Source organism: Myripristis murdjan, chromosome 24 (genome assembly GCF_902150065.1).
Source record: "Myripristis murdjan chromosome 24, fMyrMur1.1, whole genome shotgun sequence".
NCBI lineage: Eukaryota > Metazoa > Chordata > Actinopteri > Holocentriformes > Holocentridae > Myripristis > Myripristis murdjan.
Window position 1 is genome coordinate 4,713,682 of NC_044003.1, and position 70,159 is coordinate 4,783,840.

Genomic DNA, 70,159 nt, shown 5'->3' on the forward strand with positions numbered 1-70,159 from the left:
TTTTAGTGTCTCACAGTTTGTTTGTTTTTTCCCACTGCTTGAAGAATAAAATCCTGCAGGAAAACCTTGAATACTTGGAATTCTTTGACACGGAAAAGGGCGAATTTCAAGATGCCGAACGTGGCACCAGCCCTGAGCCGCTCGTCTCCACAGACCTCGGTGTGGTGATGCGCCGTTTCCATCCGTGTTTGCTGTCCTCCCCGACTCCCGACCACCTGTGTTTGCTCAGCGGCTTTCCCCTGATCTGGCAGCGAGAGCAGAGAGAGGCGGCGGCCAGATAACCTGAGGAACCGGGCGGCCACAAAGGCAGCAGGCTTTTAATACAGTTAATGATTAATGGGCCGCCTCTCGCAGCTCTTTGTCGGCTCGGCGGCGACGGCAGCGACGAGCGGCTCAGATGCTGCGTTACTGTCGCGCCTGGTTTTCATGATTCTCCCCTTTTAAGTTCAGAGCCGTGAGCCACGAGGCCTCCCGACGGATCAGACTGAGATTTGATGCATTGTGGGATTGAATCCAACTCCAAAACACACACACACACACACACACAGGTTGGTTTTACTATACTTATGGGGACTTTGTATTGCCTTACATTCATTCTCTACAGCCATTTTCTAATTTTAGCCATAACCAAATTATGCCTAATCCTAACCCCTAACCTAACCCTAATTCTAACCCTAATCCCAGCCTTGACCAACACACACACACACACACACACACACTGTATCAGATGTAAATGAATGCCCATAGATTAATTTAAATAATCCTGATACATTCTATTTCAGATAGCACTCATCCAGCTCAGTTTACAAAACACTTGAAGATAATGGATTGCAAAATATATATAAAAATTTAAAAATTTTTATTTTTTAATTTTTTATTTTTACAGGGTTTTAAAAAATGTAAAACAACAAAAATCTAGGAAAAATTACGAAGCAGAAAAAATAATACTTTTTAAAATGCTAAATGCTAAATTGCATAATTAATGCTCAACTTAATAATTGTTTTTAGAAAAACGCAAACAAACATTGAGCAAGGATCTACTGAGCATAAAGATAGGAGAAACTATAATCTGATTCCAGTTTGCTCCTAATGATGCACGTTTGAATTTTGGATATAGATTTTGGATATGTAGAGAATGGCTTTAATGTGATGTGTGTAAGTCTTGTTGATACGTGGCTGACTTTGTGAATGCCCCGGCCTCTTTCCTGGGAGACGTGTCTGACAGCTCATTCTGCGGTGTGAGCCGTAATTAAACGAGGGGGCTCTGTCCTGCTCTGTCCTAATTTCCTCCGTCTAATAAAGCCACTCGACTGCGTTAAAATGAGCGTCAGGATTCTCATTCACAGGATGAACTGAGCTGGCAGAAAAGGCCTCCCATTCATCTTGGCCCCCGCCACTTTCTGTGCCGGGAGTCTTTGTCGGCGTAAAACCAAACCAAATCATCCTCCCTGCCAAACGCCGAGGTTGTCTCTGTTTTCCTGGCAGAGGCGGCGGCTCGATGACGGTATGCTGAGGAGGCTGAATGGAGCGAGACGTAAAAGATGTGAAACTGCGCTGAGCAAACAGGGGCGACCAACAAAACGCCGCGGCCCCGTAGTGGAGAGGGGCGTCGGGTCGTTGAGCCAACAGTGATATAAGAGGCTGAGTGACACCGTGAAGAGCGCTGGGTGATTTATGTGTGTTCAAACAGTTTGGGTGGCACAGACCAGCTACCCTGAAGCACTTTAAATCTGTCAAAAACAGCTTGTGGTGATGTACTTTGGGTTCCTGCCTCCATCCAGCAGTCTGGTGTCTGTTTCCACGGGCCAATCGTGGACGAGGTCACGTCACATCAGAAAAATTCCAGCAGCTAGGATTAGAGTTAGAGTTTGATATCAGAAAATGCTTCAGTGATCTTAAACATCTACAGTAAATACCACTTCAATTAAAAACTCTGTTCACACTTGATGTTGACATGCATCTCGTAGTTCAGCTGTGAAAGTGCTTCAGTGTGTCTTGGACCCAGTCTACACCTGGTTTTAAAGTCGTTCCCACCTCCATGGCCAAGCAAACCACCGGGAACGGGTTTTCATTTCATGGATAGACGACAAAATGAACGCTGCTGCCATCCTAGGAAAAAATTGTTCCCGCCTGCACCTACCTGCCTTTAGGAAGCACACCTGCTTCCCAAAGGCAGAGGGCAGAGTCTCTGCAGACACACACACACCAACACACACTGCTAGTGGCTCAGAGGTGGTGATTGAGAGGGATTAGTTTTGTATGAGTCTATACAGTGTTTTTATAGGAAAGTAATGCCCATCCTGTGTTTAATGTGTCAGATCACAAGTGGACAGAGCTAAATGCAAGTCTGCAGAGACGCATCGTGATGCGATCACTCAAACCACATGCCGAGTTGGTCTGGGACGCATTCGGCCACGTCATTGGTTGTGTAAGTAAGTACTAATGTGTGCCAGTGCATCCTGGGCAAGAATGCAGCGAATAAGCTGATGTAGACGGTACGACTGCATTCAAACAGGATCAGGCATTGTGGCAAAAACATGAGGAATCTCAGTCATTTTAAATGGGCGTAGTGTGTTTTGGCTGTGGCAGGGTTAGGGTTAAAAATGAATTGTGTTCAGAAGTTGCCTACCTGCAGTCTCCTGGGTTTCAAACCTGTTGATTTAAGTTTGTTAAAAAAAAAACAAAAACAGACAGACAGGCATGAATGTGGTTTAGGAGCCTTTGCTCAGAGGCACTGTGGCAGACTTTTAACTCGTAATCAGTTTTTGCTGTGGAGACGGTGTTGACACAGACGGCTGTGTGCCCGGGTTTACGTGTCCTTGATATTTTATGGGTGCTCTTCCTCTTATCGAGGAGCACCTGGCCGTCACAGGTTGTAACGGCGGCTCTTGTGCGTCTCGAGCCGTGAAAGAGGCCGGGACGCCGTTTGTTGGCCTCGTGTTGTGACAGCGACTCGTATCTCTGCGGTGATGTCAGCTTTATGGGCGGTTTGTGGCTCCCGTTTAAAACGCAGCGGCCTCTTCAGCCAGCACTGGATTCACTGGTTTGACTTTCTTTGTAACAAGCAGGTTTACATGCACACCAGTACTCTGATTACTGGGAATGATCAGCTTGGGGAAAAAAAAGTCATGTCACTAAAAACCCACTATTCATTTAGTAATCACTCGTTGACTGAGGCTTCCACATGTCTCAGTCCAAATCAGTGTTCAAACAGTGTTTTTGGAATATTTACGTATGAAAAGAGTCAACCACTAAAAACACACCACTAACCTAAGCAGTTTCCCAAGAAATAATAAAAAATATAAGAAAATATCAGTTTTACCAGTGTTGTAAATGCATTTATTATATGGATATATAGATATATCCAGGATGGGAATCATACAAAATCAAACCTTAAACCCTGCTAATATACAAATATATAAGAAATGACAGATTAGTAGTTTTCTAAACCCCCCTAAAACCCAAAGTAGTTCCTCTTGCATTTTTGCATTTCTTTGTCAGAGGAAAAGCTTCATATGCAAACTCGGTTGATGATGATTTATACTTTATTTTCAGCCAGGGTTGAAATTTTTCCGTGCATCAACAGCAGCTCCGTGTGTAACGGCACATGACAAAAAGGAAATTAGGACAAGAAACAAAAATGCATACGTATAAGTAACATTACAATCACTGAGGACGGAACTCAGTGCAGATGTCAAGGCGCTTCAGCGGATATTTAATCTGGGATTACGCTCCTCATTTAAATTTAGGATTGACTGATCCACAAAGGAGTGTTTCAGTCTGACCCCGTAAAAAAGCGGCACTCTTATTTACTCCGTCTACATGTTGGTCCTCCAACTTTTTGTCAAGACATTCAAATCAAATATTCTGGGTCATTTTTCTGCCACATCCCCAGCTGCACCCTGCCTGTGACGCCTCCCTGTGTGTTATTTGATCAGCAGCTCCACTACAGGAGGTGAGACGAGAACCTTTGCCCTCGGTTCTGTCCTAACCACGAAACAGAGCGCAGTCGTTTCAAGCAAACATCACGAGTCAAAGCTTGAACCCAAACCGAAGAACAACAGGAGTCTTAAGTCCCGCTGACTGACATCTAAATAGAGCGGCTGAGGTGAAAACAGAGTGGTAATAAAGGAGGGCTTGTAGAAAGTGTTCTTTCTGGGCGAGGATCAGGTAAGATGGATGTCTTGTTAAACATGGGCCGCATACCTCGCTGCTGCCACCGAGGTCAGGAGCTGAGAGGAGGGAGCAGCTACACTGACTTTAACACACAGAGGCCTTTTCCCACCCCATCCCTTCCCTTCTCACACACACACACACTTAGAGGAGCACCCTGCTGTCATTTAGAGTTACAGCCCATTTATGTCTGTCTACATCTAGTCTACATTTCCCCCAATCACTATACAATACAAGCTGTAAGTTGATTTTTCAGTCAAATCTTTTGAACTGAAATATATGCAGTGGTGGAAAGAGCAGAATAAACTGCTCCTCCAGTAGAAGTACTGTTCCTCTGCTGGTATGTGACTGCAGTAGAAGTAGAAGTACTGTTCCTCTGCTGGTATGTGACTGCAGTAGAAGTAGAAGTACTGTTCCTCTGCTGGTATGTGACTGCAGTAGAAGTAGAAGTATTGCAGTAAAAATCTCCTGCAGTAAAAGTCCAAAGTGTCTCATGTCAAATGCCCTGGCAGTAAAAGTGACTGAGCTCCTTTTTCCAAACAGTAACTGTGTTAGCTGGGATCTTTTCCATGCAGTTAGAAAAGGAGGAGAGAACACGCTGCACACTGCATGCTTTTAAAGGGGCATTACGCTCAACTGGAGTGAGGACCCTGTAGACTCAACTGGCATGTGTGGCGTAAGAACCACATCCATGGTTCTCATCATCACTGATATTTTTCCTCTTTTTTCCACACTTATTCCATATTTTTGCCAGTTGAGTCTAAATGGTCCTCGCTGCAGTTTTTCATGGTGCAGCTTTTATTGTGAAATTTGGAAATGACAAAGTAGAGCCAACAAAGTGGACGCGGGTTCCTTTTCTCAGCTTTTATTGTGAAAGGTTCCACAGTCTGTCATTGATCATCTGTTCTCTGTAATGGATCTGATTTAAAATGTAGTGAAAGACAAACTCAAGCAAAAAATGGACTGAAAATTAAAAGGACTAAAAATTAAAATACCCAAAAAAGTACATGTACACAACAAAGCTACTTAATTACAGTAACGTGAGTAAATGAAATTAGTTAGTTCCACCCCTGACTGTATAAACTATAAGCTGTTATATCCCAGCTGAGAAAGTTTTTCTAAATAAAAAGCCTTGGCTGTGACAGCGCAGTGGGTTTAACATTGTCAGCTGAAGCAGAGCGTCGTGAGATAAAAACACTCGACTCAGAATTCACAGAAAAATATGGAGAGAAAAGCAAGTTTCCTCATGTTCCACTGTGATGGATTATCTCGCTCTGTAGAAGTTATTTTTCACGCTGTAAAAGAATGAAAGGCAGCAAACAAAGGAAAACAATGCTCGCTGTGTACACACAGCTGAGAAGAGAACCTGTAATGGTAAGGAAAAAAACGATGCTGTTTCTGCTGCAGCCTCACTTTTGTGAATTAGACTGATAAGATAACAGCATTTTTACACCCAAATTTTACTTGTGCAGTTTAGCCCCTCAATGGTCTGATGGTTTGGCTGACTGAGGCTGTGGAGGACTAAGTATTGCTGCAAAGTTCAACGTTGGCTAAGGAAAAACTAACATGGCTGTTTTCAAAGGGCTCCCTTGACCTCTGACCTCCAGATGTGTGAATGAAAATGGGTTCTCTGGGCAGCCACGGCTCTCCCCTTTGCAGACACGCCCACCTTCTGCTAATCCCATGCAGTTTGGGCCACAAACCCTGCAGTCCAAATGTGTTCCTATGGCCTGTTGTAAAATGGTGTGTGTGTGCAGACTGGGGCCTAAACAGTCTTGGAGCTGCATCAGTTGGCTTTGACTGGAAAGCTGAGACTCTTGTGGATTCAATGAGCCACATTTGATTCATGTGTGATGATGTTGGCCCCCATAGCAGCCATTTCACTGCAGGCAGAGACTTTTGTCAAACTGGACGTCGCTGTAGAAAATGACCTCTAGTGACCTCTAGGACGATCACAGCCTCATCAGACTTTACACACACAAACTAGAAGAGGTCTGGTTTTCCAGGTAGACTGATAACATGAGTTTCTGACACACTGCCAAAACAAAATACTCGACATCCAGTCACCAAAAAATACAATTCTTACAGAAATCTCCAAATGTCAAAAGTTGTTGACACCAAATTGAAACTTGGATTTTTCTGTGGTGTTCCTCAAGGTCTTGCTGTCCTAACGTGGTAATTTGGAGGGATTTTTGACCATTTTTATTCATTTTCAAGTGGTTAAAAGTGGTTAAATTTCGCACCAAATCTGTGTAACAAATCTTATCACCTCAAAAATTGCTATTGAGCATAATTGAGCACAGGAATGGCCATCATATGCAATCTTCAGGTTCCCGTGCCCTTAAAATGGGTCGAAAGAAAAGGCTGGAATTGTAAGAGGTTACAAAAAAAAAACTCATGTTAGATGTTATTGTAAATAAAGTTTAGAAAATGTGTAATGCACGCACACCCAAAAAGATGCGGGTCACCAGAATAAGCAAAGTGAAGGCTGCACACTTCTTTCTGTTAGTTGAAAAGATAATTTATTGAACTTTGTTGGAATCGCCAACATGTTTTGGCCCCTGCCTTGATCGGGGTGTGAAATGAGATAGACAGCATAAGGAAAGCTTGTCAGATAGTTTCCTGCTCCGGTCAGAATATCATAACGGGAACAAACGGAGAGCGTGGAGTTGTGGTGAGAAACTCGCAGCAGAACCGACAGATACCTCAGAGGTCGGTCCTTCCTAGATAAACAGCTGTTTGCCGTTCACTGAGATGTACAATGACGCTTTCTTAAGGTGAAAAGAGCTTAAGCGGCAGTCTGTATGCCTTTCAGACCTCAGGCCTGGCCACCCAGAGAGCCGGGCTGGGTGGATGGGGGTGGTTAGGGCGGGGATATTAAAAAAAAAAAAAAAAAAAAAAAAAAAGTGGCTGGGGCAACGGTCAACAACAGCTAAAAGTCAGTACCGCCTGAACAGCCCAGCTTCCCACACATAATACATCAAACGTTCCTTCATTCTAACACGTTTGCACTGTTTTTGCATCGAAATTCTCACCGAGTGTTGCATATCAGGCGGCATATTTGGCTTTTTGGAAAAGTAAACTACGGCGCCACGCGCAGGGCTAAACCCACTCAGCCAGCGAAAACACCAAAGGGCCAACCAGCCAAATAAAACAAAACCAGAGCAGATAAAAAAGGCTACTGTGTAGTCACCTGATGGTACAGTTTTACAGAGAAAAGGCTCTAAATGACATTAAAGCAAGTTATATGTAGTCTTATCTAATAGCCGGGGATGCAAAACCCCGCCGCAACAAAAGGAAGCCTAAGACGGCGCCTTGATTCATGGGAAAGCCATGGCTCTGCCTTTGTGGCTGCTCTTCTGCTGAGCAAATACTCCAAACTGTTCAGTCCCCGTCTCCTTTCTCTGCTCCCGGCACATTGTTTGTGTCCGTGCATTTCATTCTGGCTGGGGGAAGATTGCTCTCAGAGCCACTGAGCAAACAGTCTAGAAAAAGGAGCCTGCCATCTTTACTCTGTTCCCAGGAGAACTTGCATCTTTCTTCTTCTCCCCCACCTCCTTTTTTTTCTTATTTGAGCTCCAAGCTGTCGCGCTGAGCCAGGAGTTTATGTCAGAAAGCTGAATTAATTGCCTTAAGCCAAAGGGGCCGGCCACCTATCATCAAATGGCTCCCTTAAATGTTTCTTGAGAGATTATTTGTCTCCTCCCCGAGGTTATTAAACCTTCCCGGCGACACAAGGTGTGCAAATATTGAACAGCAGAAACAGTCAAAAATGCATGACCTATTTTCATTCTTTTCTTTATGGTTCTGAATAATTTCAGTTTTCAGTTTTTCTGTCAGCTTGACTCTGCTGTTACTTGCCTCGTCTGTTGCCCCTTCAGGATAATACATGTTTTTTTGGAGGTTTCTCTCTCCAGTGTCTGCACACAGTCAGCGTAGTTTTCCCCCCTTCAGAAGAGGACATTTGCTGCTAGTCTTTTTTTTTCTTCCCCATCTCATCGTTATGTTATGTTTTGCTCTGCTTCCTGAATAGACGCCAGCAATAGAAACAGAGGTCTGGAAAGAAAATAATCACTTAAGAATAATGTTGCCTCAGTAACTTTATGGTCACATCAGTCTCTTTTTTAATTAGGGTGCCTTCATTAGCTGGGACAGTGGTTCACTTCAAAGTGCTTGACACCATCGAATTGGTATTTTAAAATATTAAAAAATTAGTACATTTTAAAAAATATTAATTACAAATGCAAAATGTTGAGGCAAATGAAAAATATAACTGTAAATGACACCTTCAGTCCCTTTTCATGTTGTCTGCTGGTTGTGTTTTAATGAGTTTAATGAGTTCTAATCATTAACAATGCCCAAGTGTGGCACATTCAGAGGAATATTTATTAAAGTTCACCGTCCCTGTGGAAAAAAAACTGATGAAATAAATTAGACAACATGCTCAGCGTGTGAGTAAAGGCACTGGCCTGTTCGTGTTGTTGTCACTGAGGATTCACAAAATAATAAGTGATGGGTAACACACAACATGAGCCAATATTGTCTGTTTGGCCTGGTGATAGCCAGGTATTGATCCTGTCTGAGGTTCAGTATGGAGGTGAAGTTATTGATTAACCTGCTGTGTCTGTTTCCAGAGTCTCAGTGACGGCTCGTTACAGCCTGGCGATTTCACTGCTGTTTCTACTGCAGCTAACTTACAACACTGTTCCTTTCATTCATTCATTCATTTTCTATTTGACTCATTTCCATGTGTAATTCCACAGCAAAATTTCAAAACAAATAATACACTGTACCCAAACCCAGTGCATCTCAAACTTGTTTCAATAATGTACCCACTTTGAAATATTTTCCAGCCAAGTACCCTCTGATCAGTGCAAAAAAAAAAAAAAAAATTGTAGAAAAAAAATCCTCTCCGCATAGGTCCAGCCCAGCTCCATCAGTGTGTGAAACAATCTTCCTTGTTTCCAGCTGTATCGCTGCTACGTTTCAACCACTAATTAATTTTCTGCATTTTTTTTTTTTTTTTTTTTTTGTCTCGTCTTCCCGGTCAGAGTGAACAAACTTCCTCACTCGACGACCACGGCAGCAGATTTAAACCACAAACACACACACCTGACACCTTCAGGGAACCTGGAAGGAAAACTGAAGATAAAATGTGCTTTATCCAATTTACATTTACATTTTTATTAAACTTATCATAGCATAGGCTAAATATTTTAGGACCTATGCAAGACTGCTATTTTTTATTCTTAAAAAAGTCTTACGTACCTGCTGCAGTACTCCAACATACCCCTAGAGGTACATGTACCTCCACGGTCTTAACCTGTACCTTCTCTGCAGGAAGTAGAAAAAATCTTACCTGCCCCTTTTTTAATGATAGATACTTAACAAAAACATACTGTAGATGGTTGGCCTATTATTAGTAGTAGTAGTACAAGTAGTAGTAGTAATAGTAGCAGTAGCAGTATTAGCATTTCAAAAAGTTAAATTATTGATGCATTAACCTGTAAGAAGTATTTTAAAAGTGTTCCATGCAAAATATCCAAAGTCCAACTGAAGTAAGGACCTTTTAGGTTCAACTGACAAAAAGGCATGGAAAAAGTATAATCATTTGATGAGTCCGACTGACGTAACTGATCAACTGCGTGCTCATTCCACATTTTTCACTGAGTCTTAGGGGGATTTCACGTCAGGGACTCGGGCCCGGGTCTGAGGACGCTTCACCCCCAAACTGCGGTTGGTTTGATGAGCATGAACGCTGCGTGACGTACCCGGGCACAGATCGACCGTACCGTGCCCAAGACTGTGAGCTGGGCAATATGGCCAAAAAATAAAAAGACATTTTCTGTTTTTTTTTCCCCCCTGGTTTTAATCTAGATTTTTCTCATTTTCACTAACTACAGCCTCTAACTGATGGGATTCTTAGTGGGCATGATCATGTGACTGGTGATTCACACATGCATTTCTTGGCATGCACGTTCTGTGTGAACAAATCAGTTGTTTGACACTGCTTCTGTAACATTATAGCATACATAGTCATCTCAGTTTTACAATTCAGCTGTTTTATGAATCAATTTAAAACATAAATCCGAATTCATAAATTTAATTGATTTTATTGCCCAGCCCTACTGAGTCCATTTGGGGCGTTTTCACATTAGATATGATTGTTTTGTACTAAGCCTGAGTGTGACTGCCCACCCCCCTCAGCTCCCCCTCCTCTCAGTTTTGACAGTAGTGACTTTCGTATCTACACACTCAGAGAAAGAGAGAGAGCACAGCGGTGGTCGAGCGAGCTTGAGAGTAAATGGAGAGAGGGAGCAGTTCATGTCTGTGTTTTGTACAGTTGGCGGTCTCGAGTATGGTCATGTGTACTCAGGCCCAGTCTGCATCATGTGTGGAAGTGGACCGCTCCCTCTCTTCATTCAGTCTCAAGCTCGCTCGACCACCACTGTGCTGTCTCTCTCTCTTGCTCTCTTTCTGTCTTTCTTTCTCTCTCTCTCTCTCTCTCTCTCTCTCTCTCTCTCCCTTTCTCAAACTTCTTCTGCAAAGTAACTGCTAACTCCAGCTGTCAGATAAATGTAGTGCAGGAAAAAGTACAAGATTTCCCTCTGGAAAGTAGAGCAGGAAAAGTCGAAAGTCTCACTGAATCAGATCCACTCTGCAGTCAATGGACTTGAATACCTTAACCATCTGGAAGTGTGTTGCTGTCAGTCTTACCATTCACTGCTTGTACTGGTCCCAGGCTTTGGTGCCACTGATACTGAAGTCAATTAGGGCCATGAAATATTCCACTATAAACCAGACTGTCCCTATTGTTGTTGTCATTGAGGATTCACAAAATAATAGGTGATGGGTAACTGCTGTTTGAACTCTGACAGGACAGAGATTCAACTGTATAATAAAACACACTTTAGATAATGCAGACTGTTGTCTCCCAACATCAGCGGTCTGTCCAGCAGCTGTATAAGCCTAGTGTGAAGCCCAGCCCGAGCCAGACGATGCTAATGTTAGCCACATGCTTGTTTCAAATGTGCAATTCCATATATCAAATACGAGCTACTTAGCAAGAGAAAAAAATGACTCATAATTTCAAGACGTGGCTGGGGCGCTAACCTGTTAAATACGGCATTAACCGAGATGTGGCAAACCCATTCAAAACATACCTACTGAAACAAAGCCCCGTCCCATCAGATGAACCGGCCTCGGGTGGTGTCACTCCTACAATGACCTGTTCGCTTTAATCCCACAGATAATCAAAATGTTCCCGGCACTCCAGAACCAGCTCATTCTCATTCACAGGGTGTCAGATACCGCAGCTTGGTCACGCCCTTTTTGCATCTCATACTGACGCTAAAGACACCCAGTAACCGCATTTCCACCATCGCACCAAACGTGGGCGAGCTAGTGCTTCCCAAGGCCATTTGGGTTTCCATGGTCACTTTGCTCAAGCCAAGGTGAGGCTATGCTGGAGCCAGTTTCCAGCTGCTAATGGCCCAGGTAAGGGACATAAGTGGAGAGATGGTGCAACTGATCAGTACAGATGTCAGTGCAGCAGCTCACTTTATAGCAGAAAAATAATGGAGAACAAGTGGCAGTCCTGGTCAAACATGGACATTAGGGCATCTGAGGATGTTATGAGATATATAGTGAGAGAGCTGATGGCGGTGGAGATCCAACACACAACGGGACAGGCTCGCTGTGACACGACAGTGGAAAGACGGCTGTTAGAAGCCAAAGGTGTCAGCATGAGTTGCAAGGGATGTTGATGTAGTATAAAGAGCATAAAGGTCCACAAAAGGAGCTGGTTGGGAGGGTTGGCAGGTGTGTAAGCAACAGGACTTACATGCACTAAACAATTTCAATTCCTGTTTCTCAGTGAATCCACATATTGACCAACCTGTCATTATTTTTTCAGCCAAACTGATCTGGACCTCCAAAATAATGATTTCTACCTGCCAAAGTTGCTCGCAGTGCTGACACAGTCAACCAGCCAAAGCTAAATTTAAAGTTTTTTTTTTTTTTCTGAAACCCTGTCCAAAGTGTTTTCTGGAAATGTTTTTGTGCGCTATTTGTCATCCAGAGGTCAGAGGTCACCTTGCCACTGATAAGAGAGAGAGAGAGACAGACAGAGTTGCATGTCCTCAAAATATCAACACTTTAGGGAATCTGATTTTCAAATCCATCATTTGTGTGGAGAGAGATGTGAGTGGGCCACATTCGCTTCAAGGTACATGGCTACACAATTCAGGGTCTGAAGCAATGAAACCCAAAAAAAAAAAAAAAATGTTGTCATAAGATTTAGTCTTGGCCAGGTCTCCCTCAAAAATGACATTTCAGTCTCAAGAAACTTCCTGGTTACATTTTTTTTTTGTAATGAAATATGAACATTTGGTCATAACATCTACTAATTGCTTTGAGAACTACTTTCCCCTCTTTTATCAGTGTTGTCTCTATCTTTTTTTCGGATTAGTACTGTATATAACAGTGAAAGAGCCATGAAATATCACCGTAACATCCCCGTATTGTTATTGTTATTATTATTATAATGACTTGTGGTGAGTCTGTGGGACCCACTAATGAGTGTGCGGTGACAGCATTGTACCTGATGTTAAGTTTTTGAATCACTGTGATATTCCTTTATAATGTTACAATTGGGTCTTTAAGTCTGTTTATGGTACTTTTTTTTTCTCTGATTATCCTAGAGGAACTTATAGTGCACTACGTGAGTAAATAGAGACCATAATACCACTGTACGGTCTCATCCAGGTTTTACCTTCTATAATATCTGTATAAAATTCCCTCTAGGGATATAATGAGTTTATAGTCAGCTGTGAGTTTATATAACCACACAACTGCTCCTCACAGTTTATATAACTAGGAGTTATCTGATAAAATTTAAGTTGAGTGTTTGATAGAAGAATAACCCCATCGCTCAAAAAATAAATTAACATGGAGGTTTCTGAAAAAATATGTGACTTGCAGTAAAAGATGACAGGGTGACTTGAATATTTAAGTTCATTAAGTGAGGTAAAGGTTATTAGCAGCAGTAATTATTGCTGTAGTAGCAGCATTAATAGTACTACTGCTAATACTACTGATAATAATAATAATCCTTCACTATTGCATCTCCAGTGTTTGGGGAAAATTATATTTTAGCCTGTCAGGTTAATGCCTGCAGCGGTGGTTCCTAAACTGAGGTGCAAGGACCTCCAGGGGCCCTTGAGAAGGTTGCAAGGGCCCCGGCAACAAGAAAAAACAGATCCATTCAGCTTTATTCTCAATCTCTGCAATTCAGAACAAGGGAATGAGTAAAAATGCCGCTTTGATCATAATTTCTAGATTTAATTTCTAATTTCTATAATTTCTAGAAATACTCGTTTGACCATCCCCCCCTTTTATTTTTATTTCTTCCCCACCTGATGAGAATTTTTTTTTTCTTTTTTTTTTTTTCAAATGTAAAAAATGTCCAAAAGGAGGGACTGTGGTCTGTTGTGGTTTAGTTTTGGGAGTTTTTGGTCAACGCTGGTCTATAGCACGCCTATTTGTATCTAAATGAAATGTCAGATTAAAGCCTTCAAATTTCATGAGGTATAAATAAATAAATAAATATTTGTACACCCTTTCACAATTTTCAGTCATATCCGAGCTGCCTTGTAGTTTTTTTTTTTTTTTTTTTAGGTCTGTCACAGTAACGGTTTATCCAGCATGAAGGTGAGCCTGCGGGCCTCCTGTCTCATAATAAACATGTTAACGTTAACAGAGTTACCGCGGGACAGATGACCTCACACTGTGGTTTACTCAGTGATTTAAGGGCTGGTTGCCCCCTGAATTATCTAATTTAATTCCCTTGACAATGTTAGGCCTATAGGAAGAGTTTTATTCCAAAATGCAGTTTTGGGGGAGGAAAAAAAAGTTACTTAACATAGATCATCATTTCTTTCTAAGGGTGTGTGTGTGTGTGTGTGTGTGTGTGTGTGTGTGTGTGTGTGTGTGTGTGTTCATAGACTATCAGAGTACAGAGTATTATCATTTTGTCAGCCACAGTCTTAACTTGCCTTATATCCTCAGGTACCAAAATGCCAAAATTAGTTTTTGTTTTTTGATATAAAGCATTTTTCAAATTGATATCTCATTTTAGCCTCAAAATTAAACAGTGATTTGTTTTAATGTTTGAAACCAAACTTTTCAAGCGTTAAGGAAAAACTGAAATTGTCAGTAAACTTTCACCATCCTCTTTGAATATCTAAAATACTTAAATAGTGTTGAAGTTAAAATCAGTCAAGGACTTTAATTAAAAAGTATGAATTATACACTTAATTAATTAGGAAGATTAATAAATTGTCCTAACATTTCTAATCCTACGATTCTCACTCTTTTGAATTTGAATAAATATTTAAATTGGACAAAAGTAAAAGTATAATTTTGTCAGCTGAAGTGATCAGATTGGTGCTGCCTTTCCCTGCCAGCCCTCTTCCAGCGTGAACAAATACGCAAACACTGGTGAGACATATTTTTCAGTATGGATTGAATCACCCAGTAAAAAATATCACTATTTCTTTGAATTTTGTATCAAGGGTAAATTTCCAGATCATAGGCCTTCACCAGATTTCAACCATCAAACATTTTCTGTGGATGAATTTTCTCGACCCGAGCCTCTTGTTATCCTGCGTGTTGAGTTTGAGCAGATGAGGCCTGAGCTGCTCTGTTATCTGTTTTATCGCCTCTGTCTGATGTTAAATTGGTTTAAAGGGAAATCATTTGACCTATTCATTGTCTATTGTTCCTTTTCTTATCTGCTGACAATGCAATCAGCCTCTGTGACCCCGCAAGTGATAATCAAACCACTTAGTGCAAATGTGTGGCCCATTCTCAATAACAAAAGCTTATTATAAGCTATATAGGCTATTAAATCTCACATATGCTCTGTTTTGTTTTTTTGTTTTTTTGTTTTTTGTTGTTGTTGTTTTTCCTCGCACATACTCTGCCTCAACTAAAAAGAATTTTATTCCATTTTAACGCAGTGGATGTCGTTTAAATATACCCTCTGGTGAAGAATCGGCCGAAAAATATAAATGTAATAGAAACTGTGAGGAATGTTAGGAAAACACACTCATATTTTCATATAAACAATTTTATCTGCTACACGGATACAAATATGTGAAATACAGAAATGATGCATGGCTTTGATAGCTTGTGGAAACGGGAGGAAAAGTTTCAGGCCTTGGAAAAAAAAACTGGAGCCTTGCAGGGCCTCTTCCCGTGCACTCCTTATTCCTGACGCACGTAAACAAAACCAAATTGTCAGTTTACAGATGTCCAAACTGTAGTGATTTTATTATTATTATTATTGTTATTATTTGGCCGTACATTGTTCCTGAAAAGTCTGAGTGTTCAAGAGGAGTTCATAAGCGGCCGGGAGTAGACACCGTGGTAGTAGTTGGTGTCGGCGTGAGTGGGATCCAGGCCGGTTTTAGCTGTCATCGACCCCAGAGACAGCGCACCGGACACCGGGCCGCCGTAGCCTCCGTACTGCACCACCTGGTCCATTTTATGGTGCTGCTGCTCGGACATCAGGTTGTTGATGGAGAACGGGTGGTTGAAGGAGTAGTGGTGGTGGTGGTGGTGGTGGTCTGGTTTAAAGTGGGCGGCCTCATGCAGCAGCAGCGGGTGGTGGTGGGAGAACAGGTGCTGGGTCTGCGCCAGAGGAGAGGGGACGCGCGGTGGGCTCGGGGCCGGGGCCGGGGCCCGGGCAGGTTTCCCCGGCTCCGCCCCGGGCCTCTTCTCGTCTTTCCCGGAGGAAGCGCTGGAGGAATGCGGAGAGTCCGCGTCCGAGGCCTCTGACCCCGGCTTCCCCGCCGACTGGTGCGCCTCCCTACCGCCGGGTCTCTTGTCGCACTTGAACCGCTTCTGGCGCCGCAGGTAGCAGCCGTTCTCAAACATATTCCCCGAGTCCGGGTGCAGCGTCCAGAAGGAGCCTTTCCCCGGTTTGTCCGGGGACCGGGGCACCTTGAGGAAGCAGTCGTTGAAGGAGAGCGAGTGGCGGATGGAGTTCTGCCACCGCTGCTGGTTCTGCCGGTAAAACGGGAACAGGTCCATGATCCACTGGTAGATCTCGTTTAAGGTCAGCATCTTGCTTGTCGACTGCTGTATTGCCATGGTGATGAGGGAGATGTAGGAGTATGGCGGCTTGGCGTGAGTGTAGCTCCGCCGGTACGTCTTGGGGTCCCGGGACCGGATGTTGCCCTGTCCGTACACCGGGCTCATCACGGCCATGTTGCCGTACGGCGCCATGGCGTTCACGGCCGGCGGCGGCGGGCTGATGGAGCTCATGCTCGGGGGCAGCGCGGCGCCCATGCCCGCCATCCCAGCTCCCACCCCGGCTCCCATTCCGCCGTGCATGGCCCCGGGGCTCGGCGACATCCCGGCAGACATGGAGTGGTTGACCCCACCCGGGTTCACGTAGGGCGCGGTCATGTGGCCCGTACTGGTCATACCAGGCGCGCTCATGTAGCAGCTCATGGAGTTCATGCCCAGACCGGAGTTCATGTTGGCCGCTGTGGTGAAACACTGAGACACAGAGAGCCAGGAGAACCGGGTTATTAAACCATAACACTGCATTTACCTAACATCACCAGCTGTATTCAAAAAATAAAAAATATAGGCTATCTATCTATCTATCTATCTATCTATCGGGGCAAGTGGAGGAATGACAAGATATTACAAATTGACCAGTGTTTATCAATTATTACTTAAAGAGACCGAGAACATATTATGTGGTCCATGTACTGCATTTCAACATTGGTCCTGACGCTGCGTCTGATTTAATTTGGATTTGACTTCCACATAAGTCGTTCAATTTTTGCCTGGTCTGTAAATCAGATTTGCACCCCAGATTGACAGCCTTTTGAAGGCCAGAGCAGGGAGTGCGTAAAGGCCCGACACACATACAGATGCTGTGGAAGGCGCAGTCTGAGTTCAGTTTTGTGGAATCACTGATGCAGCGCTGCAAAAGTGGCAATTTAATTAATCATTTAAATTGCTCTTGACTCTAACAAACCCAAGTTTCTAAAAGTGGATGATGTCACTTGTTTCCTTTGCAAATCAACTTTTTTTCTAGAATGAGTGAGTGATTTAGCAACATATTGACCTGGTTTGCGGGATAAGAATAAGAATAATAATGATTATTATAGCCTAATAATATTAAATAAAATAAACATACACAAACCAACAAAGACTGATTAAGCTTTTATGACATTTTTCCTCATAAAGTTAGCCTATATGAGGATGGGACTTTTTCAGCGGGAACGCGTAAATCAATTCTTTCATGAAAACAATAATAATAATTTCGTACTGGCTGTAGTTTGCTTTACGACCATAGTTTACCCTGCATTAGCTGGTTAATGTAATAAACATGACTGCCAATCGGTCTATTCTTAATAGGCTCTTATAGTCTCTGAAATCCACCTGCCACTTCAGGCAGAGTGAAAGGAAATTTAGTGCGAGACAACCGAATATTAAATTTGGATAATTGTCAGGCAGAATTGGCCTAACAGCATATCGGATAATAGATTAGATCCTTAACTTTATTTTAGAGGTTTTATCTAATAAAATGAAAAAGCAGCAGCGGGACAGATGACAGGCGTTATCTTCTGTGTCCCAGCGGCCGGGGAGGAGAGCGGCGGAAGTATCCTATCCTATGCGTCTCAAGTCAATATTTGATCACAAAGTTAATATTATCACAAGGCTAATATTGAGCTGTATAAACAGCGGAATGCAGATAGATATAAAGCGGACCGACCTCGGGCTCTGCGTAGTAGCTGCTCCAGTCTGAGTGGTCGTGACCCTCCATTTTAACGGCGCTCAGCATCGTGGACGCTCCGACACAAATTCAGCCCCGCGGGAGAGAGAAACACAGCCCGGCCTGGCCCAGGTGGAGGCCCGGTGAGCGGTGGCTCTGTGGCGGTATCCCGATGCAGCCGCAGCGGTTACCGGCGGGACGGAGTCATGGTACCTGCCGTGCGTCCCGGCGGCGAGCGGCGACTGGCGCGCGGTGACGGCTGACTGCTGACTGCTGCCGCGTGACGTGGGCTCCTCGCTCGCGCTGCTCTGGAGCCAGCGTCCAATCCGCTCTCTCCTTCCTCTCTTCCGCGAGGGCCCGATTTGAATATTGTATACCCACACCTAGGCACGAGACTCCCGCCGCGGCCCGCGGGCAGGGATGCTCACAGGAGGGGAGACCCGGGACGGGAGTAACATCATCACCTGCACCAGGAGGGGCGGACCTGCAGGGGCGGACCTAGAGAAACACTGGTGGGGGGGCTACAGGGTGGCAGGGAGTTTGATCAAACACCACAAAGCCTTTGAACCCAGAGCCTCCAGCTTCACTCAGCTCTGATTATTCTAATTTCTTCAGAGTTGATAACTAAAAATAACCTTATTCTGCTTGTATCGGTGTTTTCTTTCTATCACTGCTGAAATCGCTCTGAAAAATGAGAGTGTGACTGTCTCATCTTACGCCACATTCACTTGCACTCGGACTGCAGATTTTCAGTCTTGTTAGATTGCCCAAATTGGGGTGGTAGCTGGGGTGGCAAGGCCTGTTTTTAGGGTGGCAGCTGCCCCCCATGCCACCTTGGTACGGGCTGGTCACCCCTGCCTAAGAGTCATGTGATCAATGTCATGTGACCACCAAGGTTAGACTATTATAGTCAACTAAAACCAAACTAAAGACTAAAACTAGGTGTGAGAAAAAACATGTTTGTGAACTGAAATGAAAACAAAATCTATTGACTTAAAAAAATGAAATGATATTGTTGGTGCTGGGTTTGTGTTGGAGTACCTATATTGACAAACTAAGACTAATGCTGACACTTTTGAAAACATTTTTAAACAATAAAGACTAACCTGAAATGAGCTGAGCCACTTTGTAAACTAAAATGAAATAAAAATAAAAACTTTTATTCTATACTCCTATTGTTACAACTTACCCCTGCAGGGCGTGTTACAACTTACCCTGGTAGTGTGGGCAGGTTTAACAATAGATCTCCTTGTATTTGACACCAGTTTAAAAATTCTGTGATATTGTTGGAGACTGGAGGGTACTTGGTGTCAAAATTTGAGAGATCTAACACAAAAATGTTGCAAGTTATGAGACAAAAACTACTAGAACCATCCACAGTCTTCCCTAACGGTATTAGCCTGTACACTAACCCTGATAATATACACGTTGTTATGGGAGGGACGGAAGCCTGGAGGTTGGAAAGATTCCCATCAGAACGACTTTTTTGTAAGTGTTTACATCAGTTGGAAAGTAAATAAAGCAACGTTGCATTTCACTTCAGTCCACACGTCATCAAGATGTAACTCTAAGTGTTAATTTGACAACATGTGGTCATTTCCATGCAGAGTTGTTTTTTTTTTACAAGTAGCCCATAGGTCAGTATTATGGCTTTATTAAATTTATTAGCCTCCTTTTCCCACGTTACAACCCATGTGCTCAGTGTTGCATGGGTATTATGGTAAGGCATTGCTCTGATGACATCGGCCTAGCTAATGATACACTGACTGATGTACAGGCTGCAGGTTGTTGTGTTTTTCTAATTTCAGCACAGCGAGCTCCCAGTGCACGTCTCACAGTAACCTACTCACTGGAATCCTGTACTTTATTTTACTGTTTTATTAAGCTTCACAATGCCCTGTTTTCATTTTTTTCTTGGTTGTCAAAGGCTTTGGCTCTTTATTTTGAAAAGTGCTTGGCTTTTATTAATAAAGACTGTTATTAAGAGGCCTGTCATTGTGCCTGTTTTCCCACACTAACCACATTAACGGCCATGGTTGTTACCTTACAGTGATATGACTCAGCCTGCCTGGTTATAAAAAATGCTAAATTAATTAAACAACAACAAAAAATAATAATAGTAATAATAATAATGAAATAATGATGTTTGGCATATGTTATGCTTGGCTTTTTTGCTTGTATGTAGTTCATTATAGTCAATCTGTTGTTTCATGTAGTACTTTGTAGAACATTATATAGTACTAACTTTTTCAGAACATTTTTAAAGAATGACAAGAAATATGATTTATATTCTTATGCTCATCCTTGTCAGGTAAAACCCAGTTGTTTGTGCAGCTTCTGTTCTTATTGTGGTAAAATGAACAAATACATGAATGAATAAATGAATAAATAAACATGGTGCAGGGCCAAAGCCAGCAAATAATGTACAGTTGCTATACAGAGACTAGCAGTGCGCTATAAAACAGTTTGTGTTTCAGCGCAGATCTCAGCTGTCGGTCCAGAGGTCCAGCATTGATCGACTCCTGCTCTGATAAAACCAAGGACAGACTGTTCTGCTGCTCAGCCTGCACGACGGGACAGTTTGTAACCTCAAACACAGGAAGGAAAAAAAAGTCAGTCTTAATGAGTCACTTATATCAAAATTTTGAATCTTAATTTTTCTTAACACAGCTGTGGGATGAGATAGGGTTCAGGTCCACTTGTTTCCAGAGCGGTTTCTTTTGATTTAGGATTTCAGATTCTAGAAAAACAGTGTCAGGAAATATTATTTTTTAAATATATATGTTTTATTTCTTGCAGTGATAGAGGGTGAGCTTTTCATGGGAGCCTGCTCACAGCCTTAATCTATTTTTTTTTTAAAGTATTCACGACCAGCAGCAGGTGTTAGCCTGTTCTCCTACATGAAGAAATAACACCCAGAGTAGCTGTTTTTCTGAGTCTGCAGCTCAAAAAGGCTCTTAATTATTATGTATATTGGTATAATATTTATGATTGATATGATTATTATTGATGGCAATGGCATTATTATTATCATTACAATTAGAAATGTTATTATTTATGGTGGTTGTAGTATTAATCAATCATTAATCAATCATTATGATCATTAGTAGCAGTAGAAGTAGTAGTAATGTTTAGTATTATAATCAGGAATTTGCAGTTGGCCTAACTTCATAATTTCATGTTATTGTTTGATCGACTCGTCTGAGGGCTGAGGAAGTGGCTGAACCTGGAGTTACCGAGCAAAGCAGAAAACCTGGGCAGCTGTTTGAAGACGGTTCTCGAAACTAGACCTAGTCACATTTTCTGGAGCCATTTGAATTAACAAAATCTTTTAATAACCTTTAATAAAGGCAGTCCACCAGCCTCAGCCTCAGCCTCTGCGCTCTTCTCATGTCACTGAGAACACAACGCCCAGCAGTGTGGTCATACATACATTAAATACATTCCTACATTCACACCACAAAGAGAAAACAAATAACAGCCACCTTAAGTCACAAAAAAGGTAAAATGCTGAAGAAGAACACTGTCAGATGTCATCAGACTGTTTGTGATGACACGTTTGTCATTTAGTATTTATTTTTCTGTGAAACCTCGTTCCCCTAACCTGCTTTGTCTGCGTCTGCCTCTGTTAGTGATTTACTAAATTTCCCAGAACCACCTGAACTCAGCCTGTCTGGTCGCTGCAGCATTGCATTCTGGTCCGTCTGCTGCTCCTCTCTATCGGTCTCTGCAATGGATTTCTCCTTGTGTCATTGTTGAACGTCAGTGCAAAATAAAAAAGATGAAGGCCTCGCTCTTTAACCCCAGAACCTGACATTTACCTTCAGTGTTTGAGATCTCCAAAACATCTGCTGATGTCAAATTGCATCGGAGCGGCTGGAAACATCTGGAAGTGACGTCACCTCGTCCACAACTGGCCAGGAGATACTAGATGGAGCCAGAACTAGAAGGTATTTTGACGTCGGCTCTGTTTACCAGTGTCAAAGGGTTTGGTGCATCTCCGTTTGGACAAGATGAAGGACACACTGCACTTTGACGGTGTCACATTACTGCAGGACACCGCGTCAGCATTTTTTAATATGTTCAGTGTGGGAGTTCGGTTTGAGCCGCCTGTCCTCCACAATGCCTGTGTCATCCTGCCACAAATGCATGCTGGGAATTCCCCTTTTTGTTGTCTGCGGTCTGCAGTCTGCAGGCTGTGTTTACCTGGTGCTGAATCTGAAAGGACGACGGGACAGGCGGCGCGAGAGAAAGTCTGGCTCAGTTTTTGTGTGGGACCACCGTGCTCTCTACACACACACACACACACACACACACACACACACACTCGATGTGTCGCGTCTTTGTGGACGTCAGAGCCCTGAATACTTTGTCTGCAGTCTGAGTGGATCGAGTGAAAACTGATACTGTCAGGCAGCGGTGGAGAGAAAGGTGTTATCAGTGAGGGGAAAAAATGATTCACTTAAGTGTCACAGTTCTTATTGTTAAAGATGTTTTAATTGATTTTTTATAATGACACCGATTTAAAGTAAAGTGACCTCTGACCTCCAGATGTGTGAATGAAATGTGTGAATGTGTGAATGAAAATGGGTTCTCTGGGCAGCCACAGCTCTCCCCTTTGCAGACACGCCCACCTTCTGCTAATCCCATGCACTTTGGGCCCCAAAGCCTGCAGTCCACATGTGTCCTTGTGGCCTGTTGTAAAATGGTGTGTGTGTGCAGACTGGGGCCTAAACAGTCTTGGAGCTGCATCAGTTGGCTTTGACTGGAAAGCTGAGACTCTTGTGGATTCAATGAGCCACCCTCAACCCCATCAAGCCTTCTCCCTGATGCAGACTTTGTTGGTCTTTGTACCTGTTGGACTGGTTAAGAGTGATCGTTCAGTGGTGTGATAACGTCCTAATCGGCTGCTGAAGTGCTTAGATGTTCAGTGCTTTTTGTATTGGGGCCTGGGGGCCTCCAAGGGTCCTTGAGGGGCCTCTAGGGGGTCCTGAGCAAAATGAGGAAATGTTTTATTTCATTACAATTTAAGTATGAGATTATTTTATCATAATATTGTAATGTCACAACTTTGAATCTATTTTCCAGTGTTCAAATTTGACATCTAAATGATTTAATACCTCTAACAGACCAAAATATCTTTCTATATCAGGATCGCTATTTAGCGGAATCACTTAAAATGAGGGTCAACAGATTAATGAAATCAAAAATGGCGGTGTAGCACATGAAAAGGTTTTAAACCCGCTTTAATTTTGTAAAAGTACTGACAGTTAAAAGCTAAAATTTTACTCAAGTAGAAGTAAAACTACTTGTGTATGAAATCTGCTTTGGAAAAACGGTCTCATCCACATATACTTGGAGAAATGTTTTTACACAAGAGAACAAATCTTATATATAATCTTCCAGACCTTTGAGGATGTGTTATTGAAACGATTTCTGCTGTAGCTGCTGGAAATATCTGGACTTTAAACCAGTTACGTTCGATCAGTTAAGAAGAAAAACGCACCAGATGGACCCAGAAGTGAAAAGTACAAAAACCAATAGTTGTTTTCAACCGAGTTAAAGTGTTTAGACGGACGTTCCCTTTAATATCAGCACTGGCTCCACCTGTTGCAGACTCACAGGGAGGCAGAGAGCCGTCCCGAGTGAAAACCAGTTTAATGGGAGCTTCCTGGATCCGTGACAAAGCACCCGGCCAGCAAACACCAGCATCCTGTTTGTCTTCCTGGAGCCCGGCCCCTCCCAGCTCCTCATAAATGGCCGCTCATTTTTTTTTTTTCTTTACAGTCAAACCGCAACGGACACCGGCGCGGCCGCACCTCATCAGCCTCCAGCTGCTCCAGACAAACATTCCCGTCCCGCTCATAAAACCACAGAGGGGCGGGTCTCCCTCTCCGTGGGGGAGGAACGAGGACAGGTTCCTGGTTTTCCTCAGAGCAGACGCCTTCGTTTGTGTTTTACCTCTGCAGACATTTCTCAGAGATGCTGCTCTGCAGGCAGAAATAACTAGAAAGCAAAGCAAAGTGCGTCCCTGTGCCAGCACGATGCAGTGCCCACATGTTGCATCGTCACTAAAAATCAGTCCCACCCCCTGCAGCATCCCTCTGTGGCCGTCAGGTGAGACAGGTGAATCAGTTCTTCCTTGTTAGGGTTGTCACGATACTAGAAATCCAGTAGGCGATACCAAAACCAGTGAATTTCCACGTTTCTCAATACCCGTTTCGATACCACAGTAAAAAAAAAAAAAAAAAAAAGATAAGAATAAATCTCATTTCCTTCATCATACTCTCCTCTATTAAAATCTGTTGCACATTGAAGCCTTCAAGTGTTTTAAGCAAACAATAAGTCTGTGCTTAAATAACCTTTAAGATGCAGTGTCCAGCAGAGACATGACAAAAATATTAAAATAATAAGTAGGCTTATATGTAATTGGAGAAAGAAATAACAGTTTAACAGGAAACTTCGATGGCACTGTTTGCATATTTTGTTTTGCAAATTCATGAGTATCGACTGAGCATGAAGCATCCGCCTCAAACACAAACTCCCTCTGTCTTTGTTTGTCTCTTCTTCTGCGCACACTTGAAAGAGTGTTAATCATATGTATAGCGCCCCCGTCAGTTCTGGGAGAATATGTTACGGCCCACTGAAGGCTAAATCTAAATAAATACTAAATGTAAATGAATCCATCAGGTCTCGACAGTGCTGTAGAAAAAATGGTCCATCAGATTTTTGGACTATTGGCGTTGACTTGGCACCAAAGTAGTTTTTGTGAGAAGCCACGCCCACTGCCACGCCCCACTTTGGCCAGTCGGTGCAAAAAGTGAATCAGTTCTTCTGTGTCCCAGGAACAGCCTCCCCACCAAATGTCATGCAAATCTGGCCATAACATCTTGAGATATCCTGATAACAAACAAACAAACAAACAAACAAAAACAAACAAACAGAAGGGGGTGAAGACATAACCCCTGTCCAGCTCCATCACTGGAGGTGATTATTATATCAGTTGAATTGAATCTCAGTGGCAGGAATCAAACGACAACCACGTTTCAGATCTGAGGGCGAGCTAAGAGGCAGAGCTGACTCAGCTCAAAGCGTAAATGAAAAAATATTTATTTTATAGAACCAATTCTCTAAAAAAAAACAAAAAAAAAAAACAAAAACATTTTGAGGGGCTTTAAGACGTGGAGCCTCCGTATTTCCTAAAGAAAATAATTCCTCGCTGAATCATGTGATCCAAACATGGCAGCCCCCAAATCTGCTATATCATCATCTCATGTCAGTACACATAAAAACACACTCCAGAGAATAAACATTCATTATTATCTACATTAACGTACAATCTGTGGTCTAAACGTCACTGATTGGTGATTAATAACCGTGATGCTGGAGAGTCAGCAGGCTTGTGTGGCAGTTTGAACTCTGAAGCCCCTTTATTGATTACTAATTTCCCCTCAGGGATCAATAACATATTTCTGATTCTGATAGGCTAACCAGCTAACCCGGCCACATCAGTGCTTCATAATATTAGCTTCCTCTTCCTCAGTGAGCTTCAGCCCCATGTTATTTAGCCACAGGTTCTTTTAGCTTAACTCAGCCAATCAGCTTCTCTCTCTCTCTCTCTCTCTCTCTCTCTCTCTCTCTCTCTCTCTCTCTCTCTCTCTCTCTCTCTCTCTCTCTCTCTCTCTCTCTCTCTGTGTTTGCAGAGGTGAAACTCTGCTCGGCCTCCTGCTGTAAACTGCTGTGTGTGAGGCTCAGGTGAGCAAATATTGTCTGTGAGTTTGGATTTCTGTGGCGTCCGGTTAACACGCAGCAGCTGCCGGCTCGGCTGGGAGTTCAGCAGCGCTGCATAAAGAGCCTGGTGCCAAAAGTACATTTCCATCATTTAGGGGGGAAAAAGGGGGATACCTGCTGTTGATGTTACCTGATAAAGGCAGCAGGTCACTTCATTACATCATAAACAGTTTTACAGACCAAATCATCCTTCCTCGGGAGATTTTGGTGAATTTCAGGCCATGACTTTGTCCTCCAGAGTGGAAATGTAACAGAAGTTAGAAATTAGCTTCAGAAAAGCAGCTCCTTGTATTCCTCCTCTCCTGCAGAATTCTTAAAATATGTCAGAAGTGACAAAACGCCGTCACTTTCACAGGCTCTTCACTGTCCGCTTCATTTCATTTGTGTGGTGCAGAATCTGTCAGAATCAGTCATGTCTTCGCTCAGCTCTTCAGGACTCAACAAAAGCTGAGTGACTGTTCCAGTGACTCTTGTGCACTTTGCAGATTTTACAGTGTATTATCATCAGGTGGTTTGGTTCCAGGGTCATGACTCTTTTTTCTGCACACAGAGCTGCAGCTGTCTGTTTGTAAACTGCTGCCATGCAGCTGCTTCAGGCTGACGTGTGGAGCACAGGCCACTGTTCAGGCTATAAATATGGTTTGCATTTGTAATTTCTAATTTGGACTGAGTGTGTTTACTGCATCATGTGTATTTATAGTACTGAGCTGTTGGATGCTTGAATTTCCTCTGGGATCATGTCTATCTATCTATCTATCTGTCTGTCTGTCTGTCTGTCTGTCTGTCTATCTAAAGAAATGTTTTCACGCAAATGAAATAATAGTTGTGGAGTTGGTTGATAAATTAAGAGGAACTGTCAGGCTTGTACAGTTTATAGTAGCAAAATGATTCATATTGAATGAATTTAGGACAGAAATGATGAAATGCATCTGAAGTTTGAAGACCCCTCCTCTCCCTCTCAGCTGAGACACACCTGACCCTTCAGCCATGCAGGATTTTACTGTGTCACACTGTGAGCACAGCGACACCTAGTGGTGACGTGCTGCCACAGTCTGCCACCTGTGGAGGCTGTAAGATCACAGTGGCTCAGTTTAAAACATCTGAATAATAGAGGTTAGAGCTTTAAACTGCAACACAGAGGGCGTCGAACCCGAGCTCCTGCAGAGTCAGAGCCCATAACCTGCTGCCCATCAACCTGCAGCACTACAGACAATATAACAACACTACAGTATGACTTATTACTTTAGTATTATGTTACAAATACACACTACAACTTATTTCTTTGTATTATATTACAAAGATTTTGGTCACATGACATATTCAACACAGTAACTTACCTGCCACTCAAACCTGCTGCATTTTAGTAATTATTAGTAATTATTTCACACAGCAGGCCAGTAGCACAGTTTTATTACAGTTATATAATATATAAAGACAGTAAATTGGTAAATAAATAAATGAAGACCTCTGATACAATAATACTATGTAGCATTTTGTTGCAAAGGTGAAGTCACAACGTATACTTTTACAATGTACAATGCGGAGCGCTGTTTTTGGGCCGAGCGAGCTTCCGTACGGAGGAAGTAGCGTGTCAGTTTTGGTTTTACAAGAGCGACCCATGTGCAGGACAAGGACACGGATCCTGTGTTGTTAGCTGAAATATTAAATCTAGCTCTGTAGGTTTTTATTTATTTCTACTTAAGTGTTGGATGGTTATCCGCAGACTTCCTCCAGCGTCAGTCGGAAGGTGAGTCAAAGATGTGAGACCAGGCAGAGCCGTGTGACCGTCCAGAGGCTCAGCAAGCTGCTTACACACTAAAACTTACGTTCAATTCTGCAGATCCAGCTCTTTGCTTATAGTTTATCATTTCAGTGCAAAATAAATTATGCATATGATCGTATTACACTGAGCTGGGGCTGTTTGAAGCGCCGTTTGCGCGTCATTTTGCAGGGAAATTGAATGTAAAGCAGATTTGAAGCCGCAGGATCTGAAACACAGGCTCATCTTTAAGAGGCCACTCACACTGGCAAGTTTGATCCGCGCCCAAGCACGATTACCCTTAAAATCCGGATTCTTTGACCAGTGTGATCGCTCCGTATCGTGCTTGAATACAGTACACTTCCCCCGCTCTGGCACGGTTGGAAGGGGTGTGCTTCTGCACGGTACGGGCGCGTACATGAGCACATGCACGGTCACGCACGCAGTGCGCGGACGTAAATCATGCAACTTTCCTCCTGCCTCTGCAAAACTGTTTAATGTGCGCAGCGCGATTACCGGCGAATGGCCGCGTTGCGCAATCAATAATCAACCATGTTGTCTGTGTTGCTGTCCGTTGTGCTGCTGCAACCGCGTATAAACAAAAGTCGGTTTATAATGAAAGTACAGCAGTCTGTGTGCGGAGATCCGGCAGACCTGGTGCTGGCCGGCACCGCGTCGGCACCGGCCGGCACTGGCCGCGGCACCGCGCGGTGTGCGGCCACCCGGTCACACGGTCAGCCGGATCTGACAGGTGCCGCTCCGGCTGTCAGCTGGACCTTTCTGAAGAAGGAGGAAGTTACCTCCGAAACTGTCAAGGTAAATAAACATCCCATGTCTGATTAAAAGGACCAAAAACGTTTTTTAGTTAAAAGGAAGACATGATGTATTTGAACTACATTGATTTATAATGACGTCGGGCCATGCCTGTTGTTGTCGTATTTCAACGTGATGACGCGCACACCGGGGGCAATCGTGCTTGGGCGCGTTTGGGAAAAAGGTAATGTGAGTGCAGGCCAGCCGGGGACTGGGGAGGGGGGGATTTTGGCTTTAGCACGATACGGGCTCAAACTTGCCAATGTGAGTGGGCCCTAAGAGACCCTGTGGAAGAGCTCCATTGACTGTAAATGGGAGAGATATTTTGATATGGAAATAGAAAATGTGACTGAAATGGGAAAATGAGTTGTCATTGTTACACATTGTGTCTGATTTATGGTTATTGTAGTTTTTATGAGTGTAGAGCAGAGAGGACTGACTGTTTCCCAGTTAAAAAGTTAAAGAAACGCTGTATTTTTGTCCTGCTTGACAATATTTAAAGGATACTCATTTGATATCTAATATTTGTTGTCTGATTAATGAGTTTTTGTTAAATCTGACTCATGCCATATAAAGTGTCAGCAGCTCTGTGACGCAGTGACCCATAACTTAAACTTTGAAATCTTATTAAAAACTGAGTTTGTGTTGAAGCAGTAAAACTCTGAGGTTCATCACTGCCTTTAAAATGAAGAATTAAGTCCCCCCCAAAAAAACATGAAAAACTAAAATGAGCACAGAAATCAAAGGTCCCATGAGGTTTTCCAGACCTCCCGGCCTGACCGGACACCTGACAAACACCCACATATCAGCATTATGTTACATCCCTGTACATTTTGAGGTTAATATTAATTAATTAATTAATTTATTTATCAGATGCCTCCCAAACCCCTGGAGCCTCTGGCCAAGAAGATCTTCAAGGGAGTGATCGCTCTGGAGCTGCTGGGCGTCTTCGGGGCTTACACTCTGTTTCACAAGATGAACACGAGCCAAGGTATCCATAAAAACCTTTTTTTAATAGGAAATAATAAAATCAAACACATTCAGGAACACGTGGATGTTTCCACAGGTATACACACACACACACACACACTGACATTTTCCATCTCTTCCTCCAGATTTCAGGAGCACCATGAACAGGAAGTTTCCGTCTGTTCTGGAAGGTAAAGCCTGCAGGTGGACTTTTCCCCAGTTATTATTTATTTTAATCAGGATATGAGCCTTCTGATGCCAGACAAAGTTTAAATAAGAAATAAAAGAAAATTAGATTTTCACCGTTTAGAGGAAAAGTGGAAAAAGCAGAAGGTGACACTTCCAGAAAGATTAAAAACATGAACACGTGTTATCAATCAAACAAGTATCTGTCTTTAAACCTTACAAACAGCTGGAGGACAGTCTGATCATTGATTTAAGACTTTTACACTGAAATGCCTCAGCCGTTCATGTCACATTTCCATGTTTTCTTGCCCTTATTCTGAAAGAGACAGTATTCCTGCTCAGCTTTTGCACGGCTGATGAAGAGGAAAAGTCCCAGCTAATATTCCTGTTTACATGCAGCCGTGCAAAACTCAGACCGGTGCGACCGTGTGAACACAGAAAACATCAGTGTGGTGGTGTTTGCTCAAAAACCAGCTGATATCCAAGTCTTGGATGATAATGTTGAAAAGGAGGAGCGTTTCTCCTTCCTGTCAGAAATGTGGAAGCTTCTGTACCCCGGCTGTAAAAACTGCTGTCCTGGTGGTGTGTTCAGAGCTCAGAGCTGAAAACACGACCAGAAGAAGCTCCTAAAGCCTGAAAAATGGCCTGATTCTGAAGATCCAGACAGAATGTGCTGTTTACATGAGCCGTGTCACATTAGGAATACTGTCATGTTCGGAATAATAGTGGAAAATGAGTGTGTCTGTAAACCTGCTGGGGGTTCTGGTTTTGAACTGGAACCAGTGAGCAGCTGATGAGACCAGGCCAGGCGTCTTACCTCTCACTGCTTTCAGTACAGCCATATATGAATCTCCGAATATTAGCACAGGGACGTTCCCTCCCGACACACCGGTGAGAGTCTGGCCTTTCTCCTTCAGAAAGTAGCATCACAGGTGTTTCTTTGCTTTGCTTAGTTCAGAGTGAGCGTCACTGTGCTGGAAAAGAAAAAACACCAAACCAAACACACTCTGGTGCTTTGGGCTTGTTTTTGGTCGGCTGGCTTTTTAGGAGCCGACTGGAGAGAGAGAGGCAGGACGATCAGACTCTCAGAGCGACTGACGGCTGCAGAAACACGTCCCAACAAAACAAATAATTAAACACCAGTGAAGCTCGTGAGGCCTTCAGGGTTCCCACTCTGTACAGGAAATAATTACCCAAGATGTTCAGGAACGTATTCAACAGGTCGTCTTCACTTAGAGTGACTCACATCAGCCAAACAGCTCAAAACCGCATGAAATTGAAATTTTAAATATCATGTTGTCAGTGTTGTTTACATGTAAAATAATAATAATAATAATAATAATTCACACACAAATGTGTTCATTTTGCGTGTTTTTGTCCCGTTCAGTCGTCTGTATACATGACGAGTCGGTGTAAACGGGGCGTCAGCGGCTAAAAATGTGAATATCTCAGCTGAACGTGACAATTTTCCAGGATCTCGTGACTACTTCCAGGATATTTGATCTGTTTTGGAATTTTCCAGGAAAAAAAAAATCTAGAAAACGAGCTTATGAGTTTCCAGGATTTCCAGGTTTTTCTGGACGTGTGGGGACCCCGGGCCAGTAATTCAGCTAATTAAGGCATCAACTACTGCAGCATTAATATAAACTCTGTAGCAAAGCAGGAACGAGTTACACTAGTTTGAAGACAATATTGTTTCTTATTAATTTGCACATTTATGCAGAAAAGTGTTACAAGGTCCAGTCAGAGTAAAGATCTGAGCTGCTGGGAAAATAAAAAATAAAGATGATAATGTCTCTGTAGATCAGAAAACACAGACTTCCTGCTGACTGACCCTCCTCCTCCTCCTCTTCCTCACAGTGTACTATCAGTCCAACGAGTGGGCGGGGATTTACGGCATCCGTGAGCGAGACCGCGAGGCCTGGTCAGCCAAACAGGACTGAGGAATAACAAAAAAAAAAAACACTCGTGGCTCGAGCGATGCTACTTCCTCCTCTTCTTCCCGAAGGTCCGGCTCCCCGCCTTCGCCCTGCCGAATGTTTTGCTCTTGCCGAACGTTTTGCTCTTGCCGAACGTCGCCTTCCTCCGGCGGAGCGTCTTGGCGTCGCGGCCGTGGATCCAGTCGTCGCGCTGAGCCTCCCACTTGAGCTGCTTCAGACCTGCAGAGACGACGGGAAGGGCGGTGTCAGCGTTCAGCCTTTTTTTTTTGTTTGTTAAATTATTAGATGAAATATGGAAATACAGAAATGTTGTATAAAATGATGCTGCTGCCTTGAATTCACAACATCTGCACCACAACTGTTGGCAAAACTCCATTGTGTTTAAACATGTAATCACTTTATGTCATGTCATTTCCACTGAGCAAACAGGATCTAGAAATTACATTTTTTTCCAGTGGAGGAGGAAAAATATCTGTATAAAAAAAGCCTTGAAATGTAAGAGACAAACTGGATGTGAACCAAGCAGCAGATCTTTACTGGATGTGTGTGTTTTCTCTGTGCTGAGAAGCTGCTGATCCTGGCTAGCATCTAGCCGACTGAATAAATACTAAGATACACCGACTGCTGGGCTTTAAGTTAATATAAATGAATATTTTACTTGCATCCTTAAGGGGTTGGTGTTGCTCTGACTGTCACTCTGGCATGCCGCCTGTCTATATCTGAACGTCTATAATGTTTTTAAAATCTACTCTGGCTGCTAAGAAAGAAAACAACGTCACATGACCTCCACTTCCTGTCAAACAGAGCATCTCAAACAGTGACATCATCCTGCTCCAGTGGCTGTGAATTAAAATTTCAACCAATAAAACCTTTAAACGTCCTCTCTCATCCACCTGTCCCTTCAAAATAAAAGTGTTTCTCTCCGAAACTAGCATCCTGGTTGGTCTGCATGTGTGAGCGATGCTTCCCTGCACCGTGTCCCGCCCAAACTTCCTGTTTCAAGTCCATCAGGTGAAAAGGGTGAGCTGATGGAAATCCTACCTGCTTTGTCCGTGTTGGCCATGGCGTTCATTCCAATGTTGTCGAACTTGGCGCCGGCGTTCTCGTCCAACATGGATCCAAACTGAGAGGAAAAGAGAGAAAAATGTAAACGAGGTGTCAAACCAAACCCTGGGGCGGCGCCACATGGACAAAATCAAACATTACAATATTTTTGACCAAACACCTCGATACTGATATTTATATGTCTTGTTGCAGACTGGATTATTCTGGATCGTGATGTGACTGATGTGATTTTGGGGCTATGATGAGAGAAAACCAATGATATGTTTTTGTTCATGCCCTGTAAATCTCTGTATGACTTATAAATGTATTTTTGCTTAGTAATGTGTTCTCATCGGTTTGCTTTTGTAAACTCCCTGGAGACTGAAATAAAACAAAAATTGGTCACAAGAAAAAAATAAACAACTGGTATTTTATGCCTCTGCATTAGAGGAAGTATGGATTCATTTTGTTGACTGATTGTAATTTGTTTCTTATATCCTGCTACAACTAGACGGAGCAGATACAGAGAATAACAGTGACACCTAGTGGCTGAAAGGGTAAATAACCGTTATTTGCCCTTTTAAACTGAACAGGTCATGTGAAGTGAAGCATCGGGCTGCTGCTCCGCCTCTTCTCATCAGATAAACATGTTCCTGTGTTTTCCTCTGATCGGCTCACCTCTTCAGCAGAAGCAAACACAGCTTCGTCCTTCCTCTTCCTCCTCTTCTTCCCCAGTTTGGAGCCTGTGGACGAGCAGCAGCGATCAGAGAGGCGCCTTTCAGCTGAACTGACACTGAGAGCCTGTTTCCACCAGGCAGCAACGTCCGTGTGTTGGATCCCTTACTTTGTCAAACACTGTCAATTTGAAGTTGGACGTTGCCCTCTGTCCATTTTACTTTTCTGTTATTTTTCTGCTACAAAAAAAACAAAAAAAAAACGAGCTGAGCCTGTAATAATTTATGATGTGAAAATGTTTCCAGTAATTGACGGGGCATTAAAATTAGACGTGAGTGAGCAAGAATGTCTTTCTGTTAAATATCATTTTGTTTAAATTTTTTTTTTTTTTTTTGAGTGGAATGAGGACCAGCAAATGAAGAATTTCTCTGTGCACTGTAACTGTGTTTTACAAAACTCTCTGAGCCTTTGATCTTTACAAATGGAAACAATACGAGCTCATTTGCATACAGAGCGGGAAAAATCGTGGTCGTGACGTGGGAGTCGCACCTGAACCTCGAAACGCTGACTCAGAGCTTCAAGGACCAAACAGGCCCATCAAATCACAACAGGACAAACTCATTTAGAATATAAACGAACTAAATTAAAAGTAAATTAAAACAGAAATGAAACCTAAAGATCCGGAGAAGTCCAGTTCCTCTGCTGACTTCCTCTTGCTCCTCTTGGTCGGAGGCGTGACGTCTGGCTCCTCGTCGTCGTCTGAACCTTCACAGGGAGCAGCCACAAAATTATAAATTTACTTTGAGCAGTTTGTGAAGAAAACAGCAGATTAACATGATTTAACCCTCTGAAACCCGGGAGCCTGCGGGTGGGATTATATTCTGAGACATTCTGGCTGGTGTCTGTCTTCTTTCTTTCTTTCTTTCGTGTTTTTTCTCTTTACAATTTTGTGGTATTTTTATGGATTTTTAAATGATATTTTCTCTATATTTTCTTTTAATCTAATTTATAAAAACCTCAATATGTATGTAAATTATTTTTTTCTAATTTGTTTTTACAAATTTTTCTGGTATTGTGGACTTATTTCTCATGCCAGAATTTTGGTAATTTTCCTGGTAATTAAAATAAATAAATAAATAAATTTCTAGTAGTTTTCTACTCATTTGCTATTCACTTTTCCCCCATATTCTTTTTTTTTTTTTTTTTAAAGAAATCAAGTAAATTTGCTCAAGTTTCAACGTTTTAACATAAACAAGTAAATCAATAAATCAATACACAAGGGCCCTCTGAACAAACTACCCTTCAAATTCATAATATATATATATATATAATATTATAGCTCTCGACATGCTGGTCGTAGCCTCAGAGGATAATTATTGCCATGATATATTTTATTTAATCCAATATATAATGAGATGACACTGTGATGTTAATTTGCACAAGCATCAACACTCACCACCAAACGCAGCTTCATCATCATCATCGTCTTCCTCCTCCAGCTCCGGCACTGAAAGAAGAAAAAGACAGAAACAGATGAGAAGACAGAAACTCAACATCAGGAGCTTCACTTCCACCACAAACCAGAGAGGAGGGACGGATTTCAACAGAACAAAATCCTGAGCATTTATCAGTTAAAAGTCATCAGACAAATTCTGACCAATTCTGACCAAAGGAACTATGAACCTTCATCATCATCGTCTCCGTCAGGGTCCATGAACGCGCCTCCTTCCTCCTCCAGCTCGTCTCCGAAGTCTTCCTCGTCCATGCTGCCCAGAGACACCTCCTCGTCGTCCAGGTCGTCCATGTCCGAGTCGTCCAGGTCCGAGTCCGACTGCTCGCCGCCTTTCTTCCCCGCCTTGCTCTTCACGCTCCTGACAAACGAGGGACGACCGACACTTTGGTTAAAGAAACACCAGATCCAAAACCGCATCTACAAATGAGGCTTGTGAACGAAAATAAAAGGAAATAAAGTGTAAAAAACAGGAAAAAAACAGGAATCCTTCAAACTGACCCGGCAAAGTCCAGATTGTCGTCGGGCAGGTCGGGGAAGTAGCTGTCTCCCTCGTACGAGTCTGGAAATCAGAGTCAGACCAAGACGTGAAGTCACAGGCAAAAGGTTTGAAACCAGTTAATAAAATCTAAGTTTATTTAAACACCATTTTCCAAACAGAGCTGAAAGACAAATACATAAATAAATAAATAATAATAAAAAAAAAATCACTGACTGAAAGTGAATGCATTTTATTACATGAATTAAAAATCAAGTTATAGTGAGTTTTGGATGAAAATGCAGTGCAAATAATTATGTGTACATTTTTAAATTATCCTTATTCCGACACAGTAATAAGAATATTATAATATTAATAAATGTAGTGCACCACCACTGTTTTTACTGCGGTTTCTGATTCATTTTGTTTTGATTTCATGATCGTTTTGTGATTGAACAAAAGGTTCCTGGTTAAAATAAGCCCTCATGACGGCTGTGTGCGGTTCGCTCTGCCTCTCGGTGAATCTGGACTCTCTGGACTCACCGAGGATTTTCTCAAACTCGTCGTCGTCCACATCCTCCACGCTCTCGTTATCGCCGTCTCTCTTCGGCCGGCGATGCTGCTTCTCCTGCTGACGCTTTTTGAAGAATCTGCCGGGCGGGTAAACAAGACAACAACAGCAAGTAGTTTAATTTCAAGAGCAAATCACACGCTTCTGATTTCATTTCGTAAATCGTTCCTGAGTGACACAAAAACCGTTTGTCCTCACCGATAGAAGAAAACTTCGTCCACGGGAATCTGGCTCTCCTCTCTGGACAGAAACTCCTCGCAGTTTACTGACAAGACAAACACAGACACTTCACTAATGAAACTCTGAGGAGAAATGAGATTTAAAAAAAAAAGAAACCTACTCGCAGCAGATTCTGTTGGAAACTCTGAAACAGCAAAACTGGTTCTGATAAAACTCCGAAAACAAAACGTCAACAGCAAACCTCAGAGTTAAAGCTCATTTCTGTACACATGGTTCACGGTTTGCATCTGCTTTTCTGAACAAAGTCTCACAGTTTCTAAACTATAAACCCCCCAAAAACAAGGAAAAGTCTTTTTATAAGAATCCAAATGTCTGATAGGAGTTTGATAACAGACGCCAACTTCAGTTTCATTTAAAATAAATAAATAAATAAATAAAATTCACCTGGCAGAGAGCGGCTGGACAGTCTCTGTTTGGGCTGCATTCCCGTGGCGATGGAGTTCGCTGCGGATCAAAAACAAAACTGATGAACAAAAAAAAGCCCACTTCCTGTCGGCATATGGAGGGTAAAAAACAAACAAACAAACAAACACAACAGCGTGCCGTCTCTAATAATTTCTCATTTCTAAATCCCAGACTTTTCCTGTGCAGCTCAACTTTCCTGCAAACTTCCCCCTCATGTTTTCCAGACTCTGTTCGACACACATCAAGTCATCAAATTCATTTTCCAGACTTAAATTATAAATTATAGCTATTATTATTATTGTTATTATTATTGTTATTATTATTATTATTATTATTATTATTCTTATACCTAAATTATACAGCCGAGTGGCTTAACTGATTTTAAGGTGTCAGATCTGATCGCCGACCTGCAGCATGAGACAGTTTTCCAGGCAAAGACGGGATTTTTAATTGACTTCTATTCATTCACCCTTTCCTTAATGTTAACCGTAAGGAACTGATGCCTTACCCTGACCTTACCCTGACCCTGACCCTGACCTTACCCTGACCTGACCCTGACCCTGACCTTAGCCAAGAAGTCAAAATGATGACTTAAAGTATGAAAATTCCTTCGCCTACTTCGTGAGAGGATTTTAGTTTCATCTTGGCCGTGTTCATGTTCACTTTGACCTTTTATTTAATTTATCTGCCTGCTGTGATGATTTCATTTCCCTCCAGGAATTAATGCAGTCATCCATCCATCTGTCTGTTCATCCATCCATCTGTCTGTTCATCCATCCATCTGTCTGTTCATCCATCCATCTGTCTGTATCTGAGGTCTGCGCTCTACAAGGCACATTTCCTGGATGTGTAATTTTTTAGAGAAGTATATTTTAAATTTGTCTGTGTGACGCTGGTTTGTTTCGCTCGGAGGTTTCCGGCACGCTGTGGGAATAAAGACAGGAAGTGAGCGGTGCGTTACGTTTGGCCTTCAGCTGTTTGGGGTTCCTGAAGACGAAGCGGTCCAGGAAGCGGATCAGGGTGAAGTCCTGCAGCGGGTCGCCCGAGTACTGAACGAAACCTCCCTAAGAAAAAAAAATACATTTAAAAAGAGTCGGGCTGAAGAGGCGACGTACTGTGGAGGAATGTTTGACACAAGAATAAACCGTGAAGGAAACAGGCTGGTGTTATTAAAACATGGAGAAAACTTCACCTGCAGGATCGTCTTTGCGAACAGCGCCACCGACGGGTGGAAGTGCAGCGAGAGCTGAAACCAGAAAACACGCAGGAAAATGAAACGAAGGAGCAAGTTTCCAGTTTCATGCACAAATCATACGACGGCCCATCAGGGCCAAAAGTCACAGAGCCAAGGGAGGCAGGGTGATAATCTGAGGGAGACAACTCAGAATTTACGAGATTAAAGTCGTAAATTTACAAGAAAAAAACTCACAAATTTACGAGACAAAAACTCAGAAACCGTTTTCCTTGTACTTTCATTTTTTTGTTGTTTTTTTTAAATTCTTTTTTTGGCCTATTCAGAAGAAAACATCACACTAATTATCAAGTTTTTTTTCCCTCATAAATGTACGGCTTTAATCTCAGAGAATTTTAGTTTTCTCTCGCAAATTTGTGAACTCAGAATGTAAGAATTTCCAAGTTTTTTCTCATAAATTCTCCACTTTAATCTCAGAGAATATCCCATTTTTTTCTTGTAAATCTACAACTTTAATCTCAAGAACTTCTGAGTTTTTTTCTTGGAATATTTTATTTTTCTCCCACCAACGGCCCTGATACGCGTCGTAAAAATTCAGATTCACAGAATGAAGGTTAAAAAAATGCTGTTTTGACACTTGACAATTTTTTTTCTTCCACTTTTGAGTCACGATGTCATCGTGGTCCAGCCAACATGATATTTTAAAGGGTTTTGCTGCCAGAACCCAAAATACTGCGCAGATATTCAGCATTTTGATATTTGACCATTTTCATGTAAAGAAAAATTCAAAAGTCTCCCGAGTCTTCAGCGTTTTCCCCCAGAATTTACTCGCTGTCAAAGTTGAACATTTAAAGGCTCTTAATCTGAAGAGCCTCCCTTAGAAAATCAATGCAGTGGTAATAAATTATTCAGTAAACGCCTCAACAGCTCAACAGCTTCACATCAGATTAGACCAGATTATTTTTTCAATGTCAAAACCACGGATTAATGTGGAGAAAACCCTCAAGAGTCATATTATCATGTCAAATTATATTTTATAATTTCACACCACGTACTGAAACAGAAAACCCCCTCATGGTTGTGAGGCTTCAAATTTAACTTTCCCCTCAGATTATAATCCCCCAGATTAGACGGTGTCTCTGCTCACCTGCTGCAGCTCCCACAGTGTGCTGTGGTCGGCTCCGCAGAACAGCGGGTTTCTGTGCAGCGGGTCGTACGCCTCGGAGCTCCGCCCTCCTGCAAACACACCGACCGACACACACACACACACACACACACACACACACACACGCACACACACGCTCATCAGTGTCAGCGAGGAGACAGACACAAGACGAACCCTCTTTAAACCATTTAACCATGGGACCTTTGCTTTTCATTGCCAATGGAAATAAACCACCAAACCCTAATCTTTACCTGCATGGACTCATTTCTCTCCGTGTGATTTTACTCCCTGAAGTGCCTCAGTGGCCGTTTGATTGTTTTGATTTATTTATTCTTTTTTTTTTTGCTGTTTGTTAGTTTGTTTAAGACAAATAGCCACTACAGTCAGAAAAACAGTGGAGGTGCCAGACTGGGACGGACGACAGAATCTGACAAAATCGTGGGAAATGTCCATCAGATGTCGGCTCACGAAGAATTAAATTCAGCTCTGACTGCTGAGATTATTTATTGCAAAATCATAATTATAATCCTCCCACGACGCAAAAAGCAGTTTCCACTAGAATCTGTTCTGATGGGAGAGCAAACGTATTCAGAAGTGACCACTCGACTGTTTCTCATTAATTTAATTTCATACTAAATTTGATGAGAAAAATGCAAATCCTGCAGCTAAACACCAAGTCAGAGAGTGTGTTCAGAATGTCTTTTGACTCTTTTGATGGTTGTGATTATAATTTTATGTAAAATAACTATTTTTGAGGTTGTAATTACAGAATTCAAAATCAAAATGTTGATCAGTAAAATTCACGCTGGCGTCCTCAAAGCTCACGCACCTTCCAGGTTCTGGTGGTGTACCCACGATGCCTTGGGTTTGGCCTCTTCCGCCGCTGCACTCATTCCTTCCTCCAGCTTGTCGGCGTCCACAAAGCGCTCCTCTTCATCCTCCTCCTCCTCAGCGAGGTCTTTGAACGTCTCCTCCTCTCCGTCCTATAAAAAAAGCATGAGTCAGCCTTGTTAAAACTTTCACATCCGAGCAAATCAAACACAGGATTCTGCTTTTTTGTCTCCGTGTGCCGCCGACCTCGCTCTGCTGCAGCAGCACCCGCAGGCCCGGCTTGGCCTTCATCACCTCCGACACGAGGAAGAGCGCCCCGCAGGCGAAGCTGGGGCTCTGCTCGCCGCTGACCTGCAGCAGCCGCTTGACGAAGGCCTTGACCCGCCGCAGGACGATGTCGGCCTTCAGCGACTTGTACACCAGGTTGAGGAACATGCTCTGCCTGGAGCACGACGACAGAGCCGGGTCCAGCAGCTTCCTGTCCAGCAGAGGGGGAAAAAAAAAAAAAAAATCACATCAGATATTTTTACACAGCAAAGTGAAATCCTCTGATATTCCCGGAGAATAAAACACATCACCTGACTCAGAAAAAAACCTCTAAAAATCTGATATTTCAAGAAATGACCATGATTGTATTTATTCAGTAATAAAAAAAAAAGATTAAAAATTGTTTAAAAAAATAATGAAGTTAGTTGATTTTTCCCCACCCTGACATGACAGTAGACAGGTTTCCATCCAAATCTATCGAAATTTTTAAGCGAATTTTGTCAAAATGCGCAAAAGAAAATGAGAATTTCTGCCTGTTTCCATTAGTTTTGTTTTGCGATTATTGAGAGGAGAGTGCGCCGTGAGATGATGTCATAAGATAGCGTCTGTGTATCGACTGAACAACAACAAACACTCAGCTGACACTCAACAGCTGATCAGGGACAGATTCCTGCTGAACTTGTCGGCTCTTGGGAGAAGTCTGGTTACTATTTTGGCAGCGCTAACTTCGTACCGAACCATCCTAGATAAGGAATAAGAGACTAATAATAATAGTAACAATAACTAATAATAAGACTGTAGCGTAGAAGTGTGACGTGGTATCCGGTCCAGTCATCGTTTATTCGCAAAACCTGTTTCCACAGAAAAAAGTCGCATTTTCTTTTATCGATATGCTGAGAAATCCACCCCCTCCAAGCGTAAAAACTTTTTTGCGAATTCTCGGCCGTTTTTCAAATTCCTGGCGTTTCCATCCAAGTTTTTTTTTCGCAATTTCTGAAAATGCGAATAAAAATAGGTGGATGGAAACCCAGCTAGTATTAGGAGGTATGTTCCTCAGAAAGACAGATTTGAATCAGCCAATAGAAACCCAGGAGGTGCTGTACCTGTACAGGGTGACGTAGTAGCGGTCGGAGATGGTCTGCTGCGAGTCCATCACCTGGAACAGCAGCATGAGCGCCTGCACAGCCGTGTTGAACTTGACCAGGTGAACCACCTTGAACAGCGTGTCCAGCTGCTCCTTCACCTTCTCGTCTCCGGCCCGGGCGTAGGGATACGCCCGGTTCACGCCCGACAGCAGGACGCTCAGCATCTTGGACTCCACGTCCTTCTTCTTGACGCAGGCGCGGAAGAACGAGAAGTAGATGGCGATGAGCTTGGCGGCGAGCTCGGCCTCGGCGTGGCTCAGCAGCACCTGGCTCAGGAAGCACACGGCGTAGTACTGCGCCTTGGGGCTGACGTTGGGCCTGAACATGAGCCGCTCCACCTCGCCGCACACCACCGCCTTCATGTTGGGATGCCTCTCCAGCAGCGTCTCCAGCAGGTACGTGGTCTTGGCCGCCGTCTTGTACTCGGGGTCGCCCAGCTTGTTGACCAGCTGGACGAGCAGCGCCCTCTCCTGCTCGGGGCGGCTGCACAGCAGCTCGTGGACGGTGCTCAGCGCCTTGGCCTTGCAGGCCGGCACCGTGTCGTGGCCGATTTCGTCCAGGGCCACCACGAACTCGGCCACCTGGTGCTTCAGCTGGTGCTCGAAGTACCACAGGATGAGGCGGCGGTCGCGGGCGTCCCTGTTGCCGCTCGCCTTCTCCTCCAGCTGGTCGAAGGGGTGCTGGGCGAAGGTGCGGAGCTTCCTCTGCTCGGGCAGCAGGTCGGACAGCAGCAGCTCCCTGAGCGTGTCCACCGCCATCAGGCCCATCCGCCGCCCCCCCTTCTTCTTCACCATGGCCACCAGGTTCTCCACGTGCCCCAGCGTGTGCACGGGAGCGTCCTGGATCAGCAGCGTCATGGCCGCCATCCGGTCGGCCAGCACGCCCGAGGACACGACGGTCTTCATCCAGGAGGAGTTGGCTCCCTTCTGCAGGTTCTTCTTGCTCCTGTAGAGCTCGGCCTCGGCCTCGAACAGCCGCCGGGCCAGAGCTTTGTACTGCGACACCAGCGCCTCGTCCTGCGGCGCCGTCGACCCCTCGGCGGCGTACTCCAGGTCGTGCCACTTCCCCCCGCTTTTAATCAGCAGCGTTTGTCTGGGGTGGAACTCAAACACGTCGGCGCTGAGTTTGGCCTTTTTCCCGGACGTTTCTTTGGACTTCTTTGCCTTCTTTCTGTCCGCCGCTCCCTCCTCGCCTTTCACCTCCGGCGTCGCTTTGGCCGGCCTCTCCTCCGCCGGGGCTTTCTTGGCCTTGGCCTTCTTGCTCTCCTTCTCGGCGGCGTCTCCGTCCTCCTCCGGCTGGTCCGTGACCACCTGCTGCCCGGCGTATGCCCGGATGCCCAGCTTGGTGATGAACTTCTCCAGCTCGCCCTCCTCCAGGTCGTCGATGGCTCCTTTCTTGCCGCCGTCGACGAGCTCGTTGGAGTCGTTGAGGCCGGCGAGCATCAGGAAGTCGGCCTGCAGGCGGACGAGGGCACAACATCACACACAACATCCCACCTGACCTCACAATCAGCTGATTTTCTCCTACATTTTCTCCTATAAAGCACTAAATGGTTTAGGGCCAAAATACATCTCTGATCTGCTGCTAAATTATGAACCATCCAGACCTCTTAGGTCATCTGGGACAGGTCTGCTTTCTGTCCCCAGAGTCAAAACTAAACATGGAGAAGCAGCGTTTAGTTTTTATGCTCCACATATCTGGAACAAACTCCCAGAAAACTGTAGATCTGCTGCGACTCTCACTTCTTTTATTATTATTTTATTTTATTATTATTTTTATCCTGTGTTTGTTACTCTTCCTTTTAGCTGTTCTCTCCTTGTTGATGGTTTTTACTGTTTTACTGCTCTGTGTTTTTTTTTTTTTTTTTTGTTATTTTAGGTTAGCACTTTGAGATTCTTTTATGAAAAGCACTTTACAAATAAAAATTTATTATTATTAAATTTATTATTTTAAATCACAGCTGAAGACTTTTCTGTTTGCCGCTGCCTTCCATTAGACCACATTAAGGTTTAATATTTTACACTGCACTGTAACTTTTAATTTCCTGTTCTATCTTATTCTCCTTTTAGCTTCTTTTTATTAATTGTTTTTATGTATGTTTTCTTGTGTTGCTTTTATATTGTTTTAATGCCTTTATGCTCTATGTAAAGCACTTTGAATTGCCTTGTCGCTGAAATGTGCTATACAAATAAACTTGCCGTGCCTTGCCTACAATATCTTTTTGCATAAGCAGTAAAGCCATGCACAATTTCACATTCATACTGTAGGAGTTACAGCTCCTCAAAGTTCACACATGTAGGTCCAAATTTTGCACTTTTTTATGGCATTTTTGAGCCTCATATCTTCAGTCCTACCACATGAAAACTTCAGGGCTGAAAAACAAACTTGAGCTCTGTTACAAACTGCAGCCGAGTCAGTTTTAAATCTGTTCTATCGCAATCTGAAGCCAAAATGTGAGTTTTCTTCAACCTGTTTTTTACTGTAACCAACTCTGAGCATCAATATGTTGGGAAAAATTAAAGTTTCAGCAGCAAAACTGGAGTGGTTTCCTGTCTGTGACACAGGGAGACAGAAACCAGCCTTGTTATCCTGAAGAAGTCATGTGTTTCTAATAATTCATCGTAGAAAACTGGACAAAGTGCATTTTGGGGGAACTTTTTCAGGCTCATATCAGCAGGTGGGACAGACGGCGGGCTGAAACAAGTCACGGCAGATGTCAGGTCTTGTTTTCAGCTCCATGTTCGACTACAACAGGCGGATTTTGACTCTTGCAAAATGTAAAATTGTAGTTTTTGTTAACTCTTGAGGGGAGTCTGAGCCGTGATGATGCTCTGGGAGTCTGACAGCTTCACTCTTGACTCTCAGTCTCACTTCACGGCGCTCAGCTCAGCTCTTCTCTCTTAATTTCTCTGTACTGCATCCACTTTACTTATTTTATTACTTGTGTTTAATATTTCTAAAGATATGTGTGTCTCTCCTCCAGTGTTGAGGTCTATTTTGTGTAGTTCTGTTGTTTGCAGTGTGATGTCTGGACAACCTGCAGCTGGACGAATTTACTAATTTGGGATCAATAAAGTCTGTTTATCTATAATCCAGTGACGTCATGATAATTAAGCCCAGCAGTAATGAGGAGTCAGGTAAACTCACCCTGGTCCCTCCGAGCCGCAGCACCTCGTCCAGGCTGAGGTCGTCCTCCGCCGGCGGCTCCGCTGCAGCTCCTGCCGCCTCCTCCTCCTCCTCCTCCTCCTCTTCCTCTCCTCTCCCCTCGGAGTCGCTCCCGCTCTCCGCTTCATGTTCCTCCGGCTGCGTTCTCAGTTTGTCCGCCGCTCTGCGTGGCTTGTGTCTCGGCGCCATGCTTGAAACAGCATGGAGGAAGAGGAGAGACACGTGACCCGGAAGGGAAACGTCAGGACGGCCGCAGGAAAAAAAAAAAAAATACAGAAAAGGTTTATTTATTTAATTCTTTTTTTAAATCACACCACTGGCTCTAAAGGTGCAAATTAAATTTTAATTTCGATAAATAAAATAGAATCTCGATGTGTTTTATTTATTTATTTATTTTTAGTTTTGCGCAAATCCGAAGTCACAGTTCAAAGGTCGTTCCCATCCAATCGAATCTTTCGCTCGCAGCTACGTAAGCGCTGCTCGTCCAATCAGACCGTTTGTTGTTCCGTGGAGGCGTCAAGCTAACAGGTGACCGACAGGGAACCGTTAGGATGGAACGGAAGTTTGTCTTCAAATTAAAAGCACGTCACGATGAAAGGGAAAAAATTGTGTTTGAATATTTAAAAGAAGCCAAGAAGTCTGCCACAGAGACAGAGAGGAAATTTAAAATAAAACAACTAAAATTAAAAATGAAATAAAAAAAAAAAAATACAAAAAAATACAAAACAATAACACCTGACATCTGTTATCCAGGGATGAATACATAAGAATACATTTGTTGACGATATTATATTGTAAAACATAAAATTTGGCAAAACTTCAGTTCAAGTTGTCTCATGACAGTTTTGATGTTGCGGAGCCGCACTTCAGAATCATAATGATGATGCAGGAACATTAAAAAAAAGAAAAAAGTAAACAAATAAATCTTGTTTCCACGTTACAACTGTTTATAGTTACGTCCTCGCCAAAAAAAAAGTGCTTTATTGTGAAAGCCAAACCGGATGTACTGACGTGTTATTGCGGCTAGCTTGATGCCTCTCCTGCTGTTAGCATGCGGCTCTCTCACAAGGACTTTTCTGTGTTTCTCCGGCGTCACACACAAAAACACACAAATTAACTTTTTGTTTTTTATCTGAGCGGAGCGCCGACAGCCGGAGGAAACCTCCGCACTCGGCCCGGTTCGGGTTTGCTCGGTACCGGCCGTGTTTTTAGCCTCCTGCTAGCCGCCTGCTAACACTAACCTGAGCCGCGTGACAGGAGGTGGAGCTCACCTGGAGACACTCTGCAGGTGTTGTTACCTGAGCCTGGAGACACTCAGCAGGTGTTGTTACCTGAACCTGGAGACGCTCTGCAGGTGTTGTTACCTGAACCTGGAGACGCTCAGCAGGTGTTGTTACCTGAACCTGGAGACACTCTGCAGGTGTTGTTACCTGAACCTGGAGACGCTCTGCAGGTGTTGTTACCTGAGCCGCATGCAGAGCAGAGACACACCGCGGCAGGATGAGGAGTTTAACCTCTAAATCTGTGCATTTTATCAGCAGAGCCTTTCTTCATCCTGCTGCAACATCATCATCATCATCAGGTGAGGTGACAGAGCTCATGATGTTCTGTAGTTTATCTCATGAATAATCCTCCTTCAGTTTCCATTAAGTATCTGTAAAGTAAAGAGAATTTCTCCTTCAGTGCTCAGGTTTTTAAAAGTTTTATTTCCTGAAAAATACAAAAATATGTATGAAGTTTGGAGGAGAGACACTGTAACACTGCCAGAGCACAGAGGGACATGGACTGATAACTGTTTATTTTATTTTATTTTAATTAATTTAACTTTTTTTTAAAAAAATTATTTACTTACTTACCTACTTAATTAATTTTTAGTCATTTAAATTTATTATTTATTATTTATTTATTATTTTTATTATTTATAATTCAATTTAATTTGTTATTTGTTTATCACTCATTTATTTTGTTTTAATTATTTAATTTATCTGTTCATTTAAACGTATTATGCATTTTCTATTCATTATTTTTAATTACTTAATTAATTTGTTATTTATTCACTCATTTATTTATTTTATTTTATGTATTTTATTTTATGCATTTTGTTTCATCAGTGGGCATGAAAAAAATACGTGTTAAACTCAAAAAGAGATTATTTCCTGCAGATTTAGCTGAAAAGCTCTTGTCCGTCTGCAGTCTCTGGGCTGCTCGATGTTTTCAGAGACACAAGAAAATCACAGAGAACAAACGTCACAGAGGCAGGAACAGCACTCATGTACAGTGAGACAGAAAAAGAGCTTCCCCCTCTGCGTCTATAAAACACACTCTCTCTGCCACACACACACACACACATCACCTAAACCACACTGTTTATATTTCTTTTTATTGCTTCATGTCATTTGTCATTTTGGAACAAACCTGAAGGCTCCTCCCAGGAAACAAACACCTGAGCGATACGAGGTTTCCACACGACGAATCCTCGACACAAAACATACATTCACCTGTGAATAAATGTTTTCCCAAATCTGTTCTCCCAGTGAGATGGAGAGCAGGGCGGTGCCGCTTCTGCTCCAGCTCTCCGCCAGAGGACGAGAGGAAACCCCGAGCCTCCATGCTGCGGCACCTGACCTCCAAAATAAAAGCCACAGGCCCCATTCCGGTGGCAGAGTACATGAGGGAATCGCTCACAAACCCTGTCACGGTAACTAACCAACCCTCACCTGCATCTGCTGCAGGCTGCAACTTTCTCTGAGAAAAGTTCACGCTTATAAAAATCTGTGTGTTTTCTCCGTCAGGGTTACTACGTGAGGGGCGACGTGCTCGGGCCGCAGGGCGACTTCATCACGTCTCCGGAAATCAGCCAGATCTTCGGCGAGGTGAGTGGCGGCTGTGGTTAACCTCTCTCTGTTCCTCATCGTCGTCTCGTTCTGTCGTCCTGTGCCGTCCTCTGAGCGTCCTGTCCGTGTTTTCTCCGTGTTTTTCCGTCTCCAGCTGGTCGGCGTCTGGTGCATCAGTGAGTGGATGGGAGCAGGACGTCCCGCTCAGCTGCAGCTGGTCGAGCTCGGCCCGGGACGAGGATCTCTGGCCGCTGACGTCCTCAGGGTATGTATCGCATGACCCAGGGCTCTTATTTTGGAAAGACAGGGTCCCCTGAGTGCCTGGAGTTTAATTTGAGAGGTGAAATCCAGGCAGGGGTGGGTCAGGGGAATGTCCGAGCGAATATCAGGGGGTTTTACAAACTTTATGTGTCGAGCTCGTTTCAAATCCAAAGTCAGAAGCTGCAGAAAAAGTGAAGTCAAAAATAAAAGTCAAGACAAAAAATGTTTTTCAGCGTGGAAACCAGACTGCAAAACCAAACTAAAACCATGAAGGAGGAACATTAAAATATATCATGGACTTAAATTCACAGCTTAATATATTAATAAACTGTTTTTGACCTTAGATCTCTTAAGTAAAACTCGTCTTTTTATTTTTCTCTCATTAATATGAAACAAATGAGTCATACGTCACAATACAGGAATTAATCTCCTACTTTTTCTCAATTACCTGTGAAACCAACTAGTCACTTGGCCTACATATTGAGTGAAAGTAGACTTTATTTAAACAAAGTCACCAGAGTGCTTTCAGGCTTAGGGTTAGGGTTAAACACAGGCCGTTATAATCAGACTTGTTTAAAATCACCTCTATCTCTCTGCCGTCATGTGAAGAAATCAGATGTGTAGCTTTTATTTCTTTTATATCACTGATTCAGAGAAGGCAGAATTATTTAAGATCACTGACAAACTGTAACTGATCATGTTGGTCCTTAAAGTGAGCAGCAGGTGGCGCTCACAGCTCATTCACGTGTGTGTTTACTGTCAGAGTAACACACCACAATCAGTCTGATTTGAATAAAGTCATGTGATCTGAAGCTGAACCTCAGGCATCATTAAAGTTTATTAAATTGATTTTTTTGTCTTTAATTTCTATAAACTGAATTAAACTGTGTTCAGGTAGATGGAGCTAGTAATTATTTTATTTTATTTATTTATTTATTTTATTAATTAATTTAAATTTGTTATTTATGTCTAATTAGATTAAATGGTTAATTCATTAATTGTTTAATTCATTTTAATTTGTTATTTATTTATTATTTTTAGTTAATTCACAAATAAATTAAATTACTAAAGAAATGCCATAAAATGAGCAAAGAAATTACCTGAAAATATGCAAAGTATATTAAAATATATTCTCCCAAATTCTCAGGTATGTTTTTCAAAAATTTCCAGTTTTTTTGTTTTTTTTTTCCCAGTGGTATTTATTTTATTCAGTTTTTATTATTATTATTATTTTAGTAAGATTGCATTAATTTGCTCACCACATTTTTGTGTGTGTGTGTCCTGCAGGTGTTTGGTCAGCTGCGCTCGGTGCTGGCTGAGGCGTCGGTGTCGGTTCACCTGGTGGAGGTGAGCCCCGCCCTGAGCCGGGTTCAGGCCCGCCGGCTGACCGGAGAGCAGAGCCGCGAGGCCGACGGCGAGGACGAGCCGGTGTACCGCCGCGGCCGCACGACCACCGGCGGCCTGCCGGTGTCCTGGTACCGCCGCCTCGACGACGTCCCCGCAGGTACAGACGGCTGATGTTTACTGCTGCTGTTCCTCACTTTGTTTACGTTTATTTAACCAGCGCAGAGTTTTACTCAGGTCACCGTCTCAGCAGAGAGGATTTGGCCCTTTTCAGATTTCAGTTTTCAGAAACAACAACAGAACAATAAAAACAACAGCAAGCTGAACAACAACAATAACAACAACAGCAACAAGATGAAAAAGAACAAGAACAACATCCAGAACAATAAAAACAAGAACAAAAAACAGAAGAAGAGGAAGATAAACTAGAGCAAGAACAACCAGAACAATAAAAAAAACTACAACAACAGGAACAATAAAAAAACTACAACAATGGGGACAATAAAAACAAAAACAAGAAGAAGAAGGAGAACCACAACAACAACAACAATAACATGTTCTTTCAAAGACAAATCTGCTTCGAGTATTTAAAACAGTTATGTTCATAAGTTCCTCAGCTCAGTGTGAGCTGGTATGACTCTCTGTGTATTTCACAGTTCAGTTTTTTACGATTCAGTTTTAGAAACAACACACTGATAAATGATGTTAAACAGCAACATAACAAGACGATGGTGATACAAATTAAATCAAAGCGATTAAAACGAGTAAGTTTTGACTCCAATCATCTGATAGTTGTTTTTTTTTTTTGGTTTTTTTTTGTGTCTCTCAGGGTTCAGCGTCTACGTGGCTCACGAGTTCTTCGACGCCCTGCCGATCCACAAGTTCCAGGTACGTCGGTTGCTACGGTGACGGCGCCGGCACAGTGCAGTAAAGTGTGAGAACTGCGGGAACGTGTCCGTGTGCTCGTAGATGAAGGTTAAAGTGTTAAACGCCGACCTGAGAGGGGACATCTGTTCAACTTCAAGTTCAAGTTTTCGGTGGCTGTGACTAAAAAAAAAAAACAAAAAAAAAACAGATGATGGAGATTTCATGACAAATCTGATACCGGGAATATTTTGAGCCCAGCCGTGTGATTGATCACCGGCTGTGGTTACGCTTTCATGTCAACATGACTTCTCCAAATCTGAATGTGAAGATGTGGTTTTATGAAATCCCATCAGCGCCTGGCCTCAGCTGGCCTGAAAAAACCTCTGCACCTCCTGTGACCCTCTAACCCGCTGGATTTAATGTCACCACACACACACACACACACACACACACACACACACACACACACATCTCAGCCATGATGATAATTCACACACAAGGAGAGAGGAGTTTGTTTTCTTAATCTTGTGGAGCCTGAAAGCCACAGCGCCTCCTCTCAGCTGTCTGATGTGGTGTGTGTTTTGGTGATGTTGTGTCTGTGTGTGTGTGTGTTGTGTGTTTGTGTGTGTTTCGCGTCGCTCAGAGGACGGAGAAGGGCTGGCGGGAGGTGATGGTGGACATCGAGCCGGACGAGCCGGAGCGGCTGAGGTTCGTGGTGGCGCCGACTCCCACGCTGGCGTCCTCGACTCTCGTCCAGGTCAGTGAGGAGCATCGAGGTTAACGTCCACATTAATAACCAACCAACAGCCGTCCCTACAGTATTGTCACCATATCGTTAGTGAGGTATTAGGTCAAGACTGTAAACGGTTAATTTGTTTTTAATTTTTACCCCAAATTAAAAAGAGTTAACTACTGAGTGCATAAATAACCACCTTCACGATCCCGGCCTCTCAGCTGCTGTGGGGCTCCACTGAAACCTGCAGATTTACAGGTTACAGGTGCCTGAGTTAAAATAAAAAAAAAAAAAAAAAAAAACATGATCATTCCCACGCTTTGTTCAGTCAAGGCCAGGCATGAATAATATATATATATATTTTTTTTTTTTTATCAGTGTCACATGGCGAGCTCGGTAGAAACTAAGACGCAAAATTTGCTTTAAAAGGTTGCAGGGAAGCTCGTCTTTGTGCAGGGGTGAATCAGCATTTTGTTATTCACGATTAATGATATTATATTTTTGACGCTAAAAATGACATGAGACGCTCCTCCATAAGAACAGGAGCTCGCTTTTTACCTCATAAAAAATACTTATAGCACATAATAGAGCAAGTTATGGGGTTTTCTTTAATGGGTAGCAGGGGCGGATCTAGACAAATATTCATGGGGTGGCAAGAGGGTGGCATGGAGATTTTAAGGGGTGGCAGAAATATATATGCTGGTTTAATACCAAATGATCCCATATATCAATATTTGCTTGGAAAACCCCCAAATGAGGGTATTTTAACTCAAAAACATTCTATTATTGTGGTACATGAGTAAAGCATTGAATAGAAAACCAAAAGGTGGCATTGGAAATATATATTTTGATTTATTTATTTATTCATTTATCAACCCCTTAAATAGTGGGAGTGTCATCTTTTGCCGCATTTACTTGCACTCGGACATTTGAGTCTCGTAACAGAGAGTTTCCGAACAGCCACAATTAAAAAATAAATAAATAAACTGTCTGAAATTGGGGTGGCAACTAGGGTGGCAAGGCATTTTTCTAGGGGGGCAGCTGCCACCCCCTGCCACCCCCTAGAACCGCCTATGATGGGTAGGAAGTAACTTAAGTCCTCGGTTTAAAAACTGCATCAATCAGTGTTTAAGTGTCTAATTGTGGACTTAAGGTAATGGGTTTTTCTCCGCGCTGTTGTGGAAATGAGCGTCTCAGATAAGCTCTTGGAAGATGTTTTATGGCCTCTCTCCGTCGTCTGCGAGCGTCTGCGCCCCATCTGGCTTTTATTGCCCCGCGTTTATATCGTCTTTACATTACCAGCCCGTTTGATTTGGCCTCTCTGGCTCGGCGCGCGCACTTTGAACGTCCTGCCAAACGCCTGACATCATCAGCCGCCCTGGATAAACCCCCCCCCCCCCACCCGCGCTTTAAATCCTGTTTAACGGCCGGAGCTGCTGTCGGCTTCCACATCGCCGCTGTCAGACTCAAACCGCCGAGCCTTAAAAAGTGACTTTTGCAGGACTTAATAAAAGAATGATTATTCCCTCGCTGGGGCCGTCTATTTTAGTCGTCTCGCAGCGGAGGAGGTTTCTGCAGGTTTCAGGGGCCCTGGAGTCATGAGGAGGGGATGTGGTGAGGAGGATGGAGGGCAAACCGGGACCGCCGGTTACAGATCATCAGCAGGCCAATCATATGATGTTTTCTCTCATAATCCTTAAAGGAAAAATCCGCCTCAAACAAAAAGCCGCCGGCCGTGAGTTGAATCGGATTGTGTGAGTGTTTATCGCAGCGAAAACCCTGCTGCTGCCCGACGGGGGAAGCCGAATCCAGGGCTGATTTTTGACCCCAAAATTTGCTCGTCTGGAAGCAAAGATCCAGTAAAGAAAAGGCCCTGAGGTGGTATTTTGTCATTTATACTGGTTTATACTGGCTGAACCCATATTTTTAAAGAACAACCAGCAGCAGCCAACTTGCAAGGCAGAAAACAAGAGAAATAACGTCCAAAGCAATCTGGCATGCAATACATATCAGGATACACACTGATATTGAATATAGTCCCACACAGAATTTTAGCTGTTTATTATAAAATGTGTATTGGTTAAACAGAGCAAGAAGAGTTAAGGCCCACAGAGATCTTAAACGTAAACTAAAATGAAATATTCTGGTTTTGAAAGCATTTTTTTTCTGTGTTCTCTTACACCTTGGTGCAATAATAATGCATTTTCACTTTAAGCCTTCAAGTGTACATCGTGCATGACCGACCGTCTGGCCTTTGCAAAAAGAAAAAAAAAAAATGCTCCCATATTTTTGCTTTCCGTGTTGCCGGCGGTGGACAGACTTGGTCCTCCTCCATGTTTGCATGTTGCTGTGAACTGAGACCTGCTGTGGTTGGAAACGGTGTGTTGGGTTTGTCCTGCCACCTGTCGGCTTTTTTGTAGTACAAGTACAAGGAAGGAGTACAAGGAAGGAGTACAAGGAAATTAGATTTGAGCTGGAGAAAGTCGATAGTATTCAAACTAGGGAGCAAATAACGCACCATTTTGGGGAAAACAGGGACGGGGACTGTGAGGAAGAACAGTGCAGCGTCCAAATTCGTCATCATGACATCGACGCTGGAAACTCAGCATCTCACTGCAGCCTGTCCAGAGGCATTCTGGGAAATGTAAGAACTCACTCACTGAAGCGTTAAGTCAACAAGGCCGATTGAGGGAAAGTGATTTTTCAGCAAAACCAGTGAATGACCTTTCATCTCAAAAATAAGAGTTCTTCCTCAAATGACTCAAATAACTTTCATCAAATATCTCTCATCAGTTTGCTGCTGCTCACCATGAGGAACAGAATGAATTTCAGTCATGAACAATTTCTTTAATCAGAATCAGAAATCTTTATTGTCATTACACCAAAAGTGTAACGACATTGTGTGTACTTCCATTTACAGTGCCTTTCAATAGAGAAAGAATAAAAAGAGAAAAACTAAAACAAACAGTAAATAAAAACAATAAATAAATATATTGAATTAAGGATAAATAAAAACAATAACATAATAAAAATAATAAACATAATCTGAGTTTAGGTGAGATTACCCTCCTCTTGCTCATGAAGGTGCAGTGACGATCAGCTGTAAATGAAGATAAACACAGCAGATGATGATGGTGTGTGTGTGTGTGTGTGTGTGTGTGTTCATTGCTCCCCTCAGGCGGATGAAAAGCGCAATCACGTGGAGGTGTGTCCAGAGGGCGGGGTCATCATCCAGCAGCTGGCCAATCGGATCTCGGAGAGCGGCGGCGCGGCGCTGATCGCCGACTACGGCCACGACGGAACCAAGACGGACACGTTCAGGGTAGGCAGGCTGGTGGGACACATAGCCCGGCGACGGTGACCCTGCAGGTCCCGGCGGCGCCTCAGGGTTACAGAGGCGTTCTGCAAGGCCGAGCTGTTTTCAAACACACAGAACTTTATTGTAAACTCCCAAGGTTTGCAAAGATCCCAAATACGTCCTGCTAGATCACTGGGAAAATGTGCATAAAATGTAATAAAAAGTAAAGCATCACATAGTATCACAATATTTTATGTCTCAATATTCTAGCAATACATGGACACCAATTATTGATATTGTATCACCAAGAATTGAACATTTCTGACAGGCTCTTACAACAGAGGTGGCCACTCTGTCCCGTTTTGCTGCAGTAAAAATGACTGAAGTGAGATGAACAGAATGAAAACTTTAACTCATTAGATAAAACAGAAGCAGACAGAGTTTCCCTTGCAGACATGATGTGCAGTTGAAAAAAGATAATATATCACAATACTGAGCATATTGCAAAATGTTTGAAATCGCAGTCCTATCATATCGTGACTTTAATATCATGATAATATCATATCGTGGGGCTTCTGGTGATTCAAAGCCCTAATAAAATGGTTGACGTTATCTTAAAGTATGGAGGGTTTTTTTTGTTTCATATCATATAATGTCACTGTTCGATTGATTAGGTATTTATTATTGAACTGATCAGTTTTACTCTGGCTGTTTATAGGAAGCCCAAAACAAAAACGGTGGTGTTACAAAATACCGGCTGCAGCGGTTTACGTTTGCTGACGATGAAGTTTTTTCACGTCTGTATCGACGTGCGCGTCGTTAAAATCCCACACACTGATATTCCTTCAGATTATTGATCAGGTTACGTGACGCTCTCTTCGCGAAGCTCCTCTCCACTCCAGATACACACCAAATAGAGCCAGTTTATGTGCAAAGATTACTGTTTTCATTCAGTTATACAGTGCATTTCAGTCGGATTTTTATTCATTTCTATATTTAAGTATTCACCTTCAAACCCCCTAGATTGACTTTTTGTGGGTGTAGATTAGCAGATTAGCGATGCCGAAATGTAAATACAGTTCAAAACATGGCAGCTTTTATTCTCAAATGTCATACACGCTCAAGCAAATCAGTGCAACTTGTTGAATGATGGAAAAAAAAGAGTTAACAAAGTTTTAGCAAAAAAAAACAGGAGCTCTAAGTTCTTCATAAAAAGTTGATCTTTATCTTTAAAAAACGCTACGAGCTCATTCACTGCTTTGTTTTTCTCTCTGATGTCGCCAACAGTGTATATAACACAAAGACTTATTTAGCTACCAAATGGCAAGAGAATGTGAAAATCTGTTAAAATATCAAGAAATTAATATCAGCAGTTATGTTTTTCAAAAATGGATGTGCGGCATTTTGAAATGAACGTGTTCACGTGTAAAACCCCAGTTCAGCTGTCACATAAGAGCAGTTAGACACCGTGGTGTGTGTGTGTGTGTGTGTGTGTGTGTGTGGTAAAGTGGTTAGTGGAGGCAGTATAGTTGAAGGAAACAGATGTAGGAAGCAGCCGAAGCTCGTTTGGCCTCGGTGGCTGATGGAGGGGAAACGAGGTCGAGCGGCCGGCGCTCCTCTTCCTCGTCTCGCCTCCTCTGCCGTGTCGAGAGTTTCCACTGAAATTCAGCTCAGGCGTTTCGTCTGCGGCCGTCGGCACGTCTGCTGAAATTTCCCAGGAATTTCTTTATAAGTTTTATAAGTTTGAGTTGGTGCTGTACACAGAGAAATTAAACCCGGATAACGTGAGACAACAAAATCTCCTTCAGATGAGTTTGTCCTCTGTGCGACTAACAAACCATCATGTCTTGCTTTGTCTTTATTTGCAACATTTTATAACTCAGGATTTTCCAAAGTCCTTCAAGAAATAAAATAAACAGAAGCTTTAAAAAGACACAAACAAAAACGATTCACAACAGTTAAGAACAAGGCATTTTGAAGAGCTTTTCTGCCCTAGAAACCAAAGTAAATATGAATGCTGTGACTACAAAAATTGGCTTGGAATTTTCAATTATTTCTTGATAAAAATAGATTGATACTGAAGTGCACGGTGAATATTTCAGCAGTATTTCATGGCTTAAACTTTGGCAATGTCAGGACAAATTCTTCATCTTGAATCTTTTATTAGTAGATATTGCAGTTTTTCTTTTAAACACAGTAGTCTGTCCTAAACATCGAGTTGGTGGATAAATTTGTTAAAGTGGCAGGAAGAATCAGCACAACTGTAGCCAGTGGATTATAAGATCAGTTTTTTAGGGATTAACTTTGACTACTGACCCTTTTAACTCTGCAGAACAAACTTAAACCCTAAAAAAGCCAATTTTCCTTCAGTTCTCCCACAAACACAAGGGATGGCTCTGTCGGCCGCCTGGTGCCAGATTTCAGTTTGATTGATGTTTGTAATGAAAGTGGGTCGGAGGAGATCAAAAACTTCTCTACCCCCACCACCACCAGCACACACACACACACACACACACACACACACACCAGATTCCAGAGCCTCATAGATGATGCATCTATGGAAACAAAAACCCCTGTTCATGAAGCCCACGCTGAGAATCAGATCTGTAGACTGAGATGAACAAGTCAACCTGAATGAGCTGAGCAAGGCACTAAAACCACCATGGCCCAGGGTGCAATTCCCACGTGGGCTCACCCACATTAAACATGCACAGAGTCATGGAGCTGCTGGGTGCTTTGGATGGAAGCACCCGCCAACGTGGAAGATGACGCTGGTTAATAATCTGCTTTCTAGTGAGAGAGTGATTGGAAAAGCTCAAATGTAAATATAAATGTAAATCTAAAAATACTGCATCAAATAGACCGAACAGAAGAACCTGTCTCTAATGTGTAGTAGTAATATGCAAAATGTAAAAGTCAAATAATGATAATTTTCTCCTGGCAGATGTCTGTGCATTTCAGCGTGGTTCCAGTGTGTTGTCAGTATTTTTGCACTGAAGCTGATTATTACTAGTATTTTTGTTTTTACCAGGATGCAAAAGCCTCTGAAATAGTTTTTAAAAAATCACAGGACGCTAAAACTCTCCACTGACTCCCGGTCAAATGAAATTATTTTAGTGTTAGCAGCTCTTTAAGGCCTCCATGCTGTTTCAGTGACAGGGAGACTCAACAGCAACACAACAACAAATCATGCAGAAGAAATTCAAATGTCATGGCCGGTTTTTCTGTAGCTGTAAACAGGGAGGAGCTTCTGTCATATCAGGGGTGGATGAAATGAGATATTTTTTAAAAAAGTGCAGTATTGGCTCCGTGTATTGATTTAACCCTGACCCCAGCAGCATCAGCACAGAATCACATCATCGGCGAACATGATGACCCAATTCTCTCCCTTCTTTTCTGTTGACCCCTCAATCGTCCTGTCTCAGGGGTTCAAAGGTCACCAGCTCCACGACGTCCTGGCCTCGCCCGGCTTGGCCGACCTCACCGCTGACGTGGACTTCAGCTATCTGAGGAGGATGGCTGGAGAGGGCGTGGCCTGCCTCGGTCCCGTCACTCAGAGGACCTTCTTGAAGAACATGGGCATCGACACTCGATTACAGGTGGGACGTTGGCTAAAAAGATTCGACAAGTCATGCATCTTCAGTTTTTAAAATAATCAGTAACTAGTTATTTACCAAATGCAATATTTATTTCCATTATGTTCAAGTTATTTTCACAGAATAAAACAGAATAGTAAACTTTAATACAACTCCTGAATCTAAAGAGTGTTTAAAATATTGATTAAGGAAATAAACATCATGTTGCTTTTTTATGTAGAGTTTGGCAATTCAACATTTTAATTCTGGAAACATCAGGGAATTTTACATTTGACAGAGCATCAGCTTGTGATGTGCTTTGCAGACAATAACTGAATAAAAATCAATGTTCAGAGTCCAATTTTAAAAATAAATAAATAAATAAATAAAACCTTAAGATCCACAGTTGGAAGCCCTCCTGCTCTTCTGACCGGCTGTTTTCTGCAGGTTCTGCTGAGGAGCTGCAGCGACCCGGCCACCAGGAAGCAGCTGATCCAGAGCTACGACATGCTGACCAGCCCCAGCAAGATGGGCGAGCGCTTCCACTTCTTCAGCCTGCTCAGCCCCAGCCGGCTGGCCGAGCCCAAGAGAACAGAGGGGCTGAAGATGGAGAAGAAGAGCCCGGCGCAGCTTCCTGTGGCGGGATTCACCGAGCTCAGCTTCTCCTGACCGGATCAGAGACGTTTCGAAAGCCGGACGGACTCTGAACCCTTCGGAACCGATTCCCATGCTGACCGGGAGAAGGAGTCCGATTGGTCCAAAAGAACCTTGGCCACTGAACACAGCCAGTATGGGATATAATGAACTACATTTCATGTTGTTTCTGGCCTGCTGCTATTTAATTTACTGTGATATTGTCATACTGTGATTGTTGTTATGCAAAATAATGTACAGCAACAGAGTGGTATGGCTTAGTTATTTTGGAAATCCTGGAAAATCCAAAAGCTCATAAAATGTCTTGGAAATGATCATGAGATCCAGGAAAATTATAAAGATTGGCAGAGATGACATTTTCAGATGTTTTGCTGAGCTCACACTGTTGCACATTTTTAGCCACTGACGCCCCGTTTCAGCACCAGCTGATATCCAGATGTCGTCATTTACCTTGTTTTTTTCCATGAAAAACGCCAAAAACTCACAAAGCGATGCCTTGATCAGCATGGTGTTTGTGAGAAATTGACATATTTATGTGGTACTAGCCAGTTGTTAGCATGTTCCCCATGTACAATGCAAAAACGTGTTGACAGCATCTTATTTGATTCATCAGTTTGACAGTTTTGAGCTATCTGGCAACTTTGTCCATTCTGAGTCATTCTGTGTTGACCTGTGAGCAACAGCTGACGTATGTAAGTTTCAAATTATGTCCTTTAAAAATTGAAAATGGTTCCTTAAAAGAGAGGGAACCCTGTTTTACTCAGATATTTATGAATGTGTGCTGAAATGAACGCTGACAAAAAGTCATGATATTAAAGCTGCAGAGTCCCACAGCGGTGAAGCGACCACAGGTAAATTCTTTAAGCAGAAACCCCAGAAACCCTGTAAAGTGATGGCAGTAAATGTCGCACAGTACAATCGTGTTTACCAACGCCAACATGTCTGCCGGTGTTTCATACCAAAGAAAACAAAGAGACAAGAGAGGAAGGAAACCTGACAGGAGTCCAGATTTCTACAGACCAGTAGTTCTCAGTGTGGCCCTGAGAAACGTTTCTGGTGGCCCTCAGTGACTTTACCCCTTAAACTCTGTCAGGATCGCCGGTGACCTCAGCTGACATGCTGTCTCTCAGAGGCTGTGGGCGGCTCAGGTTTAAAACTGGAGGGAAGAGACTGGTTTTATATGAAACTAGACGACCAGAGGAAACCCTTCTCAAGTTGGCATCTGATGTCATGTTAGGTAAGATGGCTAAACATCGCTCCAAAGTTATTTTGTCAAGGGAAAAACTGACATTTCCTGTGGGGTCCCTTGACCTCTGACCTCCAGATCTGTGAATGAAAATGGGTTCTCTGGGCAGCCACGGCTCTCCCCTTTGCAGACATGCCCACCTTCTGCTAATCCCATGCAGTTTGGGCCACAAACCCTGCAGGTTTTTACAACCTACATCATAAAGTCTTCAGCTTTTAACACTGTCATGGTAAAGCTGTCGAGTTGGGACTGGTTGCATGGCAACTAGGCAGTTGCATGCAATGCTCAAGGAGTTTAAAATGGCATTATGATAGCAATTATAAAATGTACAAGTTCATGGGCAAGGACCCCACAGCTAAGCTTGAACAATTTCAAGAGCCCAGCAGTCTGTTCCCACAGATCTGTTTCAGCCTCATCGACTACAAATTGTGTTTATTTTTCATTACTGACTGTTTCTTAAGCATAAACTGTAGACATGCATCTTTGTCATTAGCACATCTACAAATGGACGTTTTTCACAACTCACAGGTGACATGACTTTTAGTCTAGAATATACTATTAAAGAAAGCTTTGTTTTGGATTTATTTTGTGTGCCGTTTTTTCTTGGGTGGCACTCCATCTAAAGTTGGGTCTCTATTCTAGATGAAGCACCGCTTTTCTTTTAGGTTTCACTCATAAGTTTCGATCATAAATAGGTCGACATGGGGCCGTCCCGGTAAGAACAGGATCTTGATTCAGGCTCGTAAAATGGCTTCAGCATCTTGCCTCCACATCTCCATATATTTCCTGTTGAAAAGGACGTTGGAGAACGATGTGACGCACTGAGTGACTATGTTCAAAAGTTCACAAATCATTTGCACCTAATCCTGTGCCGTTAAAATATCTGGATCCCACAAGTGAACGAGTTCAGCGACCGGGAAGAAACAGCCGTGTCTTAAGGAGAGACCTCAGAGTGTGAGCTGCAGGCCGTGTTGCTGTTTGTGTCTTTAGTCATGAAGCTGCTTTTTATTTGATGGGAGAGGTGGAGGGGGGAGGGGAGGCTGTTCAAGTGTCTGTGCTGCTTTTATTCACCACAATTTTTCTTGCTGCCTTTAGCGATACTGCATGAAGCAACCACTATAATGCAGAGCTTTCCAGGGAGTAAAAGAAATGAGATTTTGATTAAAAAAATACCGGGAACATAAAATTTTTGCAAATTGGTTGGCACTTAATGTTAAATTGGTGTACATGTTATATGGAAAAAGTCACTTTTTTCCATTTCAATGCGGCTTTAAAGGATGACAAATGCATTTAATTTTAAAATTGGAAAACACGCAGGAAGCCCGGGCTCGGCGTCCCATCCAGACCGTCGTGATGGAGAGCGGCTGGTGCAGCGGCGTGACACGGCTTCAGGTCATCGTTCAGAGTTAAGAGCGAGGCTGAAGGATCGTTTTTCTCCCTGGTGAAGCGTCGCTCGGTCGTGTGGTTCCAGGCACATCTTGAAGCAATTTGGTGAGCTCAGAGTTGTGCGGCAGCCATTCACAACGCGCGCCGTTTTCCTCCGGTAGCAATTAAAAGATTCAGTTTCGGGAGGGAGGGTGAGGATGGGGGGACAAGGGGGATGGGTGGCCCCTGCCAAAACAACCAGCCGTCCTGCAGAGGAGCGCCGGTGTGAAGCGATCATGTTCGAGTTTGATAATTAAATGATGGTTTCCAAACATCTTTGCGCGGCTCGCTATCAGCCGCTCTGCTTTGATTCGGGAGGGCCGCGCTGTTTTCTTTGCTGAATATGTTCATTTTATGGAGTCTGACGCTCACATTTGGAAGAAATTACAGGATTTTTATTAATCCCTTGAACTGCTCGAGGTATTTAAAAAGGTTTCTCGCCCTGAAACTGCCACCAGACGGAGGGAGAAGGGTTGCTAAGAGGTCAGGATATGCCTTTAAATCTGGCTGGATTCTGAGACTTTTATCCTCAAATTCAACATTTATAACTCTCTGTCTGTTCATTTTCATTAGCTAGGTCAAAACTGCAAACATTTCCATTCCAATGAAAACACATTATTACAGTTTCCCCAGAGTTATGTTTCAATAAATGCTCCTTTATATTAAATATTCTCACTTTGACAAATTAAATCCACACCAGAGTATTGTGCAGTGCAAAGGACATACAAAGATTTGAAAGATATCCACAGATTTACTCATAAATAAATTAAAAGTTCCCCTTCAAGTAAACATAAAACTCCCAGCAATCTCCTCACTTTCATATCAATGTTCATAAGCACTGTTACCTCCAATTTTTTGTTTTGTTCTGACTGGAAAGGTTTCGTGAACATGAGTGCCTTTCATGACGTTGAGCCTTGAAATCTATAAAAAATAAATAAATAAATAAAACTGGGGCAGCATCTCATATTTAAAAAAAAAAAAAACATGGATGTCAGTCACGAAAAAAAATAAAATCCTCCATTAATGAAAAATTTAATGGATTTTGTTTTTTGTGTATTCATGTTTTTGCAAATATCACTGTGCTGTTCACACAATTTATTGTCAGCCAAAAAACATCTGGACCTGCAAAACACGTGTTCTTCATCTCCTACAATATTTTATGAGCCTAAAAAGTCATGAAACTCAACACATAAATCATAAATCACGGAAATCTGGACTGAAATTATTAAAAGAAATTGCAGCTGACTGGTTTTAATTGACAAGCAGAATACAGACAACTCTGTACAAACTGTATGTTTTGATGCACGTTTCAAACAGGAGAGTCTTGATTTATGCCTGTTTACAAAATATAAATATTTCATTATCTTTGCGTTGCACCAGTTTCCTCCTGTCAGTGTCGTTATTTCTGTTCCAGCCAAACTTTGCATGGTGAGTTTTAAAAGGTGCAGATTGATTTGCATGAAATTTTGGGAACACACTGGCATTGATCAGATATTTTCAGTATTATTATTATTTTTTTTTTAGCCATAACTGCTAAAGCTAAATCAACCTTTGGCATGGTGTGTGTGTTGTCTGGCTCCCTGGGTGTGATTTGACTCCACATGGAGCTAAAATCTCCTCATCAGCTGCTGATCCGCAACACTGTGTTTGTATTTCTCCATTTACTTCCACAGCAAAATAATTAACACTTCAAGCACTGAAACCAACACCAACAAAGAAAATTATGACAATATAAACATCAAGAAGACCTGGTTGCCATTTTTTAAAATTTAAATACACTTATTTGTGAAAGTACGATCAGGTTGTTTCTTCCTGGGGCAAGGTTACTATGTGGAAGTTTCCTGCCGGATCTACTTTCCAATTCAAATGAGAAAATAACAAGAGATGTTTAATTTCCTAAAAAAATGGGAACTGGCATTCGTGGTTTTGTTTTCAGCACCATATGATCTCACATCACACCCAGAGGAACCCAGCGCTCCACCAAAGGTCAGTTTGGTTTTAAATTCATGGCGGCAGACTCCTAAATGCTGATGGTACACTGTCAGGGTGAGGAGATCTATTTAATTCAACATTAATGTGATATGAATGATGTGTTTGGGTGCAGCAAGTGAGTTGGAGAGTTGAGCGTTACTGTCAGCTAGCGCTCTCCAATGGCCATCTGGTTCATTTGTGGTTTTAACTCCATCTGAAGTGAGGCCAGAAATTATTTTCTAATTTGGTCGGGAAATGTGGGAAATGAATATTTAATCTATTAGTTTATGTTCTGTAAGTGTTGCAGCTCTAATTCTAACTCTCGGCAGAAATGGATATCCTCGAAAGCAATTAGCACCAAGTGATAGAGGTTTGGGGGAAACTTGTTTTTTTTTTTTTTTTTTTATAAGCGTCTCAAAGACAGGACGCAGCCCTGGCATGAAGAATCATAATACACAGACATTCGTCTGCATGGAGACTTTTATTCTTCCAGTTTTCCTTCACAGAGCACAAAGCCTTTGTCATCACAGAGGCAGAAGTGGCCTTGAGTCCAAACTGCTCTCCACACCGAACGCTGAAGAGGATGAAAGAGCGACACAGCAGAACAGAACAAACAGAGGGAAAACAAGAAAGGCTGTGAAAGCTTTACATCTGCACGGACAGAGAAACACAGCATCTAACGCTTCACAGGAAAATAAAGGTGGAGATGTCAGGTTTTATTATTCCACACCAGGGCTGCAGCACGCTGACGGTCAGATTGAGATTATTTTGCTTAATGCAGCGGTTACATTACAAACTGCAATACAGAATACAGACATTGAGCAAAAAATTAAACCCCAAAAAATTGTTGCTTAAACGCAGATGATGCAGTTTGAAATGGGAGGGCACACCACTGTGTTTCCTCATGTTAAAGATGAAGCTGAAGAAAAATAAAAGCCAAGACTAATAACCAATAGAGTTAATGTCACACTGTCTGTCTGTCTTCAATCTAATGTTCTGATGTCAAATGTTCACAAAAACATAAAGGATGGAGCAAAATGCTCTTATTTTTTGGGGTATGATGGGGTAAAAGAGTTGTCCTGAACTCGTGAGGCATTTCTAATTTATATTACTTTGAGAACTGTGTGGTATTTGTAATTCTTCACCACATCAAAACAAGGTGAGGTGCCCCCAAACTGCACAGTCTGCCTTTAAGATCTGCTGTGTTCAAATACAACGGGAAAGGCAAGAAACTGGGCTCAACACCAAAATATCCTGTTTATAATAAATTATGAAAAGCTTTAATGAACCACTTTAATTAAGTTACTGCAGCCTCGTGCAATTTGGAAACTGACCATGTTGTGATTTGCAGCCCTATGTCTTCTACCTCTTTCTCTGAGGCTGTTTCTATTCCTTCCCCAGCACTTCCTCTCTTACCTGAACTTTGTAAGAATACAGCAATATTGTCTTTGCCTTGACCTTTGACCTAATGTTGGTAATGTTGGTGATCAAGCGACTTAAGCTTATTCCACTGCTGCACTCCTAAATAAGTCATCTGGATAAGAGCATCAGCTACATGAGCGACGGCTGCGGCAACACTCACCCATCATTGCACGTTTAGGAATTTGAGAAATCTGAGTCCGGCTGTTGGTTTTGAAATTCCTTTGACATAGTGTCTGGTCAGGATTAAAAAAATGTCTAATGGCCTGAGACAAATGACGACGTCTCCATCTGTTCCAAAAAGTCGAGCATCTGCGAAGTTTTCAATCCATTAAAGAAACCGACACAAATTCCAGGAGGACGGACGCATCATTGACAATTTGACGACGCAGACAGATGGATCAGTGCGGCCGCAGCCTCGAGTGTGAAAGATAAAGAATGTACATTTTCCCTGCTTTTCCCATTTTAACTTCAATATTTTCACATCAAAAGTCGGATTTCTCAGTCATCCACCAGACATGCTGGACAAAGTTCTAGCAAAAATATAAAACGTATGGAGTAAATTCTCAGGCTGAGTCACAAAAGGATCAACGAAGCTCTACAGGGGAGTCATTTTCTCAGAGACGGTAAGACGATAGCAGCTCCTGATTCCCAGCTAGCCTTCAATCAAGGCCTCCGAGGGAGCCAGAGTTTAAAGGGGAATTACACAAAAAAACAGCCTTACATTGATGTCCTGCAAAAGTAGGATATCCTGAAGATTTTTCTTCAGTACGATGGCTTTGTTTTCCGTCTTGGGGAATTTCCTCAAGATGTTATGGAAAGTTCCTGTACCTTTATTATTTTTTTTAACTAATTTTACTTGTTAAAAATACTGAAAGTGTTGACTCTAATTTACTATTAATTAATTGATGCCATATGACAATTTTTTTTCTTCAAAAATCTCATAAAACAGAAAAAAAATCTTAGGTAAAACCTTTGCAGAATAACAACGTAAAAGTCGGTTTCAGTGTAAATCCCCTCTGAAGGAGTTACCCAATAGTGCAAAGACATCCCAACAAAACACAACTTAGAAAAACAACTTAAATTTACAGTCACTATATATCGATACTAACAAGTGTTCCAGTTAAAAAAAAAAAAAAAAAAAGTCACATAGGATGATTTCAACAGTTTGAAAAATAGCAATTTTGTTGTTGTAGATTCACAACATCTCTTACATGGATTTTACAAGCTTTTAAATGTAATATTGACATAATAATAAAAAATACACTATTTGAGCTGAAAAAAATCCATAAAGTCTCTAGGATTTTGGTCCAAATGTTTGAGATAGCCCTTCTACGGCTTGACTGGCAGTGCAGACGTTTATTCAAGGGACGTGTCGGAAATCGGGGAAAATCCCTGAAACATTCAGGCTCACAAAGTCTGTCTGTTATGGCTTGTAAGACGAAGGCAGTGGGTGGGGGGAGGGGTGAAATACGTAAAGTGTCTGGAATGTTGGGAAGTCGACCTGAACGTCGTCGCCGCTCACAGCGAGTTCCCGCATCACAGTGTTCCTCAAACGCAGGTGCCTGTACGTAGCGTCCTCGCTTTCCCGCGATGCAACGCAAGCTGACGGGCGCCTTAACGCACATCCCGTACGGTCTTTGCGAAAGCTCTCACGGTCTCCATGGCGACAGTCTCTACAGCAACGGGCTCCAGGGGTCTCCAGAGCAGCCTGGAGGGATTGACCCCGCCCGCCTGCTGCTTCCTCTGATTCACGTGGGGAATGTTGGTCCTCCGGGCCACTAGGGGTCCTCCTCCATGTCGTCCAGGTTGGGCGCCATGATGAAGTGCTTCGGGTAGTGGATGCCTCGCTCGTCGGCGTACTCCTCCCAGCGGGCGTCGTCGCTTTCGTGGGTGATGTAGCGCTCTCGCCGCCGGGTCTCAAACTCCCTGAGGTCCAACCAGGTCTGGTAGTCCTGCATAACGAACCAGACTCTTGGCTTAACATCAGCAAGCTAAAAAGTATCGCTGATAATCTGAATGGCTATGCATTTTGTTTTCTCAAGAATATTTTTACTAAATTTTGGAAACATAAAGAAAAATACTCAGTACATTGTAGGGTATACATCAAATGTGTCAAATTTACAAAATCTTGTCCCAATCACCCCTCAACCCAACTGGTCCCAGTTACAATCTAATGTTCCCTACATAAAGAAGGTACTTTGTCCCTGGAGTACTCTAGGTCAGCACTGGAAGTCAGTTTTTAAGTTTAGACAAAAAAGGCACTTTGACATACTTCAACATCATAACAGTAGACATTTTTATCTTTTGTCTTCCTTATCAAGCTGCATTGTATGCCAATTTTTGGTGGAAGAAAAAAATGAGCTAGTTACCTGAAGCCAGGGGTGGCTGAGAGATTTGTCCACACTGTAGCGCTTCCTCATCTTAACCTGGAGCAGGTTATTGATCAGGTCTATGGCTGTGGGAGAGGACAAACACACAGCATCAAAATCAATCCGGGAAATTATGCCTCAGCTCGCTTTATAAACCCAGATTCTGTTTATTCGGTAGTGCAGGACATACACCAGAGGACCCAAGATGTCCCTTACCCTCTGCAGAGATCTCCTTCCATGGGTGGGATGGATACATGAAGGCGGCGTTTTGGATCTGGTCGTTGATGTCCTCGTCCTCATTGAAGGGAAACGTCCCGCTCAGGCTGACATAGACGATCACGCCGACTGACCACATGTCCAGAGATCGATTGTAGCCTTTGCTGCGAAGCACCTCAGGGGCCAAGTAGGCCGGGGTGCCGACCACTGAGCGCCGGAAAGACTTTTCCCCGATTATTCGAGCAAAGCCGAAGTCACAGAGCTTCACCTGCAGAGAGACAGGTGAGTGGGGTCAGTATTGCATCTTTCCCCAAATAAAGACTATATTTTTCACAAACCCCATTGCATCCTGTCCCTCCTCTGCCTCCATGAATAGGTAATATATGTCAGAAGTGATTTTTCTATCTGCAATTTATGTCTTCTACAACACGCCCGAAGCTGCCAGAAACTCTGAATACTGTTTCCATTTGCTCTGGAAGAACAGCGCTCTCTTCCTGTTTTGCGTCGCAAGGCAACAAAACAGATTCTCTGACAAATTCCACCTAGTGGTGAACAATGGGAGATGCAACATAGAGGTTGATAGAGGTTGAATGTTCACTCAAGCCTGGCAGCGGACAAAAACCCGCAAACCCTCAGGAACACCTCCCTCAACCTCACCCTGACCTTAACCACACCAAACTGTACATTCGTGGACAAGCTTGGAGGTCTTTGTGTTCACCACTTTAATGCTCTTGTTTGCTTGCAATAATTCTAGTTTCAAAATGCTTAAATATTTCACATGGCACCATTAACAATAGAGAGCATGTCTGGATTCATTAGGTCAACTCGACTGAACGAAGAGTTTTATGGAATTGGCTTTTGATGAGTATTGTAGTGTTCGTCCTTGGTAACAGCCACTCCATCCAACTGACTGCACAAAGAATGCATGAACAGGATGGATATTCATTCATTCATTCATTCATCTTCTAAACCGCTTATCCTCACTAGGGTCGCTGGGGGGGTGCTGGAGCCTATCCCAGCGCACATAGGGCGAAGGCAGTGAAACACCCTGGACAGGTCCAGGATGGATAATGGTTTGTAATTTCTTTGAGAACTGAACAAGACGATTTGTTCCAACCTGAGGGAAGGGTTCTGCAGAGGCCAGGAGAACGTTCTCAGGCTTCAAGTCACAGTGGACGATGTTCTTGAAGTGGAGATGTCTGAGGGCCACTAAGATCTGTGGGCACAAAATGTACAAATCTTTCATCCAAACACAGTTTTTAATGGCTGTAGACGACTCCGTTACCTTGATTTGACTCTTCAAATTTCCCTGTAATTCGGATGGCAGCACAAACCGTAGTTCATTTAGGATAAAGAAAGTAAACAGCTTATTTCACAATAGAGAACACAACAGCACAATTCAAAGACGCAAGTTTTTTTGGTCATAAGACGAGTTGAGTCCACTGCTGTCATCCCACTGCGAGTATGAGCTAAATCAAGTATGGCACCCAGTGGATAACAAGAAATTCTAATCCAAAACCAACTAGCGCCCAATGACCTGTGTGACCAGGAACTTGGTGAGGCGTTCGGGCAGTCGGCTCTTCTCGCTGGACAAGATCATCTCCAGCATGTCACCATGAAGCTTCTCCATGACCACGAAGACCCGCTCGGGGGTCTCGAACATACACTCCAGGTTGACGATCCCAGGGTGATGGAGGTTCTGCGGGGGACACACCGCAAACATTAACACAAATCTATCAATAATCAACAAAGCAAGAATACTTTCCAGTCAAGATGCCGGCCTTACATCAAACAACTTCTCAAGCAATTTCACTGCTGCTGACAAATTTCCAATGTTGGTGTAAAATCATGAGTCTGTCAAAGTCTTCTAGTGCATTTTAGATATAAGACGCTGTGTCTCTAGTCTTAAATGTGTTGAATTTGTTTCATTCTTCTATTGTGCTGTTCTTTGCTGCTGGAAGGATCCAATCCCCCCCTCAGGGATCATTACATTTATATCTTACTCTATTTTATCTGCTAAAGATGGTCTGTCCTACCTGGAGAATGGCGACCTCGTTCCTCAGCTGGCTCTCCTGCTTGGTCGGAAACCTCATTTTGTCGATGATTTTGATTGCCACGTCTCTGCCGCTCTTCCTGTGTTTACCTGCAAAAGACGGGAAAGGAGGGCACAAAACTCAACCTCTGCGATTTTCATGGTAATTCTGGAATGTCAGAGAGCAAAGAGTGCAGCAATAGGAAAGATGGGAGACAGAAAAACAGGATGACGTGATACATAGCAGACAACTTATTCCCCTGACCACAGGAATGCCTCAATTGAAGCATTTTTCCCTTTCTTTCTTGACTCTAGTCCTGCATTTTGAGACAGATGGAACATCATTTCTTGACCAAACGTTTATCTGAGTAGCAAAGAAGGAAAAATCAGCAGGACGTCCCCAACGAGCAGAACCCGTTAGAGAGGAAACTGGGAATATAAGAGGAACCTGGCAGCCCGTCTCACCTCCGTAGACGATCCCAAACTGCCCAGAGCCCAGGACTTCATCGGCAAAAATCTGGTACACTGAGCTGATATCCTGAAAATAAGAAAGAGGACAGAGCAGAATCCAGGTCACCAGACACTAAAGACACCGAAAAACCTGAATTAAAACTCCGTCCTCTGTTACTCATGCACAAACAAAAAACAATGAATTCCCTTTCATTTTCATTGTCAGTGTAGGTTGTCTCATATGTAGAGATATTTTACTCATTATTGTTTGTTTTTATCATTGCTGTTTTGGCATGGACCCCAGGAAGATTAGCGACCACTTTCTGGAAGCTGATGGGGATCCAAATGAAGAAGACAAAATAAAGAAGAAAGAATAAACTCGTGTCTTTCTTATTTGATTTAAACAAAAAAATCCAAGGTCATTTGTGATTTGACTCACTTCATGACCCTTAAACGTCAGAGTGTAACTTCGAGAATACTCAAAATGAGCGTCATTGTCTTCTTTCCTGAAAGAAACATACTCTTTGGAAAAGTGTGGATATTTTCCAAAAACAGCTTTACGCCTGCAAATAGAATTACACCTACCACGTTTTCCTTGATCTGCGAGTTGGACACCGATATGCTGATGGAGAGATCCTCTGCGGAGACACAGGACAAAATATATATTGCACATTTCTGAACAGATCTTGAAGACCCCCACCTACCCCCGGTCCAGTCATCACATAGGTGTGGTGTTCTATTATGCAAGCCATCAAATCATTAAAACCTCATTTCCCACACTTCCTTGTTTGTGAAAGAAAGATCACAGAGGAAGCCTCCTATCTGGTGTCAGGATCAGACTGGAGAGCGACAAAAACAGATTATTTGTTCAAGTGATGAAAAGACGATGAGGATCCGTCTCCAGCTGCGACGGGGATCCCCAATTATTGTTCCACTTTCATGAAAGTTAACACCTCTTTCTCTTTTTTCTTCCCTTTCCTGCATTTTATCATTTTTAGATGCATTAATAAAAGAAGCCGACCCAAAAGGGGCACATGAACCCTCGCTCCGGGTCAGTTGATTGGACAACATGACATCAAAAGGACTGAGGACACACGTTTCTGCAGAGACGAGTTCAGTGTCGCGCAGACGCTGCCTGGAAGTGAATTTCCACTGATGAGCTGTTGATTGATTTCAGATCTGTGGCCGGGCCTGATCAGGTCACCCTCTGTGATCGATGCGAGCAGTCTGCTGTGGGAAGTCGGCACATTAATTGGTGGGTCACCGGTTCGGCCATCGCTCGGAGGTTTTACGTAACTTTATCGACGGCGGCATTCAGAGCGGGAGGTTAATGCCAGCCACCAGC

At 42.9% G+C, this 70,159-nt stretch overlaps 5 protein-coding genes across 6 annotated transcripts in view; 2 read left to right on the top strand and 3 right to left on the bottom strand.

Moving 5' to 3' along the window:
• Window positions 1–15,564: 15,564 nt before the first annotated feature.
• Window positions 15,565–18,043, bottom strand: LOC115356073 (hepatocyte nuclear factor 3-beta-like). The gene is made up of 2 exons (XM_030047078.1): window positions 17,972–18,043; window positions 15,565–16,740 (listed from the first exon to the last, which is right to left on the bottom strand). The coding sequence occupies exons 1-2, from the start codon at window positions 18,038–18,040 to the stop codon at window positions 15,565–15,567; spliced, it is 1,245 nt and encodes a 414-aa protein (XP_029902938.1). The 5' UTR covers window positions 18,041–18,043.
• Window positions 18,044–27,330: 9,287 nt separating this feature from the next.
• Window positions 27,331–31,454, top strand: LOC115356075 (protein CEBPZOS). The gene is made up of 4 exons (XM_030047079.1): window positions 27,331–27,509; window positions 29,208–29,325; window positions 29,450–29,494; window positions 31,350–31,454. Exons 2-4 carry the CDS (start codon window positions 29,208–29,210, stop codon window positions 31,430–31,432), a joined length of 246 nt encoding a protein of 81 aa, XP_029902939.1. The 5' UTR covers window positions 27,331–27,509; the 3' UTR covers window positions 31,433–31,454.
• On the bottom strand, window positions 29,329–44,340 carry cebpz (CCAAT enhancer binding protein zeta). Its single transcript, XM_030047077.1, has 17 exons — window positions 44,100–44,340; window positions 40,911–42,406; window positions 39,787–40,018; window positions 39,539–39,692; window positions 38,692–38,780; window positions 37,545–37,598; window positions 37,314–37,416; window positions 36,332–36,391; window positions 35,906–35,972; window positions 35,680–35,786; window positions 35,160–35,220; window positions 34,832–35,019; window positions 34,605–34,655; window positions 33,821–33,913; window positions 33,152–33,216; window positions 32,471–32,552; window positions 29,329–31,648 (listed from the first exon to the last, which is right to left on the bottom strand). Exons 1-17 carry the CDS (start codon window positions 44,304–44,306, stop codon window positions 31,473–31,475), a joined length of 3,285 nt encoding a protein of 1,094 aa, XP_029902937.1. The 5' UTR covers window positions 44,307–44,340; the 3' UTR covers window positions 29,329–31,472.
• A 779-nt stretch (window positions 44,341–45,119) lies between these two features.
• On the top strand, window positions 45,120–59,513 carry ndufaf7 (NADH:ubiquinone oxidoreductase complex assembly factor 7). Its single transcript, XM_030046730.1, has 10 exons — window positions 45,120–45,699; window positions 46,652–46,815; window positions 46,910–46,990; window positions 47,106–47,216; window positions 48,500–48,716; window positions 49,386–49,444; window positions 50,067–50,180; window positions 53,335–53,478; window positions 56,880–57,053; window positions 57,477–59,513. Exons 1-10 carry the CDS (start codon window positions 45,618–45,620, stop codon window positions 57,696–57,698), a joined length of 1,368 nt encoding a protein of 455 aa, XP_029902590.1. The 5' UTR covers window positions 45,120–45,617; the 3' UTR covers window positions 57,699–59,513.
• A 3,274-nt stretch (window positions 59,514–62,787) lies between these two features.
• Window positions 62,788–70,159, bottom strand: part of LOC115355826 (serine/threonine-protein kinase D3) — a 73,871-nt gene continuing 66,499 nt past the window's right edge. For both annotated transcript variants that reach the window (XM_030046728.1, XM_030046727.1), the window contains exons 12-19: window positions 69,400–69,452; window positions 68,830–68,902; window positions 68,369–68,475; window positions 67,870–68,031; window positions 67,450–67,548; window positions 66,333–66,600; window positions 66,117–66,202; window positions 62,788–65,699 (exon numbers count right to left, since the gene is read on the bottom strand). In XM_030046728.1, coding sequence (XP_029902588.1) covers window positions 65,526–65,699; window positions 66,117–66,202; window positions 66,333–66,600; window positions 67,450–67,548; window positions 67,870–68,031; window positions 68,369–68,475; window positions 68,830–68,902; window positions 69,400–69,452 — 1,022 coding nt within the window. In that variant the 3' untranslated portion in view covers window positions 62,788–65,525. The remainder of the gene's footprint in view (window positions 65,700–66,116; window positions 66,203–66,332; window positions 66,601–67,449; window positions 67,549–67,869; window positions 68,032–68,368; window positions 68,476–68,829; window positions 68,903–69,399; window positions 69,453–70,159) is intronic.

Excerpts from the sequence above, each read along its gene's own strand:
- LOC115356073 (XM_030047078.1), bottom strand. The coding sequence starts at position 18,040 with ATGCTGAGCGCCGTTAAAATGGAGGGTCACGACCACTCAGACTGGAGC. Across the intron at positions 16,741-17,971 it reads GCTACTACGCAGAGCCCGAG|TGTTTCACCACAGCGGCCAA; the intron begins GTCGGTCCGCTT and ends TCTGTGTCTCAG.
- LOC115356075 (XM_030047079.1), top strand. The coding sequence starts at position 29,208 with ATGCCTCCCAAACCCCTGGAGCCTCTGGCCAAGAAGATCTTCAAGGGA. Across the intron at positions 29,326-29,449 it reads CAAGATGAACACGAGCCAAG|ATTTCAGGAGCACCATGAAC; the intron begins GTATCCATAAAA and ends CTCTTCCTCCAG. Across the intron at positions 29,495-31,349 it reads GTTTCCGTCTGTTCTGGAAG|TGTACTATCAGTCCAACGAG; the intron begins GTAAAGCCTGCA and ends TCTTCCTCACAG.
- cebpz (XM_030047077.1), bottom strand. The coding sequence starts at position 44,306 with ATGGCGCCGAGACACAAGCCACGCAGAGCGGCGGACAAACTGAGAACG. Across the intron at positions 42,407-44,099 it reads TGCGGCTCGGAGGGACCAGG|GCCGACTTCCTGATGCTCGC; the intron begins GTGAGTTTACCT and ends GTCCGCCTGCAG. Across the intron at positions 37,599-38,691 it reads CACTGTGGGAGCTGCAGCAG|CTCTCGCTGCACTTCCACCC; the intron begins GTGAGCAGAGAC and ends TTCTGGTTTCAG.
- ndufaf7 (XM_030046730.1), top strand. The coding sequence starts at position 45,618 with ATGAGGAGTTTAACCTCTAAATCTGTGCATTTTATCAGCAGAGCCTTT. Across the intron at positions 45,700-46,651 it reads AACATCATCATCATCATCAG|TGAGATGGAGAGCAGGGCGG; the intron begins GTGAGGTGACAG and ends CTGTTCTCCCAG. Across the intron at positions 53,479-56,879 it reads CCAAGACGGACACGTTCAGG|GGGTTCAAAGGTCACCAGCT; the intron begins GTAGGCAGGCTG and ends GTCCTGTCTCAG.